Below are 72,089 nucleotides of genomic sequence, written 5' to 3' on the forward strand. Positions count from 1 at the left end.
ATGAAGACCTACAAGACCTTCTAGAATTAATACAAAAAAGATGTCCTTTTCATCATAGGTCACTGGAATGCAAAAGTAGAAAGTCACGACATAACTGGAGTAATGGGAAAATTTGGCCTTGGAGTACAAAACGAAACAGGCAAGGGTTAACAGAGTTTTGCCAAGAGAATGCACTTGTCAAAGCAAACACCCTCTTCCAACAACACAAGAAAAGACTCTAGACATGGACATCACCAGATGGTCAATACCAAAATCAGACTGATTATATTCTTTTCAGCTGAAGATGGAGAAGGTCTATACAATCAGCAAAAGCAAGACCAGGACCTGACTGTGGCTCAGATTATGAACTCCTTATTGCCAAATTCAGACTGAAATTGAAGAAAGTAGGGAAAACCACTAGGTCATTCAGGTATGACCTAAATCAAATCCCTTATGATTATACAGTAGAAGTAAGAAATAGATTCAGGGGATTAGATCTGATGGACAGAGTGCCTGAAGAACTATGGACAGATGTTTGTGACATTGTACAGGAGGAGGTGACCAGAACCATCCCCCAAGAAAAAGAAATGCAAAAAGGAAAAATGGTGGTCTTAAGAGGCCTTACAAATAGCTGAGAAAAGAAGAGAACTGAAAAGCAAGGTATAACAGGAAAGATATACCCATCTGAATGCAGAATTTCAAAAAAAAATAGTAAGGAGAGATAAGAAAGCCTTCCTAAGTGAACAATGCAAAGAAATAGCAGAAAACAAAAGAATGGGAAAGGCTAAGGGACCTCTTCAAGAAAAGTAGAGATACCAAGGGAATATTTCTTGCAAAGATGGTCACAGAAACAGTATGGACCTAACAGAAGCAGAAGAAGAAAAGGTGGCAAGAATACACAAAAGAACTATATAAAAAGATCTTCATGACCCAGATAACCATGATGGTGTGATCACTCACTTAGAGGTGGATGTCTTGGAGTGTGAAGTCAAGTGGGCCTTTGGAATCATCACCATGAACAAAGCTAGTGGAGGTGATGGAACTTCAGCTAAGCTATTTCTAATCCTAAAAGATGATGCTGTTAAAGTGCTGTACTCAATATTCCAGCAAATTTGGAAAACTCAGCAGGGGCCACAGGACTGGAAAAGATCAGTTCTCATTCCAGTCCCAAAGAAGGACAATGCCAAAAAATGTTCAAATTACTGCACAGTTGCATTCATTTCACATGCTAGCAAAGTGACACTCAAAATTCTCTAAGGCTCTAACAACACATGAATAGAGAACTTCCAGGTGTTTAAGCTGGATTTAGAAAAGGCAGAGGAACCAGAGATCAAATTGCCGACATCCTTTGTATCATAGAAAAAAGAAGAGATTCCAGAACATCTACTTCTGCTTCACTGGATATGCTAAGGCCTTTGACTGTGTGGATCACAACAAATGTGGAAGATTCTTCAAGAGGTGGGAATACTATACCACCTTACCTGCCTCCTGAGAAACCTGTATGCCAGTCAAGAAACAACAATTAGAATCAGACATGGAACAACAGACTGGTCTCAAATTGGGAAAGGAATACGTCAAGGCTGTATATTGTCACCCTGCTTATTTAACTTCTATGCAGAGTATATCATGAGAAATGCTGGGCTGGAAGAAGCACAAGCTGGAATCAAGATTGCTGGGAGAAATATCAATAACCTCAGATATGTAGATGATGCCACCTTTATGGCAGAAAGTGAAGAAGAACTAAAGAGCCTCTTGATGAAAGTGAAAGAGGAGAGTGAAAAAGCTGGCTTAAGCCTCAGTATTCAAAAAATTCACAATCATGGCATCTGGTTCCATCACTTCCTGGCAAATAGATGGGGAGAAATGAAAACAGTGAGAGATTTTGTTTTCTTGGGCTCCAAAATCACTACAGATGGTGACTACAGCTGTGAAATTAAAAGATACTTGCTCCTTGGAAGAAAAGCTATTACCAACCTAGACAGTATATTAAAAAGCAGAGCTACCACTTTGGCAACAAAGGTCCATCTAGTCAAATTATGGTTTTTCTGGTAGTCATGAATGGATGTGAGATTTGTACCATAAAGAAGGATTTAGTTGTTAAGTCGTATCCTACCCATATGACTTCATAGACTGTAGCCTGCCAGGCTCCTCTGGCCATCAGGTTTTCCAATTTGGACCATGAAGAAGGCTGACCACCAAAAAATTGATGCTTTTGAACTGTGGTGTTGAAGAAGACTCTTGAGAATCCCTTAGACTGCAAGGAGATCAAACCAGTCAATCCTAAAGGAAACCAATCCTGAATATTCATTAGAAGGACTCATGCTGAAGCTGAAGCTCCCATACTTTGGCCACCTGATGGAATGAGTTGACTCATTATAAAAAACTCCGATACTGGGAAAGATTGAAGATAGGAGGAGTAGGGGACAACAGAGGACGAGACAGTTGAATGACATCACTGACTCATGGACATGATTTTGAGCAAGTTCTGGGAAATGATGAAGGACAGGGAAATCTTTCATGCTGAAGTCCACTCAGTTGTAAAGAGTCAGACACTACTGAGTGACTGAACAACAACAACAATGTCTATTTGAGTTGGCTTGATGGCTATCAGATGAGATTTTGGTTAAAAGACTAACAGACTAAACGTGTGAATCTACATTTATACACATTTACACACCTGAAGGTATGCAGAACTAAAGGGATGTTGCCCACAAGCTTAAACTGTGGATAACGGCCCACCTCTGGGAACCCTGCCTCCCATGTAATAAGCATTAACATAAAATACCTTTCTTCATCTCACAGGAAACATCATGACCAAACACACCTGTGAACAGCAGCAGGAAGAAATTAACATATCCCTTCAGAGTTTGACTAGAGCCAGGACTTTCCCCTCTCCCCTTTTAGTATAAAAGAAGTCTGAATTATAACTCAGAGAATACGGTTCTTTGGGACATTATTCCACCATCTTCTTAGTCTGCTAGCTTTCTAAAAAGTTGTTATCACTTGTCCCAACAACTTCTCTCTCAATTTATTGGCCTGTTTTGTTGCAAGCCCGGGCTTGGGCTCAGTAACATGTCTGACACCAACAGACACATCTTTAATATTTCTCCTGGTTTCTGGTGGACACTCAGTAATTTAATGTGCAGATCTATCTTACCAAATGTTTGCCCATTTGCTGTCCACTGAGACATTGATACAAGCCTTTCATAACCTTACAAGCAGTGTTTTCATAACGTTCTCCTTAAGCTTTCTTGTGGCGTTAGACCATTCTTAAAAGAATCCTATAATTTTGTTCAATCCCATTTTAAAGTCCTTATACATGTATCTAAACTTCTGAAAATATTTGTAATATTTGATACTACATCATATCTAGCATGAGATTTAGAAATTATACAATTGTCTCTCTGGAAGAATTTATTGTTACTTTTGGATATTTCATGTAGAGATCTGGGCAAATGGATAAAACATTTTAACTACCCCACCAAATCTGTCATAGGTGTCCCTCCAAGTGTGAGAAAGACCTCTTCGGCCTCAAGGTTTTTTGTTTGTTTGTTTGTTTTTGTAAATTTTATTTATTTATTTTTAAACTGGTTTCTGTAAGTAGATGCTAACTCCATCTTTAAAGCCAAAGAACATTTCCTGAAGAAATTACAGCTTATCTAGTTGTTAACAAATCATATAAAACTGGGTAAGTCTCAACTTTTAGGTGCTGTATGGAATACATCTGCCCTCCAAAACCTCTATGCCACTAGGAATATATTTTTGTTAAATTTTATCTGACTTTATTTCACTCAATTCACCTGGCAAATTAGCCATAGGAAGGGTCCTTCTTTGGAGCAGAGAGAACTGAGCCATGGGAAGACCATACTAATAAACATGAATGTTTACAATTTATAGAATATAGGCGTCTTCTTCTCTGCTCTGACTGTATATATACACAGCCTGCATAGACAACCATAGTAGATAATGAGAACTTATTGCTTCCTGAACATAACAGCTCGTCCCTTCTTGGGTCTGGACCCCAGAGGGGTTGCACCACCTGCTTCTGAGTATACGCATGCAAACAAACTGCTAAAAGGCACTACCTTCCTGGAGTGCCTTCTTTGGAGCCACTTGCTTCCTGCAAAATTATACTTCCTTATCAGCATCAGAGTTCTTTTTTTTTACTAGTAGATCCTCTCTGGATCTCAGCCCCTGCCAAGGTCCAGAGGGAAGATACTTCACTACTCGGCTGCTGGGGCTATGACTCTGTACCAGACTACCTTTCATAGACTTCCCCATTTTTACTTATGTTCCTCAAATGTGGATATCAGGAAAGGATTTTCCTAGAAGCCATTCTTACCACCCTTTCTATCTCCCAGAGACCAATCCTCCTCATCTCCTTAACATTTTCTTGTCAGCCACTTCCATCCAGATTTTCCAAATCAGATTTAAGTCTGTGTTCCCTAATGAAACTTTTGAAATACGAAGAAAAGAACTGAACCCAGCAGTGGGTCAAGCTGAAGAATTCAATTCTTTTTAATTGGTTCTGATGTTCATTTGAGGTAGCTGTAACTCAGTGATTGAAAAGCCAAGCTTTATTTTGAATATGCCTTTTGTTTAACGCTACAGAATTGCGTTTTCAGTGACAGTGAGAGGTTTATAGCGAAAAGAACCATGTCTAATGGGTATTGAAATGTAATTTCACAGACATTCTTGGAACAGCTCTTCTAATAATATTACTTTGCACTTAACTAATCATTTGCCTAATGTGAAGTTAGCAAGAAAACTAAAATCAGAGAAATAAAAAATGCCAGGTCCATTTTCATATGTAAAACATCAACAGAAAATAAATGCACTTAGGCACACAAAAAGTGACTTGCGTGTTTTGACTAAAATAGATGTTTATCAACATGACTGCCTTACAAAGAACATCAGGGCTGTTATTTGATAGATTACTTTTGAAAGGTGGGTCTGCATCACAATATTTTCTGTAAGGTTTTGCTTCATTATGTCAGTGATTGCAAGAGAGACTAAACCATAAGAGACTACTTCCAGCTATAAATAGGTCACATATTCATATACATAAACTTTTCCTCACAATTGGGAACATAAGCAAATAAGTTGGCATATTTTTATCACAAGGGAAATATTCAAGTAGAAGTAGAGGGAAATAAATATCCTCTAGAATTCCAATCCTAAAATGGAAAAACCACCCAGTAAGTTTTCTATGAGTATATAAGTAAAATCTTCTTAATATTGCCCACTAGGTGCTTGTTGTCATTAAATTACTTTGAGTCAAGGAAAATACTGGGATGATATCTAGACCTGGAGAATAATAGAACCTTCCTTTTTTTTCTTCTCTAAAGACATCACGTAACTACACTGGATCAGCAGAAGAATAATATCTTGAAAAACAAGTCGGACAAGTATAGCTACTCCCACTTCAGCTAAATGTGTTCCACAAAAATATGTTAGAGAGGACTCGAAAAACCAGGCCACTTATTAGTAGGGGTTCAGTGAGTATATGGTGTTTTATCTCAGTCCCTATCCCCAAGTGTCCTGAATACAAAATAAAAAAAAAAAGAGCATTTTGCACCACAAAATAGTCATAGGAAGGGCAATTCTATTTTTATTATCTTAGATTTTATAAGCATTCATCTTCAGACCCAACTTGCATAGAATCAGATTTGGAAGAATTTCATCGGTCTTCTAGTCCGTAATTTTTTTTACTTAACATGTTTTTCATCACTGCTTGCTAACACTGTTATAACATTTCATCTTGACTCTTGTTATCAACTATTTCACAAGGAAGTCTGGCATGGTGTTAAGCTAAAGTCCATCACAATTTCTACATTTTGTGTAACATTTACCACCCACTGCCCCAGCTCTTTTAAGTTCCCTTGTACATCTGACACTCTAAGATAAACATTTTTTAGAAATCGCCTATTAAGTAAGGAGAATAAAGGCTCTATTGTTTACATTATCCCAGATATTACATTCACAAGTTCACCTTAAGCCAGTATTTGCTCTTTTTAAACTCACCACACTATTAATGAGTATTGAACTTGTCTACTAAAATCTCTAGCCATTCTTCAAATTAGTTTCTGTGATCTTGATCTTCCTTATTCCATACTTAGAAACGCACCATTGATAATTCATGGTACTTTTCAATTATGATTTTGATAGAGTTCACATAGAATCTTATTTCTAATGTGTTTTAGGTTAATTGTCTGTCAAAGTTTTTTCTCTCTTGCCAATTTTATAGTTATTCTTTGCATGTCTTCCTCCAAAAACCAGAACAAATATCAACTCATTTAATCTAGAGTTTTGATCAAACATCATCACCTTTTAAGTTTATCTCAGGCATGAAATGGCTCTCTCTATATGACTAAATATTTGTTAAAAGTACACTATATCACTTAATTTGCATTACCCTATTTCAGGGGGAAATTGCCATAATTTTATATCAGATTTATATAAAATTATGATTACTTATTAAATTATATTAACTCACCTAGATTATAAGCAGCAGAGCTTAATAAGAATTGTACTGCTATCACAGTCTCTTCTAAAGAGGGAGTGAGTAATACAAATATCTTATTTTGCCCTGCTAATTAAGGTAATATTTCTTGATGGAAAAATGCCTCATCTCCTGATTCTCAGTGTTAGAAGAGAGTACAAAAATATCAGTTTTAATATTTTTCTCCCTTAGTACTTGAACATAAATACATGTACTCTGGGGTCTCTTTCAACTTCAGAACATTCTGACCTCAGAAAGAGCTTTATCACAGTCAATACTGCTGCTGACTTACTTGCTGGAATAATTGTTTTGTTAAAGTTGAGAGAAGAAGCAAAGAAAAGTTCATGATTTATTGATCTGTTTTTCTGGCTGGCTTGAAATAAGTGAATCGGTATCAATTCTCTATGCATTTATTGATCATTATATAAAAGGCCCTTAAGAGGGGCAGTTGAATCCTGTTGAAAGTGGCTAAAAATGTTTCCTGAGGAAACCTTTTGAGAATTGTATGGGGTCAATTTTATTTGAGCACTGCATTCTTCTTCTTGTTATTCTCAAATAAAAGAGAAAGCTAATTTAAGCCAGGTACAGCTTTTTACTTATGAATCCAAAGGGATCAATGATCCTAATGGGTTAACAGCAAAGCTCTAAACTGAAAACTACATTGGCCAATTCCAGTTTCATAACTAGTATAGTATCTAATTCTCATTAATCCTTAAGGTTCATTAAATTAAATTTCTAATGAATGTTGTTCTACCAAGAAAAATTGAAACCACCGTACTGACGTTTCCTTCATCTGAATCTTGCTTCCCATAGCTTTAAAACTAAATCTTGCACACATTGCCACTACACACAAAGATAAGTAGAATGATCATTATCTAGTGTTAGATAATGTTCCCTTCTCCAGATGATCTTCCCAAGCCAGGGATTGAACCCAGGTCTCCCACATTACAGGCAGATTCTTTACAGGCTGAGTCAGGAATGCTCTATCTAATATTATAAATGCTTAAAACATAGGAAACATTCCTGACTAGAAGAGTAGAAAGAAACAATTCATATTTTCATTTTCATTTTTTTAAAAACCTTGATACATTTACAGGCAAACCTGAATTTATTGTGCTTTGCTTTATTCAACTTCACAGATATAGCATAGTTTTAAAAATTGAAGGTTTTTGACAATCCTTCCTTGTTAGACGATGGTTAGCACAGAGGAGCCTGGTGAGCTGCTGTCTATGGGGTCGCACAGAGTCAGACACGACTGACGTGACTTAGCAGCAGCAGCAGCAGCATTTTTTACAAATAAGATAATTTTAATTAAGATGTGTACTTTTCTAAGAATTAATGCTGTTTCACATTTGAGAGACTGCAGTATAGTGGAGGACTGTGTATAAGGGTGACTATTTTATTATTCATAAAGTACCTCAGCTACACTTAAGTAGAACCAGATATATTTCATACACGAACATTGAAAAAAAATCCCTTTTCATCTTCATAAGATTCCAGTATCTGAGGAAGTAAACTTTTGAAATATTGAGATTTACTGAGATATTTGTGTGTGTGTGTGTGTCCATGTGTGCTCAGTCTTATCTGACTATTTGTGACCCAATGAACTGTAGCCCACCAGGCTCCTCTCTCCATGGAATTCTCTAGGCAAGAATATTGGAGAGGGTGGCCATTTCCTACTCCAGAGGCTCTACCTAACCCAAGGGTCGAACCCTTGTCTCTTGTGGCTCCTGTATTGGCAGGCAGATTCTTTACCACTATGCCACCTGGGAAGCCATTGAGCTATTTAGATTAAAATTATTCTCCTCCTCAGAAAATATTAAAGAAGAAGGGAAAGTATTGTACTAAGATTGGAATTTGCCCAAGGAGAACAATGAAAAAATGCTGGTTGTTTTTTTCTTTTTTGTTTACTATTTCTTTGTCAGTTAAAATGCCCAAATGAAGCAATTTTGATATCTTTCCTAATGTGGAAAAGAGGATCCAGCCCATTTTAGTTCAGCCACTTTTATCTCTTGCCCATGATTCCTGGAATTTTGCAGTTTCTAAATACAAATAAAAAATTGAAGTACCTATTGAAAAAAAAATTGCTTTCAAACTAAAATTCATCTACACGGTATTTTCAGAACACACGTATTTATGAAATAAACTGTCTGATAAACATTTTTATAATTTCATTTTTAATGAATAAACAAAAAGCAATCTTTGAAAACCAGAACAATACAATGTTAATTCATATTGCCTTAAGGGCCGAAGACCAAAGCCAAAATAAACCAAACAGGAGCCAAAATCAGCCAAACAGGAAGAGAAAATAGTACATATGGGCAATGTGAATTGGAAAGTGTTACTAAGGAACCGTAACTTTTGACTTTAATAACAGTAATATGATTCAATTTTCAATTTTAACATTAAAATGACTTACATTCCTAATTATCATGCGTTTCTGCATATCACATTCCTTGTTCTTGGAATTGTAGCTAGCACTATTTCCTTGTTAGCACATTTACTTTATTTTTATCTCTCAAAGATATTCAAACATTTCAGTGTAATAATTTTCTAGCTGCATTTTGCATTCTTCACTCAAAAAATTGCTTTCAGAAATAATGTTAAAACTCTGACATTTCATATTTTAAAAATTAAAGAATTTAAATTGTATAAATTAGAGAATTATATTTCCTTACCTTTATTCATATGCATTTACAATTTATTTTAAATATAATTATTTTAAATTTATTTTAAATAGGCAACAAAATCAAAGCAAGTAAACATATTAAAGGACTAATTTTTTTTTCCAGTCTGTTTTTCCCAAGTCTGTACCTCGTATGTTAGTGTTAGTTGACAGTCATGTCTGAAACCATGTGACTCCATGAACTGTAGCCTGCCAGCCTCCTCTGTCCATGGAATTCTCCAGGCAAGAATACTGGAGTGGGTTGCCACTTCCTTCTCCATGGGATATTCCCAACCCAGGGATCGAATCTGTGTCTCCAGTGTCTCCTGAATTGGCAGGTGGGTTCTTTACTACTAGCGCCACCTGCAGAGAAGGCAATGGCACCCCACTCCAGTACTCTTGCCTGGAAAATCCCATGGATGGAGGACCCGGGTGGGCTGTGGTCCATGGGGTCGCTAAGAGTCGGACACGACTGAGCGACTTCACTTTCACTTTTCACTTTCATGCATTGGAGAAGGAAATGGAAACCCACTCCAGTGTTCTTGCCTGGAGAATCCCCGGGACGGTGGTGCCTGGTGGGCTGCTGTCTGTGGGGTCGCACAGAGTCGGACACGACTGAAGTGACTTAGCAGCGCCACCTGGGAAGCCTTGTATGTTAAGAAATACAATTTTTGATTAACTCTGCCATAGGAAGTAGCCATATGGATTATTTGAAACCAGAAATAATCTAATCTGTTTAAAAATTATCTAAAAAATATACTAATGCCTTGGCATCCCATTTTCCATCTTAAAAAATTCATAAGGAAGATATATTAAAATTTTTTTATTAAATGGCAGAAATACCTATTATATAAAATCTTATGCAAGACTCCATTTATAAAAAAGATCAAAGTCTACTTGCTTTGGATGAATGCAAATGTTGTATCCTGCTATATAATTTTCTACTTTTCTCTGTAGCAACTTGTAAAAGCCCAAAATTAACCCACGGTTGCACAAAACACTGTTGGAAAATCAGACTCTGTTGTCAGACTTGGTAATTGGATTCCTAGCTTATTCACCAAGAAAAGAAGCATTGTTTTCCACTTTTGCCCCTCACCAGCTTCCCAATTCATTTGATCCATCCTAGGCTTTGACAATACTTTGTACTTAACTTTTCACTCCTCTCTCATTATATTTCAGATTTTACTCTGTTTCTTTACAGCAAGTTTGATTTCTCCATAAATTTGGAGATAGTAGCCATCAAGGTTTTTAAGTCCCCATTTGCTAATGTGCTGTATACACAGCAAGTAAGAAATATTTGTTAAATAAGTGGACTGATGAATGATGAATGATTGACTAAATATGTAAAGAAGAAATAAAATATATATTGACCAATAATAGAATAATTGGTATGAGTGTCCATAATATTAATTTGCTACTAATAATTCATTTGTAGGAAAACAAACCCAGAAAGGGCGCAACAGAGGAGGAGATGCTTGGATGGCATCATCAACTCAATGGAATTTGAGTAAACTCCAGGAGATAGTGAAGGACAGGGAAGCCTGGCATGTTGCAGTTCATGGGTTTGCAAAGAACAGGACATGACAGAGTGACTGAACAACAACCAACATTTTGGCTTCTGCATGTGTAACCTTAGTAAAAAGTCTTCTTTCCACATGTGTAAACATATTCATTCCCCTGTAATTTATATTTTCCATCTTTCTAAGTTTGCAAGAACTTGTTTGTTTTAGATTACTATCCCCTTCCCCATTTTTAATCTTCCCTAATCGTTTTTCTTTAGAAAATAAATGCTCTCAAGTTTGTCTAAAATTAACCGCATAAACATGCCCCCCAATACCCACAGAGAAACAAATTTCTTTAATCCATTACCACTTCTTTTCTCAGAATTTACAGCCAAGAATGGAACAGTGTTATCTATCTCCACTAACCTGCTGCCTGCATCTTATCTGTTATCACTACAATACATCTGTCTGGAGGTAGAGATATTGAATAATATCCTCTGAGAGGGAAATTTAAAGACCAAAAACCAAAGCAGTTTACTCCATACAGTACAATTTTAAAGTGTTTTGTGGGTAACCTTCATACAGAAAGGATCAGTAGGACAATAGTGATCCAGTGATCTGGAAACATTCACATTTGCACTAAGCACATGCATAGGACTTCAGACAAACTTGAATAAAAAATTCCTGCCCCTACAAGACCTTCCATCCTGCCATGCAGTCATGTAAAATGGGGTAAGGAGACTGTATTATCTGAGTTACGCTAGTGTGGAATTCTTTTTTCCTAACGGAGGAAGGCTACCCCCTGGCTAGATAAGAGTGGTTTTTATTGAATTGGAAGATGAGATTTCCACCTTGTCATTTTGTTTTACTTAAGAAACCAACCCAGCACAGAAAAAAGGGGTTTACTCTTCTGGTTTGACTGATTGATAATGATTATGAAATAGATTTCCAGTTTTCTTATGGGGGCAAAGAGGAATAAGTATGGGACATATGGAGGAATCTGCAGTACCTTTTAGTATTTTCTATTAAGTAGTAAAGATTAATGATAGGATAAGCAAAAATAAAAATAAAAAAGGTAGGCCTTTTGAGGACTCACTTCCTTCAGAATGACAGTTTAGCACACTATCTACTAAAATCTTTACAAGCTGATATTTTTTTTCCACAGCTTTGTGGCATAGAGAAAGTTTATAGAAAAAAGAAGTCAAAAATATTAAAAATGGACATGGTTATTTACTGAAATATACGTGTTAAGTCACTTTCAGTCGTGTTCAACTCTTTGTGACCCTATGGATTGTAGCCTGCTAGGCTCCTCTGTACATGAGATTTTCCAGGCAAGAATACTGGAGTGTGTTGCCATGCCCTCCTCCAGGGGATCTTCTTGAACCAGGGATCAAACCCGAGTATTTTATGTCTCCTGCATTGGCAGGTGGTATCTTTACCTCTAGCATCATTTACTGAAATATGGACTATGGTTATTTTGTATAGTTTCCTTTTGCAGATTATGTGTATAGTTGTTAGTGCATATTACTTATACTTTCCCTTTCCTTTTATTTCTTATATTTCTATAGATAACATATTAATGGTTATTTTAAAATTTAGTCTTCAGATAACAGAAAATTTGTGGAATTGTAACTGAATTTGATTAGTAATTAATATATCCATTAATGACTATTGGAACTGTGTGTGTCATTATTTTAGTGAGAGGGACAGGATTTCACCCTGTATAATGGATAACACTCTCTTTTTAGATGCAATCATAGAGCTGCTTATTTGCTTTATGGAAATTCCCACTGTGTGATGGCTGCATTTGGAAACTGGAGAGCCAAAAGGGCCGACCATGCTCATTAACAAAAATGCCTTTCATCTCATAATTCATCACTCTTCTATATGGTGCTAGAACCAGACCCCATAGATATTTCACCTTTGTCAGGGTCCTTTAAGAAATGGTTCTTAAAAGACCCTGTAAACCAGAGAGGTGGAAAGGCACTTCCTTCCTGTAGGTACTGTGCCGTTTTTCAACCTGAGCACCAAGGCGGTGGCATCTGGGAAGCCTGGTAGTGCTCACTCCCGCTGTCCACAAGAAAAGCAGCAGTCACCATCTAAAGCACTTCTTTTTTGTCACCAAGCAGGTCACTCCTGCAGAACAACTGTGGCCGTGCCCTCTTGAAAGATTTTTCGCTACCATGTGGATTTGCTTATGACCTCCAGCAACTTTCTTTACAACTGTCAATCTGCATGTTTTTATGGTAGCCATTTCCTTGCCAAAAATGCTTGAATCTCTGTATTAGCAATAAAGGCTTCATTTACGTTTTTAATTATTTTTTTGTTCACTCTCCACCTCAGCCCTAGAGGTAATAGCTGTTTTCTGTGTTTTCTACTTCAGAATTACTTAATATTCTTTTTTTTAAATCTCTTTTAGTAATTAACAAATATTTATATTAAATTCTCCCTGCTTCAGTTACTAGTATGCTTTCTGTTTCCTAACTGCAGCCTGACAAATACTAAAGGATTTCCTCAGGCAGATATAAATGGTCCCATAAGGAAGCACAGGAAGCAAGAACGGAAGGAGAAACAATGAGAAGGGTAAATATATTGCATACTGACTGCATTGCATTGTCTTGTGGAGGTTCCAATATGTGATGCAATAAAATACATAGCAATGAGACACAAAAGGTGGAAGGAGGATTAATGTATTTAAGTGATTCTCCAATTCTGGCATTTTCCAAGAAAAGAGTACTACTTTATACAATAATTTAATAAGTAGGGGCATATTATATTACAGAAGATAAACCCTGAAACAATAGTATAACTAAAGGTATAAATAAGACAATATTGCAGAAGAAACACTAAATGATGACAATGATGATAGTAATAATAATAACAAAATAAGCAATAATACTTGGTTATTACAGAAAAAGCTGATCAAGTAGAAAAACAGATCAGATGGAAAGAAAAAAATTGAGAGAATGTGAGTTATAAATTCAGATACAAATATTCAAGTGAAAGTAAAATTGAAGTAAAAAAAATTAGAATAACATTCTCTTTCCACTATAAAAAAATAAAATAAAGTTCAGTGGATTCTGAAACTTTAATTAAAACACAAATATCACCATACTGGAATAAAGGAAAGTCAAAACCCAACTTGACACATAAAGGTAAAAAAATGAAAAGAAATGGGCAAAAATGTTATCCAAAATAAAGCTGAAATGTTCAGTCAGTAAATGAGATGTTTAAAAATTATAAACCACTCAAGTCTTCAGATTTAAAATATTACAGACCTATTTACATTCCACTAAAATTTATAAAGTAAAATACATGGAAATTTGAAAGAACTAGGTAAATGCACTGTCATAGTAGAATTTAATTAGTTATCTAATAGAAGTTTTCCTTTTAAAATCATAATACATATTTAATTTTGCCAAATTCATTTCATGCATATTTTGAGGTAATATTATTTTTTCCTTTATTTTTTAATACAGTAATTTCACCTACTGATTATTTATTGATGTTAACTCAATCTGAAATTCCTTGTGTGAATCTAACTTGGCTATTATAATGCACTAATTTTAAATGCATTGATGAATTACCTCATTAATTTTTATGATATTATATCTATACTCATAAATGTATTTGGCCAATAATTTTCTTTTACTGTCTTTAACTAATATTAATTTCAATAGTCTTTTGTCTTATAAAATGAATTTAAAAGTGTTTCTTCTTGTTTATTCTTTAAAAGAAGTTGTGTGAAATTATAATTCATGATTCCTTCAGTGTTTCAAAATGTCCCCTAAAAAGCTTTCTAGGAATGATGATTCTTTTCTAGAGAAATTTTGAATAACTGATTGAATTATTTAAAGGATTATTTTATTTACTCTTGTTATTTTATTTACTCTTGAATAAGTTTTGGTAAATTGTACTTTTCCTGAGAATTTAATTAGTTCTGTTTACTATTAAAATTAATTGATTCAATGTATTATAACACTGTATTATTATACATTTACTCTTAGCTGCTTTTAAAATCTATACACCCTTTTATACCCAGAGAAATATCTTTTGCTCTTGCTTTTTTATTTATTAATTTTGCTAGAGATTGAGCTATGTTTTTTATTAAAGAATAAAAATAATGTTGCCTTTATTAATCACTAACATATATTTTTCATCCTATTATGTTACTCTTTGGAGAAGGCAATGGCACCCCACTCCAGTACTCTTGCCTGGAGAATCCCAGGGACAGAGGAGCCTGGTGGGCTGCCGTCTCTGGGGTCGCACAGAGTCGAACACGACTGAAGTGACTTAGCAGCATGGTACTCTTTGCACTGGTGTTTCAGATGTAAAGAATCTATCTACAACGCAGACCTGGGTTTGATCCCTGGGTTGGGACGATTCCCTGGAGAAGGGAATGGCTACCAACTCCAGTGTGCTTGCTTGGAGAATTCCATGGACAGAGGAGCTCGGTAAGCTACAGTCCATGGGGTCACAAAGAGTGGTACACGACTGAGTGAATTTTACTTTCACTTTCACTTTCACTTGCTCTTATCTTTAGGGTCCTATTTGGTTTTGAATTATTCCAAATCCTTGCATTCTATAAACTTTTACCAAGTAATTTTATTTCTCCCAACTTTCAGTATTTTCCAATTTTTATTAGAATTCCTTATTTGGCCAATGAGTTTATTTTTGTTACAGAATAACATTTCGGAGGTGGTCGTCTTAAATGAATGGATATATACAAATTTAAATGTCCATTTGACTACCACCACTTAGATCAATATGTAAGCCATGTTCAGTCCTCCAGAAGCTTTCTGGATAGCTCTCCCCACTCTAATATGTAATTTTTTGACCTGATATTATTTGCTTATAATTTCATCTGTGTGATTCATGCAAGTTTTGTATAGCAGAAGTTGAGTCCTGTAGCTCATCCAAAGGAAGTGCCACAATTTATTTTTTATTATTATTGCTGATAAATATTTAAATTATTTCTAGCTTTTTGGTTTTTAAGTATGAAGCTTTTATGAACACCCTTGTACAGTATGCAGCCTTTTTTTCTTGGGAATGTAACTCTAAACAAGAAGGACATTTGGAACTTTTAGAATATTCAATGGAAGTATATATATTATTATAATATATATATATACACATATTGTGCTCAGAATATACAGTCTATATTTTGGCAAAATTATTTGGCATTGTTGATTTGTTGATGCTAGCTTTCTGGGCTGTTACGTTATTCAGTGTCCAGTGTTCCTTGAGTGCTCTTTGATTTTGCATTTTCTCCAACTGGTGAGTACTTTTAGTTTAATCTTGTTAATTATGCTGTTGAAGTCTCCTGTGTCATTTGTGATTATTTTTTATCAATTTTAACTACCAATTACTAAGATATGTATTTAAAAGTATCCACTAAATTAGTAGATTTTATGTCATTTCCTTGAATTTCTGGAAAATTGCACTTTAAATATTATCAAGTTATATCATTAGCTACATCCACATTTAGAACTGTCAAACTCACTTGTGAATTAAAAGTTTAACCATTATAAAAGTTTAACCAAGATAAAAAAGAGTGATCTTTTTTATCTTTAGTCATCACAGTTTTACTTATGTGATATTTTAGTCTGATATTGATTTGTCCACAGCAGCATCTTTCACTTGGTTTCTACTTTATATACATCTTTCTAACTTTGAAGTTTTATTTTTTATACCCTTACGTTTTAGGGTTGTATTTTGAAATAAAAGTTACATTTAGAGTACATTCATAGATTACATATTTCTATCACTTTGAACTTCATTTTGAAAGGTTTATTTCATTTTCATTGATATGATTATGGATATGCTTGCAGTTACATCTATTTTAGCAGCCACTCCCGATCTTTTTTACCTAAGAGAGAACCTTGACATAACTCAAGGGATTCCTGCAAAAATTTCACTATATCTGCACATGTTATGTAGCATAGTTAATAGATTATAGATATAATAATCCAATAATAGTCATAAATCCTTTTTGAATAGAGTAATATTTTTCTGTAGCTCCATTTGATTATCACACTATTTTTGTATGATTTTTTTCCTTCCTACTACTAAAGAAAATAATGTTGATAGTAGATATTCTTGTTTTTCTTCTTCTTTATTTAACTTATTTATTAATTCAATCCTAGTTGGCCTAAAACATTTGCCACACATTTCTACTATTTAGAATTCTAAGGAGGTTATGTGTGAACCGGGGTCTCCCGCGTTGTAGGCAGGCACATTGCCATCTGAGCCACCAGGGAAGTCCTCTTCAAAAAAGCAAGAGTTGTCCTTCTTCCCTTCCTCTTCTTAAAGTTGAAAAATGACTTTTCAACCAAGCCTTCTCGAAAAACAAAAAAGGAAGTACTAATCTTAGTATACCTTTTTTGACATTAATTTATTTCCTTTTCAAATATTTTATAACTCATAAAATAAATATTTAAGCAAGTATTTTAATTAGATATTATTTGATGTTATAATATGAAAGGGATTGATATGAATGGTAAAACTAAAACCATAAACCAAAGGCATGAAATTAAAATTACAGTATAAATTATCATTTAATGTGTTTGAAAAAAACATTTTCTAAGTGATATGATTGTACTCAATATGTCAGTTATGAACTGTTATGCTTATTTGTTGGTTACATAATCTTTTTAATTATTCTATATACACATAAAAGTTATTCTGAAATCAGCTATAAAGAATGGCTCTTACATAGTAAGTATAAAATGTGTTCTTTTTTTTGCTGCAGTTATTTAATGATGATCAAATTTACAGCTAACACATGATTTTAATTTTTAACAGAAATGGGACAATTTCTGTCCTTACACTCAATGACTGTTAAACAAGAAGTTTGAATATACATGAAAGAAGTTAAAAACTTCCTCAATGAATGAAGGCAGTCAAAAGATATAAATTTACTGCTATAAGATAAATGCTAGAAATACATTGCATAACATGATAAATATAATTAACACTGCTGTATACTGTATATGAATGTTCTTAAGAGAGTAATCTTAAGAGTTCTCATCACCAAGAAAAAAATTCCATTTTTCCCCCTTAATTTTGTGTCTATGTGAAATACTAAACTTAGTGTAGTCATCATTCCATGATATGTCGAATCATTATGCTTTACACCTTATATGTATACAATGTTGCATGTCAATTATAAATTAATAAAACTGGAAGGAAAAACTACATGAAAATGCTCAGTGCTTTCTTTTGACATAAGGGATCTTCTTTCACAGATCTATAGAACTTGTCTAGAGACAGATTAATAACTAATCTTGAGTGTCTGACCAGACTGCAGCTCACAAAATATTTCCTCTTCTTTCAAAGTCAAGTTCACAGACTGAACATAAGTGTCAGTGAAAGGGTCTATCACTCTGTCATATATTGGAGTTGAGAGGAAGAAAGAATTCTCTTCAGTGCTTCTCTGTAGTTCTCCAGATGTTTTTCAATAAGCTTCTTGCCTTGTTCCTATTCTTTCTCAAATGGCAACCCACTCCAGTATTCTTGCCTGGGAAATCCCATGGACAAAGGGTCCTGGTGGGCTACAGTCTATGGTGTCTCAAGAGTACAACACAACTTAGCGACTAAGCCACCACCATCACTCATTCTTTCTCACTCCAAATCCAAGCAACAGTGGAATTATTTCAAGATTTTCTTTTAAACATAATTTTGCAAATATGTGATTTTTTTCAATTTTAAATACAAAATCTTATCATTTGAAGTAAAATGACTTGTTATAGGAATTGTTAAACTGGATCACGTGATGAAAAATTTCTGCCAATTAGGCTCATTTTTGCAGTCATTTTTCATCTATAGTCCCCAACCAAGGCTGACCTACAATTTTCTTGAAAGTGCTCCTATAATTTCCTTTTCAGTTATAACATCCAATCAGTAACTCTTTCTCTATTAAACCACAAGATTCCTTTGTGTAATATGAGATGCATATATTTTGTGTATATATATTCTTTGCCTGAGTTTTTTTGTTTTTGATTTATACAATCTTTTAAAGAGTTTTGAGTGAGTTCTTGGTTTAATAACTTGACCATTCTACTTATTAATATTTCATTTTCATGCATTTTTTAAACCTCAGAACATATCTGTGAACATAGCATTATTTTATGACAATGCTGGGACTCTGGATTTATTACAGATGTGAGCCAATCACTGATGGGATAACTCTGCAGATATGCCAATGCACCTCCTCCAAGATAGAATTTCTGCCCAAGTTATAAAGATTAAACACCAAGTACATGTAGCTCTTTGTTTGTTTCAGAGAACACTCTGCACAGGGGAACCTATAATAAGATTCATCATAATTTACATATATTACAAATGTTACAGAATGATATTATTGATAGCATCTGTTGACTCATCAACCTGAATAGTGAAGCTCTTGTTTTTAGGTTATTATATAAAATTTTTTCAAGCATGAAAGTGAAAAGTGAAAGTGAAGTCGCTTAGTCGTTTCCAACTCTTAGCGACCCCATGGATTGCTGTTGCTGCTAAGTCGCTTCAGTCGTGTCTGACTGTGTGTGATCCCATGGACGGCAGCCCACCAGGCTCCCTCCGTCCATGGGATTTTCCAGGCAAGAGTACTGTAGTGGGGTGCCATTGCCTTCTCCAATATTCTGTGACATATTATCAATACATTGGTGACCACAGTCCTTGAGAAAAGAGCCTCTCAGATTTTCATTCAGCATCTTGTCTTAGCAATTTTCTCACTATATTTTTACGTGATTACTGGAAAAACCATAACTTTGACTTTATGCACCTTGGTTGGCAAAGTGATGTCTCTGCTTTTTGATATGCTATTTAGGTTTGTCATAGCTAGTCATAGTTGTCACGCCCAATAGTCATGTACGGATTTGAGAGTTGGACCATAAAGAAGGCTGAAACTGAAGAATTAATGCTTTTGAATTGTGGTGCTGGAGAAGACTCTTGAGAGTCCCATGGACAGCAAGGAGTTCAAACCAGTCAATCCTAAAGGAAATCAACCCTGAATACTCATTGGAAGGACTATTGCTGAAGTTCCAGTGCTTTGGCCACTTGGTATGAAGAGCTGACTCATTGGAAAAGACCCTGATGCTAGGAAAAAAATGAGGGAAAGAGAAGAAGAGGGTGACAGAGAATGAGATAGTTGAATGGCATCATTGACTCAATGGGCATGAATTTGAGCAAAGTCTGGGAGACAGAAGGACAGGGAAGCCTTGTATGCTGCAATACATGAGCAAAGAGTCGGACATGACTTAGCAACTGAACAACACCAATAATTTTACATGCTGGAATTATCAGGTTTTTGACAACTGTGTGATTTATCATATTCTGGACAATATTCTCTGCTACTGAATAGCTTGATTCTCTTTTACAGGATCAACTTTTTAATGAAAACTTTATTTGCAGACTCTAAAAGCCATAAGGTTGACCCTTGAAGAAAAAGGATTTGAATTGTGTGTCTCCACTTATACACTGATTTTTTTCAATAAATATAATACCTGTATTTTCATTTTACAGATCTCTAAGTGTGGGGCAAAGTTTGTGTTTGATTAGAAATCATACTATGCGACATTAAAAGAACTACAACATTTGTTCTGATTCTGTGGAAACTGTTTCAGCTTCCTGCCCGTATGTGAGCCTTTATTAAATTTTTAACTTCTGAGACAGAAATAGCAGTTCACAGGTTTCTGACTGTGCAGGGGTTGGTGCCCCTAACCCTCACATTGTTTAAGGATCAACTGTAAAGTTATCAGTAGCATTATCTGTCAAATGACTGTGAGTCATAAAATAAGTTTCTTTAATTTTTCTGGCAAATTTTTGCACTTTGAATTCCCACAGACAACTTAAAGAACTATGCCAAGTTGGACTGTCAGCCCATGTAAAACCCACTGACACAAAGCTTTCACAGTTAAGACAGATACCATGTATCACTTTTCAAACTGGTGTATCCTTCCAAAGTTTGTAATTCTTTATCAGTAACCTTTAGATTTGTCCATTGGTCCAGGCTTAAATCCTCCTCTTCATTTCTTATCTCATCTACATAGATCATCACATTTGATCATCAGACATATTTGTAGAACAAAAGAGCTATAAAATGTAAGATAAAAAAGGTATGGTACACAACTAAATACATGAGAATTTTGGGAAAACAATAAAGCACAGTACTATTTACTTCTAGCATACAATTGAAGCTTTGTAATGTTCTTCAGGAAAGGATTTGCATTTGTTTCAACCAATTGAATTTCATATTAACCTGACAGTATTTGAATTTAAATTCTCCTCTTAAAGATTTGTTGACACATAGGTGGTGTTCCAGTTAATTCCGCTGTTTACGGCGTATTATGCTTTCTAAAAATGGCCACAACTTCCTAATGCATTTTCTTGTAGTAACTAGTTGATTATTATGATTATGTCATTTGTTCCCTTTATACAATGTGAACAATGAGGTAAATTTCCTTGCTGTTGTTTCTGAAAAGTAGATTTCTATTTTCTTTTCTATCATTTTTCTTTATGGAGATGTCTCATACAAAAATATTTTCATTTTTGAAGTTTTAAAATATTTTCAATATTTATGGATTTCTAGCTTTCTCATTACCTCATTGATGCATTAAAAGCTTGTTTTTTACATTTTTTTCAATATCCTATTACTTTGGTCCAGATAATCTCTATCTGGCTTCTAGGAATGTTAATTCAAAATGGTTTTTCTATTGAACAAACATTTTAGTATCACTTCCATGCTTGAAACTGTTCTTCTGATTACCTCACTCTTAGATTACAAACTCTGTATTATATGCATTGCAAAATCTGTTATGATCTGATTTTCCTGCACAACTCTTTTGTCTTATTATTTTCTCCCCTGCCTCTTTTTACCACCACTCATTCTGTTCCAGACTTTTTTAAAAGGGTGGCTGTCACTTCCTTATTTCTTTTCTTTAGTTCTTAATTGACTCACCCCTATATAAACTCCAACTGTTTGCTGGGCATAATTTTGATCAAGAGTCCTTGTCTAGGAGCTACCCTTCATCCTTTCTCACCTTTTGTTTTGTTAGAAAGTAAAACCAGACAAACTGCATCATATCCACCTTGTTATTTAACTTTCTCCCCAATAAGAAAACACATTCCTTGAGGATGAAATCATTACATTTTTAATCAACATTTTCCTTTAGATTCCAATACAAGGTCATAAATGTAGAAAGAATTGAGAGCGTGTGGTATAAATAAATTAAGCTATGTTAATGGTTTATTACTTAAACTCAGCAGTGGCCACAGGACTGGAAAAGGTCAGTTTTCATTCCAATCCCAAAGAAAGGAAATGCCAAAGAATGCTCAAACTACCACACAATTGCACTCATCTCACATGCTAGTAAAGTAATGCTCAAAATTCTCCAAGCCAGGCTTCAGCAATATGTGAACCGTGAACTTCCTGATGTGCAAGCTGGTTTTAGAAAAGGCAGAGGAATCAGAGATCAAATTGCCAACATCTGCTAGATCATGGAAAAAGGAAGAGAGTTCCAGAAAAGCATCTATTTCTGCTTTATTGACTATGCCAAAGCCTTTGACTGTGTGGATCACAATAAACTGTGGAAAATTCACAGAGATGAATTCACAGAGATGGGAATACCAGACCACCTGACCTGCCTCTTGAGAAACCTGTATGCAGGTCAGGAAGCAACAGTTAGAACTGGACATGGAACAACAGACTGGTTCCAAATAGGAAAAGGAGTTCATCAAGGCTGTATATCGTCGCCCTGTTTATTTAACTTCTATGCAGAGTACATCATGAGAAATGCTGGACTGGAAGAAACACAAGCTGGAATCAAGATTGCCGGGAGAAATATCAATAAGCTCAGATATGCAGATGACACCACCCTTATGGCAGAAAGTGAAGAGGAACTCAAAAACCCCTTGATGAAAGTGAAAGTGGAGAGTGAAAAAGTTGGCTTAAAGCTCAACATTCAGAAAACGAAGATCACGGCATCCGGTCCCATCACTTCATGGAAAATAGATGGGGAAACAGTGGAAACAGTGCCAGACTTTATTTTTCTGGGCTCCAAAATCACTGCAGATGGTGACTGCAGCCATGAAATTAAAAGACGCTTACTCCTTGGAAGGAAAATTATGACCAACCTAGATAGCATATTCAAAAGCAGAGACATTACTTTGCCAACTAAGATCGGTTTAGTCAAGGCTATGGTTTTTCCAGTGGTCATGTATGGATGTGAGAGTTGGACTGTGAAGAAGGCTGAGTGCCGAAGAATTGATGCTTTTAAACTGTGGTGTTGGAGAAGACTCTTGAGAGCCCCTTGGACTGCAAGAAGATCCAACCAGTCCATTCTGAAGGAGATCAGCCCTGGGATTTTTTTGGAAGGAATGATGCTAAAACTGAAACTCCAGTACTTTGGCCACCTCATGTGAAGAGTTGACTCATTGGAAAAGACTCTGATGCTGGGAGGAATTGGGGGCAAGAGGAGAAGGGGTCAACAGAGGATGAGATGGCTGGATGGCATCACTGACTCGATGGACGTGAGTCTGAGTGAACTCCGGGAGTTAGTGATGGACAGGGAGGCCTGGCGTGCTGCGATTCATGGGGTTGCAAAGAGTCGGACACAACTGAGTGACTGATCTGATCTGATCTGATGGTCCAAAGACTAGCCAGCCATGTGTATGTGTATGTATGTGTATGTGTGCATATATGTATGTGATGTTGCAGCTATAATTGTTGCTTGTGTAAAATAATGTAAAATACATTTCCTGTTGTCATGATTAATATTGAAATTCTTTAAATTATTTTTTTCCTGGCATCATTTAAACAGTTTATTCCATTTGCTGATATAAACTTAAAATTGTCATTACTTGTAATCTACTTGCTCTATATCAGCTTTTATAATAGTCCTATTATTGTCATTAATTTAGCCGGCAAAAATATGTTTGCACGTATCTTATTCTGTGTTGTATGCCTGTTGCTCTTAATCCTTAGAGCTTACAATCCATGTTCACATTATACAACCATAACTGTCACATGGAACAAACATAACTCATTTGGATACAATCGTGAAGTTGTTTTACTCACAATTGCCTAGAAATCTACTGTCATGTCTCTTTATCTGGAGAAATTTTAGACAGTCTTTCTAACATTTTTCAGGTATTCTGAAACAAGTCTTACAGACGTCTTCATCCTAGGAAAATTCTCATTCTGATAATCTAATTGCCTTTCACTAGCTGCATATTCCCCCTCCAGTTTCCTCTCCTTTTCCTAATCATGTGCTAATATCACTTGGCTACTGCTTTACTCCTTTTTCCTCAGTTTCCAGTGGCCACAGCAACCAGCAGTGCTGCCCAGAGTCTTCACAGAGACAAGAGAAATAACCGGAGAGGGAAAAGACAAGTCAGAGATAACTTAGTAAGTGTGATTTGAACATCGAGAATGTTAAATTTCTATGTCCATAAGGAAATGTGGTGGTGTAGGACATAAGAACAGTGTAGAGAGATGGGAAAGAGATTTTCCTCGTGGAAAATTGTATTTACATCTGTTCATATCTTTTGCCTAATTTGACAGGAAGGGGTTTTCACTAAAAATCACTACTTCTCTCTCCTTCACTTGTCTTTGGTTTTCTCTATTGGCTTCACTGTCAGAAAAGACGTTCCCCTCCTCAGCCCCATATTTCAGAACAAAAATATTTACCATCAAAGAGAGACTCAGACATGCTCTGCTTGGTCTTAAGTCCAAAACTTATAGCCTAGTTGCATTTGTATTGTACTAAATGTAAGCCCCTGGAGCAATAAGCTGTGAGGAGGGAAATATATTTTTGAAATATAACTTCCATTTCAACCACATATTTTGAGAGAAGTGTTAGGGCACAAGAGAACTGTATGGGTGTGTTAGGAGTTTTTGGCAAAGAAGTCAATACAAAACAAGTCAATATCTAACCACCATATGGTGGTAGAAGTAAAAAGAAAAAGCTTTCTCTTGGAAAAACTACCACATTTTAGGGTAGAAGTTTGTTTTTATTTGCTTCGGATGAAATTTATAGAAAAAACTATAATATGCAATGACTCTTAGAGGACTAAATCTTTATAAAGCATGATTATATTGAAATAAGTAACAGACCTTAGTCATTGGAAAGGAATATTTTGATTTTAATAATTTTTACTAAGATGATTTTGGTTGAAACCCTCAGAAACTCCTAGGCATGCCTTAAAAAAAAAGGGCTTCCCTGATAGCTCAGTTAGTAAAGAATCTGCCTGCAATACAGGAGACCCCGGTGCGATTCCTGGGTCGTGAAGATCCCCTGGAGAAAATGGCTACCCACTCCAGTATTCTGGCCTGAAGAATTCGTGTCCATGGGGTCACAAAGAGTCAGACACAACTGAGCGACTTTCACTTCACATGACTGAAAAATAGGCTCTCTGTGTTTGTTTAGAGTTTGTGCAGCTTCCAGCATCAGTGGACCTAGTGGCTTAATATTTCATTAAAGGCAGGTTTTCCCCCTTTGTTTCCCCCAGCCTTGACATGGGCTTTTTCTCAAGGTAGTGGCAAGTTGGATGCAGTCATTCAAGTTATTCCATAAAATGCAGGAGTGATCTTAAGGAACCTTTTTTTTTTTTTTTTACTATGATTCTTATATAGATATGAGAAATAAATTTTAAGAAAAATCTCTTAAGTGCTTTTGGCCAGAATTTGTTTCTTTGCATATTTCTGATCATGAAGTAGCAAAGGGGATACCATTACCATGTTGCCCAAACCCTTATTGTCTGAAGTTAAAGAGCTTTGATGGACCAAATATATTAGATCTTTGGGCTTCATGCTATGAATCTTATTTTTTGAGTTCTTGTTAAAAATAAAAGACTAATAATTAATTGATTAAAGACATATTAGAATAACATTTTTAAAAAGCCTTCTCATCATTATCCTCATTGAGTTCATTATGAGATTTTACTTGTGTTATGAAATAAGAGTTGCCTATAATACTGATGTAACATCAATAAATTGCCATTTCCCTAAGTTTTAAAACCTTGGTGTTGCATTATGGGATTTAGTCATTCTTAAAGATCTTGTAACAGGCACAGCAAATATTCCAGCAAACTATCATAAATGACTTAGGCATCTACATAAAGTTAAATGATAAAATACATAAAATCATAAAAGCCAAAGGAAATTCTGAATTTAAAATATAAATCATCTTAAATTCTAATTGAATATTTAATCTATGACCCATTTACAAATAACCAAAATTATAAAATATTTCCACTTTATCATTAAAAATAATTCACCTATGATTCACAAAGAAATTTATACCTAAATAAAATAAAATGAAAATACCATAGGTTTCATGGGTGGGCTATCTAAATTGTTTTGCTGCCCATAGGATATTTCTGAGAACCAATGGCTGGATGGCATCACTGACTCGATGGACGTGAGTCTGAGTGAACTCCAGGAGTTGGTGATGGACTGGGAGGCCTGGAGTGCTGCGGTTCATGGGGTCGCAAAGAGTCAGACACGACTGAGTGACTGAACTGAACTGAACTGAACTGAGAACAAAAAAATTGGCATTTGTTGATTCACCCTTGAATGTTTTGTATGAAAATTTAGTTATTATCATAAATTGAATGATTAACAAACATGAGTTTTTACTAAATTACAACTATTTAAGTAAATAGTGGAAACAATGTCTATTATTCTGGCAATTTGCTTTTGCTAATTCAAAATTTCTAATTTCAAGTGAATAAATATATTGGCTCTTTATTTCTTCACTCCACTTCTAAATCCATCTCAAGCTGATGAGAGATATATCCAAATGTAAAAACAAAAAATAAGAAACCTCAAGACGTGCCCCAAGGATTAAACTGTAAAATGCAATTACATTTAACAGTAAATAAGAAAAAATTTCAAAAGCATATAGCTTATAAAGAGTCTTGTAATACAGTCTACATCTTGGTATTTTATATTACCTAATAGAATTAAACAATCCACAGGTGTAAAAATAGCCAGGGGATGGTCACTGGCCTGTCTCTAAAACTCATGAAGGTTAAAATGTGTCTTATGCTTAGATGGTTTTTCAGAATCTACTTTTCTTCCAATCTGTTTCCTTAACATTTTTACCTATAAAATTTCCAGTATAACTAAAGCATGTTTTAATAGAGTGGATTACATCTGTTCCATGTGCCTCAAGGATCAGAATTAGAATATATTCCTCTTTATCAAATAATAGATACATGTTTGGATACTTCTGGAATCAAATTTTTTTGAACATGAAGCTGGTCCTGAATTATACAATCACCAGAGGAAGAAGAAAACAGGATTTGAACAAGCCATTAAGGATTGTCCAGGAAGCATTTGAAAGTCAGACATTAACTCAATCTTAAAAAGATTTGGGCAGTACAAGATTAAGTCAATATCAAACAATACACTATTAAGCCAACATTAAATGGAGTTATTTTTGTAAGTTGTTTCAGTTCTGTTCAGTTGCTCAGTCGTGTCCAACTCTTTGTGACCCCATGAACCGCAGCACGCCAGGCCTCCCTGTCCATCACCAACTCCTGGAGTCTACCCAAACCCATGTCCATTGAGTGGGTGATGCCATCCAACCATCTCATCCTCTGTTGTCCCCTTTTCCTCCTCCCCTCAATCTTTCCCAGCATCAGGGTCTTTTCAAATGAGTCAGCTCTTTCCATCAGGTGGCCAAAAGCTAAGTAGGTAACTGATAATGAGAAATCATATACCATTGATTATCATTATTCAAAGCAGTATCATTCTATAAAGTTGTGAACAATGAATTAGTGAATACTGAACCATTGCTCTAATGAAAATACAGGGTTAGGTTCCTGGAGCCTTCAATCATATATTTTTATTAGCCAATCTTAGTGAATATTGCTGATTCAGTAACATTGAACTCACAGTCAAATTTACTAAAAGTCATGCCTGAATGAAGTTTATTGAACACACATATTTTTCTCTATAAATCTATTCTTTCTTGCCTTCTTTTTCCTAGGAACAAAATACAGCACTTTAGCCTTATGCTTAAGGATCATTTAAGCAGCAAAATCATCAACAAAAAGTCCCAAATGCAAAAACACACATCACCAAAAAGACCATGAAAGGACACTTGTTTATAGTATGAGAGCTGCAATGAGAAGAGAAGGCAGTGCATCTGTGTTTGACCTCAGCTGGAATGTTGGGCAACTCAAATTTTGGTCACTATGCATGTATCTGTTATTATTTTTAAAAAATGATTTTGGAGTTACAAATAGATAGTAGCAAGGAGACAAATTCATGAATATGAAATTAACAAGTAATGAGGAGATATTGAACCTGAAAGAAAGACCAAAAATGGTTATAATTTGAACTTCTAAAAACAATCTGGATTTCAAACTAACTGCTACTGCCAAGAATTGACACAGAAACTATTTATCCTACAGCAACAACTCTGGTAAACAAATCACTCTGGCTATTACTCTAACTGTTTGTGTGAAATTTGCTCAGTCATGCCTGACTCTTTGTGACTCCATGGACTGTAGCCCACCAGGCTCCTCTGTCCATGGAATTCTCCAGGAAAGAATACCGGAGAGGGTTGCCATTCCCTTATTGCAGGGAGAATCTTTATCATCTGAGCCACCAGAGAAGACCATTATTCTAATTATATAAGCTCAAATCCCTATGAGAGGCTTAGCCCTAGTGTCTTGGACTTTCCATAGATTCTCAGATGTTAATGTGTATCTACTCAACGCAAGGGGCTTATGGAAGCACAGACTGTGGCACCTCACTCCCAGGTTGGGGAGAAGTCTGAGAATTGGTAGTTGCCAGTTATGGTGTCATCCTGAATCCACATTCCAAGCACCATGGGCTAAATGGAGTATGAGTCAGGAAGACTCTTTCTAACATGGAAAAATATCTGCAGACAAGGCTCAAAAGAGACCACATCAGCCTCCTTGGCTCCTCTTGCCTAGCTTCACGCATCTCATGAAGTTGTATTACTTTCATGTCAAATACAGAAAAGCTAAGTAAAAATAAAGGAAAGGTCTGCCAAACAAAGAACAATTTTATCTAAGTTTTGGGGCAGAATCAACTATTCCTAGGATTTCTCAGTACATGGGAGTTTAGGTTGGAAGATGGTCATGTTTTACTATACCAGATTCATGGTGATGCGGAGAAAAATTCCTAAAAGGAAAGGAAATAACAACGTGGGGATTCAAAGTTGAATAAATTAATATGCCCATAGACTCAAGAGATGTTATTCTCAAACATATTGACATTTCCAATCCTAAATCATAAAACCATGTTTTCATCTTTACTTCTTAGGGGTGAGAGTGGGATGAAATTGATGTAATAGTTCTTAAAATCAAGTAAACTCTTAATTATATTGTCTAATTATAGCTTGGAAAAAATAGTAGGCTATTTAAAAATATTCCTATCAAGAACCTGTAATCAAAGATAATATCTATACTGAAATTTTAAGAGAGCAAGAAAATGGTACATGTGAGACTTCTTGTGGTACAACTCACTGCCACCTAGATAATTAGGTAAAACTGATAATTTTCTAGTAAGATTCTGGAATACCAGACCACCTGACCTGCCTCTTGAGAAATCTGTATGCAGGTCAGGAAGCAACAGTTAGAACTGGACATAGAACAACAGACTGGTTCCAAATAGGAGAAAGAGTATGTCAAGGCTGTATATTGTCACCCTGCTTATTTAACTTATATACAGAGTACATCATGAGAAACGCTGGGATGGATGAAACACAAGCTGGAATCAAGATTGCTGGGAAAATATCAATAACCTCAGATATGCAGATGACACCACCCTTATGGCAGAAAGTGAAAAACTGAGGAACCTCTTGATGAAAGTGAAAGAGGAGTGTGAAAAATCTGGCTTAAAGCTCAACATTCAGAAAACTAAGATCATGGCATCTGGTCCCATTACTTCATGGGAAATAGGCAGTGAAACAGTGGAAGCAGTGAGAGACTTTATTTTTTGGGTTCCAAAATTACTGTAGATGGTGACTGCAGCCATGAAATTAAAAGACGCTTGCTCCTTGGAATAAAAGTTATGACCAACCTAGACAGCATATTAAAAAGCAGAGACATTACTTTGCCAACAAAGGTCCATCTAATCAAGGCTATGGTTTTTCCTGTAGTCATGTATGGATGTGAGAGTTGGACTGTGAAGAAAGCTGAGCACCGAAGAATTGATGCTTTTGAACTGTGGTGCTGGAGAAGACTCTTGAGAGTCCCTTGGACTGCAAGGAGATCCAACCAGTCTATACTAAAGGAAACCTGTCCTGAATATTCATTGGAAGGACTGATGTTGAAGCTGAAACTCCAGTACCTTGGCCACCTGATGTGAAGAGCTGACTCATTTGAAAAGACTCTGATACTGGGAAAGATTGCAGGTTGGAGGAGAAGGGGACGACTGAGGATGAAATGGTTGGATGGCATCACTGACTCAATGGAATGTGCTAAGTGCTAAGTCGCTTCAGGCGTGTTCGACTCTGTGTGACCCCATAGATGGCAACGCACCAGGCTCCCCCGTCTCTGGGATTTTCCAAGCAAGAACACTGGAGTGGGTTGCCATTTCCCTCTCCAGTGCATGAAAGTGAAAAATGAAAGTGAAGTCGCTCAGTCATGTCTGACTCTTAGCGACCCCATGGACTGCAGCCTACCAGGCTCCTCCGTCCATGGGATTTTCCAGGCAAGAGTACTGGAGTGGGGTGCCATTGCCTTCTCTGGACATGAGTTTGGGTAAACTCCAGGAGTTGGTGATGAACAGGGAAGCCTGGCATGCTGCAGTCCATGGGGTTGCAAAGAGTCATACACAACTGAGCGACTGAAGTGAACTGAAGATTCTGCCTATAAAGCCAAATAAAAGTTTTAGTTTATCAATAAAAGGACTTGTTAATATGACTACAAGTCTACCACTAACAAAGAAAATTGCTTTACAAGTATTTTGTGTTTTGAGCTATAGAACTGTCACAACTAACAAAATATTTCAAAATTAAATTTTAGGAACGTAAAGACAAATGTCCACATTTTTTTAAGAAAGTGATGTTAATTTATTTTTAAGCAAAATTTTTACTGATTATTAAAAAAATGGCTAAAAATGGCAAATTATTGTAAGAGATATTTCTCTAAGCAAGTTATATGCTGCTGCTGCTGCTAAGTTGCTTCAGTTGTGTCCAACTCTGTGCAATCCCATAGATGGCAGCCCACCAGGCTCCACCGTCCCTGGGATTCTCCAGCCAAGAACACTGAGTGGGTTGCCATTTCCTTCTCCAATACATAAAAGTGAAAAGTGAAAGTGAAGTTACTCAGTCGTGTCCGACTCTTAGCGACCCCATGGACTGCAGCCTACGAGGTTCCTCAGTCCATGGGATTTTCCAGGCAAGAGTACTGGAGTGGGGTGCCATTGCCTTCTCCAAGAAAGTCATATAAATGGTCAATAAACCCAAAAAGAAATGCTGAACCTCACTAATCATTAGGGAAATGCAAATCAAATCAAATCCACAGTGAGATATCACCTCACAGCCATTAGGATAGCAGGTATTAAAAAAATAAACTAACAGGAAAACAGAAAATAACAAGTGTTGACAAAGGTATGAAGATATGAAATTCCTGTGTTCTATTGGTGGGACTGTAAAATGGTTCAGCCATTTTGGAAAACGTTCAATGTTTTTGATTAGCTGATTTTGGTGAATTTGTTTTCCCATCAGACCAGGCTGAACTATTTCATACAAGCCTCTATTAGAGTAACAACACAGAACCTGTAGGAGACAACATGCATTTAGCTACCATCTCTGACATGAACTATGTGAAGTATTTGGCAATTTAACTTGCATGCTTGTATCTCAATTTCTTCACCTGCAAATTGTGGGTAACAAATTTTACTATTTAATCATTAGAAGAGTACTGGGTACAGAATAAAATTCAATTGCCAATTAAAGCTTTATTTTACGTTGTCACAAGTTGACTAATTGTTCCTTTTTTCCTGATGTTCAATATTTAACTTTAGGTAAATACCTATCTCAATTCCCAAAATAATGGTGTAGATAATTGCTAGTAAATAAGATGGAAAAACGACTCATGTGATATATTTATGCTTCAATTGTACCTTTGCATTTTCCCTGTGATCTTCCCTTTGGATTTTTGATAACACTATCAAAGAAATCATTTATTGTGCCACAGGGTATTCAGGAAGGAGGTCAGCCTCTAGTGTCACTAGGAATCTGGAATTGCAAGTCACCATAGCTATACTGGAGTACCTGCAAAACCTTTGGCCTATGTAACTATTGGGGTATTCTGCATCCATCAATTGTAATAGAGTATAGATAATTTTATAATTTTGTGAAGAATAATAAAGCTTTTGTTATCACCAGAGCCAATTGGACAAAGATAATTTTGTTTATGGCAGGTTTTTGTGTCCAGTCTTAACTCATTATAGAAAAATGCTGCGATTCTGACAGAAGTTAATACCTTGCCCCCAACCTCCAACTTCAAGTGGTGCTTTTGAAACAAAGTCACTCAAGAATATGTGTATAACAATACTTGGCATGAAAAGTACTGCCAAGTGCTGCAAAATAAGCAAACATACTGCAAAATAAGAAAACTATATTATGGAAGATTCAGAAGAGTTTAAATAGCTGCCTAAATTGTTTTTTATAAGAATCTTTAAAAATATGATGAACTGACATCAAAAATAAATAGTAAATATCCAGATATTATGAAACAGAAAGAGAGATTCATAGATAAGAAAATTTAGGTGAAAAGTCAACTAGCTAAAGATAAATTAAAACTATAGAAACATGGAAAAATTGAAAGGAATCTGAAATGCAATGTTTCATTTAAAAGGAATATGGGAAGTAATAAATAACATAGCAGACATTGACAAAAATCTTACTAGTAATGCAAGCAGGAGAAATAGACACATATTAAAATAATGGAAATATAAAACAAATTATGGACAACAGAGCATAGAAACATATACTAAGCAACACAGTGTCTCTAGGAAGAAATAATAAAAATATTTGAAAAAAGAAGCACCTTAAAATCTCTAATTAAGTAGTCAATTATAAATATTTGTTTGAAATTTTTTTAATCTATAGTTTAAGTATATTGTGACGAAAGCATGAATTATGGATTTCTATGTTATTTTACTTTCAAGGTTCAATTTCCATCCTAAAGTACGAACAATTTATGGAAATGTTATAAGAAGAAGGTAGTAGCCAACCTTTGTGCAGGACTTGTAATGTGCTAGAGTTGATCTACGTGCTCTACACTTATTGGCATTTTTAATTTAAAAACATACTTAATCCTCAAAATAACCTACACTTCAGATGAGAAAACTAAAGAAAAGAGATGATGAACTTGAATAAGATCGACCGAGCCAATAAGTAGAGGAAGCTTGGGCTTGCATCTTGCCTCTGCCACCAGCATCCATCTTCCTAAATAGAATACACACAAGAAATGACATGAAGGCATAACTTTTTCTGTTCTATCTCCCACATATGGAGAGTGCCTGATACACGGTAAACACTCAGTAAATATTTAAATCAATAAACACATATTTTTAATACAGCCCCATGAATAATATTTTAAATAATACGTATTAGTCTAGTCAGTTATGAATGTTAGAGCATATGAAAATTGTACTCTGACAGAGTCTCTATAACTGAACAGATTTTATTTTGCATGTTTGATGTTCTGTTGACAAAAGCTAAAAATCCATGACTATGAATTGTTCCACAAATTACTCTTTTCACAGAAATTGCTGTCGCAAAATTTAAGACATATAAATTGCCTCTTGGCTTTTCCTGTATCCTTATCCTAATTTATCTTAGTTCATGTTTTCACTCTCAGCTTTTTCTCATTTTCTTACACATTTCTTATAAGAAATACATTGTTGGACTTTGATTTTTAAGCTCAGTTGTAAAGCCTTGGCCATCACCATGAGTCCTAACTAATGTGCATTTGTTGTTATTTTATATATTTCAAAACATTTATTCATGTCTATCTTCTCTGTGGTATTGTTTTTACTATTTGCTGTTGTTTGCTATTTTACTTTTTGCTGTCTCCTGTTTTACTTTTCATATGAATTCAATTTTACTTAACAGTTATCTTAAAAAATGCAAAGACATTTTTATAATGATTATAGTTAAAAACAAAAGTGTAGTTGCTTGATTTTTCCTCAAAAGAATCTAATATAAATGACCAATCCTATTTCTAAGTATCTAATTCCCATCTTTGTTAAAGTATTTAAGGTTATATCTGAAACAGTATTGTTTTCTTCTGTCCAAAAATTCACAATTTTTTCTTTTAGGCATCTTTTCTTTTTGCCATCTATATTGCTCTGGAGGTACGTATCTACTATGGATTCATGCTCAGTTGCTTCAGTCGTGGCTAACTCTTTATGACCTCATGGACTGCCAGGTGCCTCTGTCCATGGGATTCACCAGGTAAGATTCTGGAGTGGGTCACCATGCCCTCCTCCAGGATATATATACCATAAGAAGGTTTCAAAAAGAAAGACAATACTGACACATACACACTTCTAAACTGGGTTATGACACTGAATTTCTGAGTCTACCACAAAAAGTAACTTACCCAAGTCAAAAGAGTCACTACAAAAGCAACACATTTTTGCCAAATTAAAGGTTAGGAAAAATATATAAGGGGGAAGACAGTTCCTTGCCTCTGCTCGGAGAAGAGCAGATAAAGGTCAGCTGCTTTGAGAGTAAGAAAAGACTATTACCATATTATTTTTGAAGGAAAAAAAAAAAAAAACAGTTAAAGATCCAAGGGTCAATATGTAGAGGTGTGAAACAGGAACATAATTTCTTTTTCAAGGAATTTCCTTCTAATTTATAAATATGACTTCATTTTCCTGTCTGCCTATATTTTTAACTCTTCCACATCATTCTTTAATTGCTTATCTTGCCTTTCTACACAGTATTCTTACTTTGTCTCTCATTTTCAACTTCCTTTATTTCCTTTACAGTTTTCAACTTTTTAAAAAAGTTTGTATTGAGCCAGTAAAATGGTTATAAAATTGTCATGTAGGGTCAGACGTAAAAGACTTCAGAAATGAAATAAGCAGTCATAAATTGAATAAAAGCAAGGAATGAAGAAAACTATTTGCAAGCCATGTTGGAATAGAAAATATCATCCACCTAGATCAAACATTAAAAGATAAAAGCAATTATAAAATAATTGGCTAAAATATTGGCTTGTTAAAGTTAAAACTTGAAATATGCCCATGGAATGTAGGACACTGGATTTTAAAAATCAGCGAAAGGTTTGGGATTCTGGTGCAACATGAACATAGCAGACAAAGCTGAAATCTAAGAAGCAGTTTATCGTGTTCAGTAGGGTCATGACTGGAATGTTTCTGCAAGTATTCTGCATCTGGCTTGAAATCTGTAGACAGAAAATTTCATCTCATTCTTGCAGTCTTTTGATTTACTTATTTTAGTATTATGCAAATGACTCAACATCCCAAAAAGGTATATATTAATAGATAATATATAGTAAGATAGATAGGCAGTAATACATACACATACATATGTGTGTGTGTCCATTCCATAGCATTAATTATATTCAGTTATATTTAGGAACAAGTTGCATCATTATTAACTAATGCAAGTTTTTATATTTTAAACATTTCTAATATTTTAAAAAATATGTAGTATACTAAATTTTCATTACTAGCATGTTTTATTTTTCCATTTTAGATTCATAATAACATTTAGAAAAGAATCTTTAATTTGAAGTATATAAGAAATGTGATTTAACTTTAAAAATGCTTACACTAAGAAAACTTAACTTACTACATGCATACAATTTTATTATTTTGTCTGTTTAGTCTCTTTTAATCTAGAAAAGATTTCTCTATTTCTCTGCCCCTCCCCTCCACAGAGAACTTTTATCAAATAATGTCTTGGTCACCTCAAAAAGTTAACATTAATGGGAAAATTGTGATATATTTCCCCTGAAATTCTAGATCAGAAGGAGATCTGAATTGGAGACAATCTTGCTATGATAGCCTGGAATTCCATTTTTTAATTCTTAATATTGTCTATATTACTAAGATGAGATGACCTTAATATAAGAATGCATCCAATTGCAATGATAAATCCTTAGACATGACCTTTCAAATGTGTATAGACTATTAAACTCTTTGATTGTTTCCCATTGTTTTAAATACTACATGTTACTACAGAGTTTTCTATTTAATGCATTTTCTTCATATCTTTACACCAAAAAAGTAGTGTGTGTGTGTGCCCTTAGTCACTCAGTCATGTCCAACCCTTTGCAACCCTTTGGATTGTAGCTCTCCAGGCTCCTCTGTCCATGGGATTTTTTCAAATAATAACACTGAAGTGGGTTGCCGTTTTCAACTGTAGCGGATCGAACTCACATCTCCTGTGTCTCCTGCATTGCAGGTGGATTCATTTACCTGCTGGGCCATCAGGGAAGCCCCAAATAAAAGTAGTGCAATTCTCCATTTCTTTTACGAAAGCCCACATAGATGGGAATCCATGATATGGAAGGGATGTTCACATCTAGAATAGACCATTTATATACCCAGAAGTTCTTCAAACATTCTTTCTATCTTTTTTATCCTAAAATTATTGTAAATATAGTATGTAATAGGACAATGATCATTTATCACTTTAAAGGTGGATGAATTTTTCAGAACATTAGTTCATCCTCCTTACTTTAGTCACTTTGTATTGAAAAAATGTAAAATCTTCCCAGGAAATCAGTTTTATTCTATATTTTTACTGAAAATAACATATGCATTAAAAAAATTATTAATGTGAATATGGCTTAGTTTTTCCCTCATAGAAAAACACATATAGACTACCTGAAGCATTTTGCCTTCTATATATCTCTACAGGTACAGATGACATTGAGAAGTATATAAATTATAAGGGAGAAATAAATTAATACCTTTTTCTAAATTGAACTAGGGGAAAATACAAAAAAAAAGTCTATGTCCTATAGACCATTTTTTTTGAATAATTCAAGCTCCAAAATAATCCTGCAGATATTCAAGAAAACTGTTTACTCATTTGGTCATTCATTTTTTAAAAAAAGGAATATAATCCTAGTATTTTTGGATTGTTCACATTTAGAATTTCTTAGCATTTCCACAAGCTTTCTGAACGAGAAACTTTTAATCCCAAAGATTGTTGACAGAATTGGCTCAAGCACATTGGCTCATGCATGATATGTTGTCCCTTCTTTGGAACTGTACATACTGTTTTTCTTCCTCTCGTGGATGTTTATTTGAAGGATGAATAGGTCACTCTTAGCAGGAGAGCTGTTCACGTGACTGCCGGATACTGAAGACATATGAGTCAGTTCCACACAGACTGCAAATTATGCATGCTGGATAAATCTATATTCATATTTGCACTTGACCTAAGCTTCAACTTTAAAAATAGATTTAACAGAAATTATACGGAAATTCAAAAACTGTTTTGCTAGGAAGCAAACAAGTTATGCAACACAATTTTATAAAGGAATGTTCCCTCTGCTATAAAGAGATCACATTAGCAGTGAAATACTATATGTCAGCCTGAGCTTAAGTTCAAATTCAAGAACATATTGTACACAAAACTTCTGAAATCTATTTATCTGCTGTGTGATTGATAGCTACTGCTGCAGTTCGGAGACCTCAGGGCGGCACTGCCTTTCCATCGTTTGTCATTATAGAATATTCTTCGAATGGAAAGTTATAGCCCTTTCAGGGCCAATGGAAAATAGCTGAGGTTTCTGGGCACTGGTCATAATATAAGAACATGGGCTCAATAGGCAAGGAGCTGGTTTAAAATCCTAGCTCAGTCATTGACCTTGCTACATATACAAATTATAACAACTACCTGAGTTTGCTTGTTTGTTAAACATGGCTAGTAACAACACCTACTTCACAGCTCAGAGTTCAGGTGTGCCTTATCTGCCATATCTTAAAAAAAAAAAAAAAACTGTATGGCATATACTTACTTAAGACATGCTTGCTATGTTTTTAATTAGATCTCCTTAAGGTATGGGGCTTCCTCCGTGGCTCAGTGGTAAAGAATTTGCCAGCCAATGCAGGAGCTAAGGGTTCCATCCCTAGGCTAGGAAGATACCCTGGAGGAAGAAATGGCAACCAACTCCAGTATTCTTGCCAGGATAATCCCAAGGACAGAGGAGCCTGGCAGGCTAGAGTCCACAGGGTCTCAAATAGTCAGACATGACTGAGCTATTGAGCCCTCAAACTTTAATGTACTGTTGCACAGTAAGTCTATGGTTTACTCTGCTATAAAGTTACATATTGTGATTTTTGCAAAATTTTATTCTGTATTTGAAGATCTCAGAAATATTTGTTCCACCTCTATTCCTCATAAGTACAATAAAAAATGAATATGCCTTTAATAAGGAGCTGCATCAAATTAAAAAAACAAACAACAACAAAAAATCAGATCTCCAGCAGACAGACACAATGCCTAATTATGCATTAGATCTGAATTCTCCTTCCCTGTTGAAGCAATGGGAATTGCTAGATTAGGCACCAAAAATGTATCAATTTGGAACTGCCACTTTGTGTTTTTTTTTTAAACTAGCATTCTTCATTATTTTTTTCTGAAATCTTAGATTTCAGGGAATAAATTATATTTGAGCATCAGAAATATCTATAGAAAAAAGGTCAAATTTGGAGATTATGCATACATTCTAATTAATCATTAAAAATAACCAATAGCTTAAAATTTTACATATAACATACTTAATTTTACATATTAATTCTCACAGCAGTTTTATCAATTAAGTATTACTGTTCCAGTTTAACAAATGAACAGAATACTGATTCTCAATAGTTCAAGGATCTTTTTCAGGTTTTCAGAAGTTGTAGGTGAAGGATTCAGAATTAGAACCTGGATGTGACCAACTGATCAAACAATATTATTTAATGGTAGAAAGAACAGTTTCAATCAACATGCAGAGCCTGACTTTTCTCTATGGGGTTCTTTAGGCCCTCCTGAGCAGGCATGAAGGCTATTTATTAAATCTCTGTTTTCTGTGATGATATTAAATAACCAGAAACTCACCGAAATGTGTATATATTCCAGTAAAGATGTTTGGCTTAACATTTGGCAGCTGGGTATTATCTTCTGAATTGCCCCTAGAGATATGGAGGCCACTGCCCCTGGAGAGACAGGCCTTTCTGATGTCAAAGATCAGAAAGACCAAAAACAAACAGAAAACTCTACATCTAAGATTATCTGCCCCAGAACTTTCTGTTTCTGCGTGTTGACAGTGAGGATACTTATAATTAGCAGAAGGGAGATGGGAGCGGCTACACAGGAAGGGACCTTGTACGGGACATCAAACTATTCGAAGGCAAAATAAATATTTTTAGTCAGACTATCTTGTTATATGCTATTTCTGTTATCTAGTAGAAGTACTGTCTAGCCTTATCATGTTTCTTTCTGTCATCTAAGTTCTGTTGTTTAAATACCAGAAACCAGATTCAGCTGAGCTACATAGAAAAACACTTTTATGTCATTATTCTCATTTAGATTCATGAAAGTGGCAAGTAATTCCCCACATAACCAAAAGTGGAAAACCTGAAGCTGATTTTCAAAATAAATGATAAATTACCTCAATTGTGCCCAAAGGCATATAGAATCAAATAATTAACACCTGCATAACCACTCCTCAGCTTATGAATCAAGACATCACAAATGGCTATGAAAACCTCACTGTCTGCCACTCCATCAACCTATTTCCCCATTATGAGGATACCATTACACTGAATTTTATATTTATTATTTCACACACATTATTTTTAACCTTACTACAGAAACCTATTTTTTTTAATGAGACATAATCCTTTTCTGCTAGATTGCATACAGATAATATTTTTCTCTTCATGTCCTTTTATCTTTTTCACTCAAATTTATGTTTTTGTGATTTATCCATGTTGATACATGCAGTTCTAGTTTACTCACTATTAACACTATATGGATACAAAATCTATTTCTCCTTCAGTGAGCATTTATTAATAGATATTTTCTAATTTCTTGGTTTACAGTGTTGCTTTAAACATTTTACACATCTCAATATGCACAAAATCTTGAGTATATATGAGAGAGATAGAAAAGGTATTAGTATCTTCAAACGTGCTAGCTACTCCTTAAATTTGTCTTTCCAAGTGATTACAGCATTTAACATTGTCATTAACAAAAAAGCTTTCAGTTAAACTGGACTATTACTTTCATGACTATATTAATAAAAAGTATCATATTATTATAGTTTGTGTTTTCCTGATTATTATTGAAATTTCATTTCATATTTTTATTTCTTCTTTCAGATTTCCCTTAATATTACTTGTTTGCCTTGCTACTTACAGGCTGCATAGTTTGCTTAATGATTTTAAAGTATCTCTGATGTAATCTCTACTAGTCTCATAAGAGTTACATACACTGAAAATATCCTATTTCCCTATAACTCAGATGTTTTTTCTTTTGTTCCACAAGCACTTTAAATTTTAATACAGTCAAGCATCATTTTATATCGTTCACAAAAAAGCTTTCTCTACCAATGGCCATAACAAGGTTTTCTTATACCTGCACATTGATCTTTATTTATTGTGTGATTGGGGAGTTCAAATTTATTTTTCATGGAGTACCATTTGTTTAGACTTTTTTAAATTTTATTTATCATTTCCTCATCTCTCTCTTGGGCTTCCCTGATAGCTCAGCTGAGAAAGAATCCTCCTGCAAAGCAGGAGACCCTGGTTTGATTTCTGGGTCAGGAGGTTCCCCTGGAGAATGGGTAGGCTACACACTCCAGTCTTCTTGGGCTTCCCTGGTGGCTCAGACAGTAAAGAATCCGCCTGCAGTGTGGGACACCTGGATTCGACCTCTTGGTTGGGATGATCTCTTGGTTGGGAAGATCCCCTGGAGGAGGGCGTGGCTACCCACTGCAGTATTCTTGCCTAGAGAATTCCCATGGAGACAGGAGCCTGGTGGGCTAGCTACAGTCCATGGGATTACAAAGAGTTGGCACAGCACCTCTCTCTTATGTCATTTTTTTTTTTTTGTAGATAATAAGTCTGTGTGTAGGCTTATTTAATTTCACTGGTCTCTTTATCTATCTGTGAGCCAACCAGACAATTGTCTGTGTAGAATACTTTGAAATTCACACCATTTTATTTTTTATTTTTGGTGAAACACCTACAAAACTATCTGAGGCAAAAAAAAAAACAACACATTTTTTTTTTTCTCTCTCTCCCTCTTTTTGTAGATACAAGTACAGATTCAATTCCTTTAATATACTTGTGGCTATGTGGATGCTTATTAACTCTCCTTAAGCCAGATTTATGCAGTTAAGCTTTACTAGGAAACAGTCCATTTTGTCATGTTTCCACAAATTTCCTAAAGTAAGTTAATATCCTTTACCTTTTAATTTCTTAGTTTCTAACTATAGTTTTAACTCCATTTTAATTTATAATATTTCTGTTATTTCTACATACTCTCTCATTTTCTCATAGGATTTTGTTTTTAATTTATGAGCCTTATCAATTCAAACACTGAGTTTTTCAAGCTCCTTTGATGCATCTTTGTTCATCTCATTTAATTAATTTCTGCTCTACACTATTACCTGTTGTAACAATTCTGTGGATTACTCTCTCTTTGTTCAAATTTTTAAATGAAGTATTCACTTCATGATTTTCTTCTTCAGGATTCAGTTCTATAAATGTCACTCAATTTATTTCCCCTGGATCCTGAGAGTTGAGTTCTGCATCTTTTTCTTTAATACTTACAACTGAGTATTTTCTAATTTCCTTTGCGATTTCTTCTTTGATCCATGATTTATTCAAGAGGATATATTTACTATCTTTTTATTAATTAACAGTTATTTTTATTTATATCTTAATCACCTTGTTGTCATATAAAACACTCCTCAGAACAATTATTCTTTAAAGTTTGAAACCTGTCTTATGGGCCACATATGTTAAATTATTTTAAAATTCCATGTGCTCTTGAGAATATGTGGATTACTGAATTATTGCATTCAGGATCCTAGACATAGACCCTAAGTTTAGTTCATTATTAATGTTATTTAAGGCATCTATATGCTCAAGAGGCATATCCATCTGTTATTTGAAAAGGGGTGTTAAAGTCTCCCACAATATTGATGAATTTCAGAAATCTCAGTAATTGTATTCATTTTGGTTTTGTATATTCTCAAGGATATGTTATTTTGTAATGACAAATTTAAATTTACTATTTCTTATGAATGAATTATATTTTTTTAATGTTTGCAATGACCTTTACATTTAGTAATAGTTTTAACACCTAGTCTATCTGATCTTTCTTTTATTTAATATTATATGCTGTTTATTAATATTGTTATGTTGTGATATAAAATATATATCATATATGTATGATTTTCTCAGGCTTTCTGTGTTTATATGTCTTATGTATGTTTCATATAAATAATAAATTTTTAAAAACTATTTATAAAATATTTCTTTAAAGACATTGCACTTCCTGTAACTATTGATATATTTGGATTTTTGCTAATTTCAATTTTGGTTCTTGCTACTTACTCTGCATTTTCCATATCCTTTCCTATATTTCATTACATTTCTTCCTCATTTGGTGTTTATCATTCTTGATCCTTTAGTGCTTTGGATATCATATTTTATATTTCAATTACTCCAATTATTAGAAATTATTAAATGTTTATATTATTAAGCAAAGTTTATAGCTGATGTATTTCTATACTCTCTCTTGAGTAATTGTAAAACATTTGAAATTCTTAACTTCAGTTAACTCTCATTCAACTTGCAACATTTAGTTCTATGTTATTTTACCTATAAAAGTGACCATTTTGATTTTTGTTTTCTTTAGCCAAACTTTGTTTAGTTTTACTCACATGTTTACAATTTTGCTGTTGTTGTTGTTGTTAACTGATTATGGTATATTTTATTCCTTCCTCTGGCTTTCATTTCCTCCATCCAAGTACAGACTTTGGAAATTCCTACATAAAGGTCTTTTAGTAAGAAATCTGTTTTTGTTTGCCTAAAAATGTTTTTGTTTAGACTACATTGTTAAATTATTTTGTACATGATTATGAAATACTATGTTGACAGATATTTGTATCATTACTTTCAGTATATTATTTTTCACTCTGGCTATTATTTACTGTTGTCATTTTAAAAATATACTGTCAGTCTAAAAAATGTGTGTGGAGGGGGTGACCATATTCAAATACTGCTTTTGTCTTTGTGAGTTCTATAGATTTACTAAAAGTTAATCTAAATGTGGATTTTACAAAATTTATTTGTTAGCTTAAAATATTCTGTGAATATATATAAATTTGAACACCAGGTTTGCCGAAAGATAAGCTTCTTTTGTTTAAAGATATGCAGTGTAACTATTTTTAGCCCATTCAGAATTTAGGCCAGAACTGATAATTCCCTGTGGTCTTACTCTGGGTTTTTTCCCCTTCTATTCCATTATTGCATTAAGAGAATCACACGTTGCTATTGTACATGGGAGACTCAATTATAGTGCTCCAGCCTGCCTGGTCTGTTTCTATGAATCTCTTAATACTCTAATTTTTCTGTTATCAAGACTGGCAGATATAGTATCTGATTATTCACTTTATTTTTTACTCCCTCTCATTTTTTTGATCCTTAAAAGATGATGCATTGCATTTGATTCTTGGTTTCTAGGTGTTATTGAAGTGTTTTCAGGTTATCAATTTTACTATATGTATTTTATACATGTATTGTACATGATTGGTGTCCTCTGCATTTGATTTTTATTAAGGTAGCTTGCAAATGTCTTACTCATCTCATTTGGGAGTACTGAATTTAGTGCTTATAGTGCTTTTACAAGGGTGTTACTTTCCTTCTCTAACACTTATATGTAATGTCACCTCAACAGATAAATACAAGAAGAAAAGAAAGAAGAAAAACATATAAGATTGCTTTTAAAGGAGGTGAAATGGTTAAAAAAAAAAAAAACAAAACTCAGAAAACACTCTGAGTGTTTAGCATACCTGTCACCTACACAATGGAGCTTCTTAGATACTACATAATATACAGTGGTGGTTTAGTCCCTAAGTCATGTCCAACTCTTGCAACCCCATGGAGTGTCACCTGCCAGGCTCCTCTGTCCATGGGATTTTCCAGGCAAGAATAATGGAGTGAGTTGCCATTTCCTTCTCCAGGGGATCTTGCAGACCCAGAAACTGAACCCAGGTCTCCTGCATTGCAGGCGGATTCCTGCATTGCAGGCAGATTCTACCAACTGAGTGAGCTACGAGGGAAGCCCTACTATATAATAACTGCAAACTAAATCAATTTGTCAATCAGTAAAATAAATTGAATTGCATACTATAAGAGATGGATTTATGCTAAGATTTATACGATGAGGTAGTTATCATCTGTAAATAAGAAGATATTTTCTCACACTGTTTCTAAAATATGTGTTCTAATTTTTTTATTTCAAAATTTATAGTGCAACTTTAAGCATAAATAATTTTGATCTTTAAAAAGAAAAAAAAACTTATATTCTATTTTTAAAACAACTATAAATAGAATACAAAACATATTTGAAGCACTTCAACTTTTCCTATGTTTGCTGAGCAACCTTATTTATATATCATAAGTACATATGGCTGTGCATTTTTGAATGAAAAGCAAATGATTTTAAAACATATTTTTGTTATTGAAATAATATTTTTTGTCATTTTCATGGTTCCTTTTATAAAAAATAAAGGAGACATTGAAATTTGCAAGTCTTTGTCATAACTTATGAGACTGGGCAAACATTAGCATGAAAGCTATTTATGATATTGAAAAGAATTATGTCTGAAACTCTTATAATGAGGTCATAATGTTTTATTTTCTGCAAAGGAATTCATATACATATCATTATAACCTCAGATCAATGATAACTATATTATGTTATATTAACAACTACTACACTGGTACAGAATTTAGTAACCTGGAGAGATGGTGATAGTTTTGAGTTTCTACAAATCCTCCCACAAATGGCTGGATGGCTCAGATAACAAAACCGAAATATCCATAGACAATAACAATAACAAAACTAGTGACAAGGTATATAAGAATGTGCAAAAAATGCCCAAGAAGATCATCAAGATCTTTGTGGTATCAATTTCTTTACAGGACAAAGTGAAAGGTAGAAAAAGAAGCTTCTATGAGTGCTAGAAGACCCGTACATCATTCAAAGATACTCATTGGGTGACTTAGTAAGCCATTCTCAGAAAAAAGTTAAATGGAATTTTCAAGGTTCAATTTGCAGTTGAAAGCAAGAAAGAAGTGCAAGTGAGTACACATCAAGCTTACATGCTGTCATTTTTTGGTCCTAGGAACAGGCCAAATAAAGTTTCCTTCCAGGCAAAGACATCCTGTGAAGACTGTTTCTACATTCCCTAAAGTATGCGTGTGAGTGTGTTTTAGTTGCTCAGTTATGTCTGACTCTTTGCAACCGGATGGAATGTAGTCCACCAGGTAACCTTAGATAAGCAGATGACACCCTTATGACAGAGAGCAAAGAGGAACTAAAGAGCCTCTTGATGAAAGTGAGAGGAGAGTGAAAGAGTTGGCTTAAAACTCAATATTCAAAAAACTAAGATCATGGCATCCACTCCCATCACTTCACAGCAAATAGATGGGGAAAAATGGGAACTGTGACTGACTTTATATTTTTGGGCTCCAAAATCACTGCAGATGGTGACTGCAACCATGAAATTAAGATGTTTGCTCCTTGGAAGAAAAGCTATGACCAACCTAGACAGCATGTTAAAAAAGAAGAGACATTTTGCCAACAAATGTCCATCTAGTCAAGGCTATAGTTTTTCCAGTAGTCATGTATGGATTTGAGAGTTGGACTGTAAAGAAGGCTGAGCACTGAAGAATTGATGGTTTTGAACTGTGGTGTTGGAGAAGACTCTTGAGAGTCCCTTGGACTGCAAGGAGATCCAAACAGTCAATCCTAAAGGAAACCAATCCTGAATATTCATTGGAAGGACTGATGTTGAAGCTGAAACTCCAATACTTTGGCTACCTGATGTGAAGAACTGACTCATTGGAAAAGACCCTATGCTGGGAAAGATTGAAGGGGGCAGGAGAACGGGACAGTGGAGGATGAGATGGTTGGATCACCAACTCTATGGACAAGAGTTTGAGTAAGCTCCAGGAATTGGTGATGGACAGGGAAGCCTGGAGTGCTTCAGTCCATGGTGTCTCAAAGAGTTGGATATGACTGAATTACTGAACTGAACTGATACACACTACTACCAAATCTTCAGGGAACAAATTATGTGAAAACTCAAAAAGGAGACAATGTATTCAGTTTGGTAATTCTTGTCTAAGAAAGTTATAGATAGACTTAGATGTTTGTATTCTCTTATATTAAAAAAAATGCTGTTATATGTGTGGGAGAGGAGAGTGTAGGATGAGTCAGGGACAATGTATATACTTTTCTGCTAGATCTCGTCTTTTGGATTTTATGCTAGAATCATGTAAGCTTTTTTTCATGATTACAAAACAAATTTAAATCAACATGGAAAGACATAAGAGCAAGTGAACTGAAATTTGCATTGAGTTAATAGCTTAGATAAGTAGAAAGAAATTACATCAAGTGACCTAAAAACATAGTAAATGGACTGTAATAACCTAATAAGGAAATGTAAATTAGGTACGAAAAAGAATTCAAAAACTTGAGCTATGTTCGGTAAAAACATATTTGAGGTTATAATTCTGTTACTGTTATCCATAAACTACTATATGTATATAATATTACTACAAATATTAAGGTATTATTTAAAGTCTTTATGAACCAGTTCTTTAACCAAAGAGGAAAGAAGACTAAATATAGAATAAAGGAAGCTAGGTAAAATGCCAGAGAAGACAATGGCACCCCACTCCAGTACTCTTGCCTGGAAGAATCCCACGGACGGAGGAGCCTGGTAGGCTGCAGTCCATGGGGTCGCTAAGAGTCGGACATGACAGAGTGACTTCACTTTCACTTTTCACTTTCATGCATTAGAGAAGGAAATGGCGACCCACTCCAGTGTTCTTGGCTGGAGAATCCCAGGGACGGGGAGCCTGGTGGGCTGCCGTCTCTGGGGTCGCACAGAGTCGGACACAACTGAAGTGACTTAGCAGCAGCAGCAGGTAAAATGCCACAATACTATACTACAATCATCAATATAAGTCACTGAGGCAATTTCTGTTCAAGAAATATTATCTCACTTTATCTGCTGAAAAGGCAAAAAAAAGAAAAACAATAGGGAGCAATTCAGTAACCATCAGGAGCCCAGAACAAAGGCTATGCCTCTATTCTATACATATCACAAGAATTTGTGTTTTTGGAGATTTGGCTAATTTCAGTTACATAGCAGGAAGTGGAAAATATGAGCATGGACACAATGTTATACCATAAAACAAGGAAGCCACCAAAAATACTCTAGCCTTGGTAAAAAATGCTCAATGTCAACCTGAAGAGGTGTGCATTGATAATACAGAGGCCAGATTGAACTCTAATAATATTATAACAGTAATGGATAGAAGAACATTATATATGTTACAAACTTTTCTTTCAAAAGTGATACTGAAGAACACAAGCAAAAATCTTTAGACATATGTGGAAGATGTTACAGAGTCTCTATTGTCCTGAAAATTGATAAACAAAGGGAAAGAATCAAACATCTCCCTGCCTTCCCTTTAGGAATTGTAAATCAGGTTAACCAAATAGATAATGAGGGGAATTCCCTCTCTACAGATGGAACCCAGGTAATAAAAAGAGAAATGATAGGATAAGAATATCATGATTTTGTAAACACCTATTGAAAATAGAAAAAAGATCTTGGAAAGTGTTCTCAATACTGTGTGTGTGTGTGTGTGTGTGTGTGTGTGTGACTCAGTCATGTCCACAGACTTTGCGATCCCATGGGCTGTAGCCCTCCAAACTTCTCTGTCCATGGAATCTTCCAGGCAAGAATTCTGGAGTGGGTAGCCTTTCCCTTCTCCAGGGGATCATCCTAACCCAGGGATCAAACCCAGGTCTCCTGTATTGCAGGTGGATTCTTTACCAGCTGAGCCACCAGGGAAAACCCTAGTAGTCACTATAATCTCACAAAATTAGGAAAGACAAGATCTCATGTACTCTTGAAAATACACACTACTCTACAAAACAAATCTTAAAAAAAAAAACTTTCCTTGAATCAGATCAAACCTAAGGAGCTGCCTATCAATGTTCAGGAGATACAGAGCAGATAAATGTTTTTGGTTTTGCTTTTCTTTTCTGGTAAGTGGGAGAAAAACACAATCAGCAAAAAACAGTATGTGAGAAATTATAAAACCACTACAGAACCCACTGCAGTTTCTTCAAAACAAGATTTTGAAAGAAAGCAAATAAGAAAGAAGGATAAATTACATGTTAAAGACATATAAGAAATTGTTTACCAAACACAATATTTTGCTCTTAATCCATTGGAAAAAATTAAATGATCAGGAAAATTTGAATATTGTTGATTGGCGACTTTAAAGGTAGGTATTGTGGGGTTGTTCAGTTCAGTTCAGTCGCTCAGTTGTGTCTGACTCTTTGTGACCCCATGAATTGCAGCATGCCAGGCCTCCCTGTCCATCACCATCTCCCAGAGTTGACTCAAACTCATGTCCATCGAGTTGGTGATGCCATCCAGCCATCTCATCCTCTGTCATTCCCTTTCCCTCCTGCCCCCAATCCCTCCCAGCATCAGAGTCTTTTCCAATGAGTCAACTCTTCGCATGAGGTGGAGTTTCAGCTTTAGCATTATTCCTTCCAAAGAACACCCAGGGCTGATCTCCTTCAGAATGGACTGGTTGGATCTCCTTGCAGTCCAAGGGACACTCAAGAGTCTTCTCCAGCACCACAGTTTAAAAGCATCAATTCTTCGGCACTCAGCTTTCATCACAGTCCAACTCTCACATCCACACATGACCACTGGAAAAACCATAGCCTTGACTAGACGGACCTTTGTTGGCAAAGTAATGTCTCTGCTTTTCAATATACTATCTAGGTTGGCCATAACTTTTCTTCCAAGGAGTAAGCGTCTTTTAATTTCATGGCTGCAGTCACCATCCGCAGTGATTTTGGAGCCCCCCAAAATAAAGTCTGAAACTCTTTCCACTGTTTCCCCATCTATTTCCCATGAAGTGATGGGACCAGATGCCATAATCTTTGTTTTCTGAATGTTGAGGTTTAAGCCAACTTTTTCACTCTACTCTTTCACTCTCATCAAGTGAGGTTGTTCGACATGATAAATTAATCATTAATCATCAAAGTGTTGGAGAAACTTATTGAAATAGTTTTGAATTAAATGATACTATGAATGGGCAATGGCAATGCAAACTGAATAAAACATAAATGTATGAAAAATTGATGATAATTATTATAGCTGGATAATGGCTTCCCAGGGTTCATTTTATCATTTATTTTGCACATTTGAAATTTTTCATTAAAAAAATCTTATGTGAAAAAAAGTTTCTTCCCATTTCGTAGAACATATCATAATTATCTCACTCCATTTCGCTCTCCTTCACATTTCATTGTGTTATTTTCCTAAGCTGAAGTGAAAAAAAGTGAAAGTGTTAGTTTCTCAGTCATGTCTGACTCTTTGCAACCCCATGGACTGTATCCCGCCAGGCCCCCTCTGTCCATGGAATTCTCCAGGCAACAATACTGGAGTGGGTAGCCATTCCTTTCAGCAGAAGATCTTCCTGATACAGGGATCAAACTGGGGTCTCTTGCATTGCGGGTAGAGTCTTTACCTTCTGAGCCACAAAGGAAGCCATTTCCCTATCCTTCACATTTCCTTTCATTGCATTATTTTCCTAAGCTGAAGGGTAGTACAAAAGAAGTCACTAGTTGACTGGTGATATGAACTTATTAAGTTTAGGAACCAAAATCAGAACTTAATCTTTATTGTCAGGTCTGTCTGTTATTCCATTAGAATAAGAGCTTGACAAGGATAAAACCACATCTTATTTTCTATGATAATATCAAGGCTTACTACAGCATCTGGGACTTTTAGCTATTTAATCAGTGTTTTAATTAAATGATTAATATATATGCACAATTATTTTCAGAAGGATGTTCTGATTACTTTTAACACAGTTTTTAAATTATGATTAAACTAGAGACCCCTAATTTGAACAGTAACTCTAATACTTTTACATGTCATGAAAGATTCAAATTACAGAATTAAATGAACTCACAATTTGCTTTTGCTTTAATAACATCAAATTTGTTATGGGAAAACTATTTTAACATCCTTGGCAACATATACTGGTGAGTACTCAGTCTTCTCTCGAAAAATTGAAGACTCCTTAGATAATGTCTTATTCCTTCTGATTAATTAACTAATAAAATATTTAAATATTTGATGAGATTAGGTGATGACAAGAAATTCAAGAGCTTGTTTATAAACTTGTGACTGAGAAATTTGAGGGGTGTTCTTGACCAGTAAAGGTGAATATGTTATGATCTCAAAAAGATATAATTGGATTACAATTATAATTAAGAAAAACAAGCTCTAACAAAATACAGAACATTATGTTTGAAGGAAAAGTATTAACCAATTGTATGGGATACCTCTATTCAATCATGAAAAAGGGTATGGGTCAGTGTATCTACAGCACTAAGCAGATGACAGAGAGTCCTACTTCCCTGGTGGTTCATATGGCAAAGAACCTGTTTGTAATGCAGGAGACCCAGGTTCCATCTATGTGTTGGTAAAATTCCCTGGAGTAGGAAATGGCTACCCACTCCAGTATTCTTGATGGAGAATCCCATGGACAGAGGAACCTGGCTACAGTCAATGGGGTCATAAGAAGTCAGACACACTGAGAGACTAACACTTCCACTTTCCTAAAGAGCAAAAGTACCTACTGAACAGCTATATCATCAAAATAAAAATCTAGGCTTCATAATTCAGTGACATTGCTCAAGATGACCCAATGAAATAAGAGAGAGACATGAGAGGGAAGATTTGCTGACATAAGAATTCAGCTGATGCAGAGTCCAGGTTCCCTTCACACTTCTTTTTTATTGTGATTAATAAATTGATAGTCTTCTTAAACATATATGCCTTATTGTGTATTTGACAAGTATGCCAGGACTTAAGGAATGAATCATTTCTGGGTATAACACTGATAATAATGTCTAAAACTGCCTTAATAACCTCATCAAAACTCTGAGAAAGACAGAAAGAGATTTCAATGTCTCTAATGAGAGCTATTTAAAAAAAATCACAGTATGTGTTCTAGGGGTTAGTAAAAAGAGCACAGAATCCTAACTCTATATTTTGACAAATAATTATCCTAATGTTAAACAATTATACATTATAATTATGATTACTATGTCTTCAGTTCAGTTCAGTTCAGTCACTCAATCGTGTCTGACTCTTTGGGACCCCATGAATCACAGCACGCCAGGGCTTCATGTGCATCACCAACCCCCGGAATTTACTCAAACTCATGTCCATCGAGGTGGTGATGACATCCAGCCATCTCATCCTCTGCTGTCCCCTTCTCCTCCTGCCCCCAATCCCTCCCAGCATCAGAGCCTTTTCAAATGAGTCAACTATCCGCATGAGGTGGCCAAAGTATTAGAGTTTCAGCTTTAGCATCAGTCCTTCCAATGAACACCCAGGGCTGATCTCCTTCAGAATGGACTGGGTGGATCTCCTTGCAGTCCAAGGGACTCTCAAGAGTCTTCTCCAACACCACAGTTCAAAAGCATCAATTCTTTGGCGCTCAACCTTCTGCACAGTCCAACTCTCACATCCATACATGACCACTGGAAAAGCCATAGCCTTGACTAGACGGACCTTTGTTGGCAAAGTAATGTCTCTGCTTTTCAATATGCTATATAGGTTGGTCATAACTTTCCTTCTGAGGAGTAAGCGTCATTTAATTTCATGGCTGCAGTCACCATCAACAGTGATTTTGGAGCCCCCCAAAATAGTCTGCCACTGTTTCCATTGTTTCTCATCTATTTCCCGTGAAGTGATGGGACCAGATGCCATGATCTTCGTTTTCTGAATTGAGCTTTAAGCCAACTTTTTCACTCTCCTCTTTCACTTTCATCAAGAAGCTCTTTAGTTCTTCTTCACTTTCCACCATAAGGGTGGTGTCATCTGCATATCTGAGGTTATTGATAATTCTCCCAGCAATCTTGATCCAGCTTGTGCTTCTTCCAGCCCAGCATTTCTCATGATGTACTCTGCATAGAAGTTAAATAAGCAGGGTGACAATATACAGCCTTGATGTACTCCTTTTCCTACTTGGAACCAGTCTGTTGTTCCATGTCCAGTTCTAACTGTTGCTTCCTGACCTGCATATAGGTTTCTCAAGAGGCAGGTCAGGTGGTCTGGTATTCCCATTTCTTTCAGAATTTTCCATAGTTAATTGTGATCCACACAGTCAAAGGCTTTGGCAGAGTCAATAAAGCAGAAATAGATGTTTTTCTCGAACTCTCTTGCCTTTTCGATGATCCAGCAAATGTTGGCAATTTGATCTCTGGTTCCTCTGCCTTTTCTAAAACCAGCTTGAACATCTGGAAGTTCACGGTTCACGTATTGCTGAAGCCTGGCTTAGAGAATTTTGAGCATTACTTTACTAGCATGTGAGATGAGTACAATTGTGAGGTAGTTTGAGCATTCTTTGGCATTGCTTTTCTTTGGGATTGGAATGAAAACTGACCTTTTCTAGTCCTGTGGCCACTGCTCAGTTTTCCAAATTTGCTGGCATATTGAAGCGCTTTTACAGCATCATCTTTTAGGATTTGAAATAGCTCAACTGGAATTCCATTACTTCCACTAGCTTTGTTCACAGTGATGCTTTCTAAGGCCCACTTGACTTCACATTCCAGGATGTCTGGCTCTAGGTGAGTGATCACACCATCGTGATTATCTGGGTCATAAAGATCTTTTTTGTACACTTCTTCTGTGTATTCTTGCCACCTCTTCTTAATATCTTCTGCTTCTGTTAGGACCGTACCGTTTCTGTCCTTTATCGAACCCATCTTTGCATGAAATATTCCCTTGATATCTCTAATTTTCTTGAAGAGATCTCTAGACTTTCCCATTTTGTTGTTTTCCTCTACTTCTTTGCATTGATCACTGAGGAAGTCTTTCTTATCTCTTCTTGCTATTCTTTGGAATTCTGCATTCAGATGCTTATATCTTTCCTTTTCTCCTTTGCTTTTTGCTTCTCTTCTTTTCACAGCTATTTGTAACGCCTCCTCAAACAGCCATTTTGCTTTTTTGCATTTCTTTTTCTTGGGGATGGTCTTGATCCCTGTCTCCTGTACAATGTCATGAACCTCTGTCCATAGTTCATCAGGCACTCTGTCTATCAGATATAATCCCTTAAATCTATTTGTCACTTCCACTGTTTAATCATAAGGGATTTGATTAAGGTCATACCTGAATGGTCTAGTGGTTTTCCCTACTTTCTTCAATTTCAGTCTGAATTTGGCAATAAGGGGTTCATGATCTGAGCCACAGTCAACTGCCAGTCTTGTTTTTGCTGACTGTATAGAGCTTCTCCATCTTTGGCTGCAAAGAATATAATCAATCTGATTTTGGTGTTGACCATCTGGTGATGTCCATGTGTAGAGTCTTCTCTTGTGTTGTTGGAAGAGAGTGTTTGCTATGACCAGTGTGTTCTCTTAGCAAAACTCTATTAGCCTTTGCCCTGCTTCATTTGGTATTCCAAGGCCAAATTTGCCTGTTATTATTATTATCCTCCCTTTGCAAATAAAAAGCAGATTTTGAGAAGTGACTGCCTATGTTTGGAAGTAGTTTAATTAGTGTCTTAGTTAGTAGTTTAGTGGCAGCTGGACAGGGGGCAGGTTTGGTGCTTGGTGGCGGTTAGAACCCTATCCATCCACCTTTCAAATTACAGAGTAATTCCAGAAGAAAATGTGTAAGTATCAAAGTATACAGCTGCTGCTAAATCGCTTTAGTTGTGTCTGACTCTGTGCGACCCCATAGACGGCAGCCCACAGGCTCCCCTGTCCCTGGGATTCTCCAGGCAAGAATACTGGAGTGGGTTGCCATTTCCTTCTCCAAAGTGTACACAGTATACAGCTATTCAAGTTCATAATTTGAAGCCCTAAGCCCCAGTGTGACTATTTGGAAATATGGCCTTTAGAATGTAATTAAGACTAAAAAGGTCATAAATATGGGCCTTGATTTGGTAGGATTAGTGTCTATATAAGAGACACAAGAGCTCACTTGCTCCACCCACTCCACATCAGATGTGGGACACAACAAAATGATGCCCACTGCAAGCCATGAAGAGAAGGTTTACCAGGATCTGATCTGCCAGAGCTGGGTCTGGAACTTTTAGCCTCAGGAGCTGTGAGAAAGTAAATTTCTGTTGTTTAAGCCACCCCATCTGTGGTGTTTTTTTATGGCAGCTTGAGCTGACTAACTGAGCATTTCTCTCAATGTCAGGAGTATCACCTGGATTTGCATAAAATAAGATGAAAATAATGTGCAAATTTCACGGGACCAAGAGATTTCTGTTTTCTGTCTTATACTAGTACATTTCTTTCATCTTGCATCTCCTTTCTTATGTTCCCTGAGCCTTGAGTTATTAGTTTCTGGGTACACTTTAACACAGGGTATTCCACAAGTCCGGGATTGTTCATTTTTCCAACCTCACATTTCCTACCGACTATGGCTATGCTCTCCTTAAGTTTTAGCTGTTTGGAAAAGCCTTCTGTTTTTATCATTTGGACATAGTGCTTGGTGATAATAGACAGGCTATGATTTTTTGTCTTTCCTCTAAACTAGAATTCAAATGAAGGATATGCTAAACACAGCTGTTGCTGTGTATAATGACATTCAGCATGTGGATGCTGCATCCAGATTCCTTTTTAGGGCAGCCATCTGTCCTTTAGCTGGCAAAATAATGGAAGATTTATACCTTAATAAAACCACATGCTTAAGTACAAACTACACTCCTTCATGTGCCCTCCAAGAAGCTTAACATGCATAAGAGAATTTTCTTTAAGATTTTTACTAACTTTAAGACTATTTGGTAGTGAGGTTTCCAACCTGTTGGACCTGAATATGAGGATTTTAGCAGAATATATTTTGCATTTAGTATGGTTTTCAGTAGATCTTCATAGATTGACATGGATATAATGAAATTTAAAAGATTAAGAAATAGTCTCTATTGTCCTGCTGCTGCTGCTGCTAAGTCACTTCAGTCATGTCCGACTCTGTGCGACCCCATAGACGGCAGCCCACCAGGCTCCCCCGTCCCTGGGATTCTCCAGGCAAGAACACTGGAGTGGGTTGCCATTTCCTTCTCCAGTGCATGAAAGTGAAAAGTGAAAGTGAATTTGCTCAGTCGTATCTGACTCCTAGCAACCCTATGGACTGCAGCCCACCAGGCTCCTCCGCTCATGGGATTTTCCAGGCAAGAGTATTGGAGTGGGGTGCTATTGCCTTCTCCTCTCTATTGTCCTAGGCCTATACAAACTAATACTTGGTTAGCACTGCAGAGCTTATAAAAGCTTTTTCCTTCTGTTTTAAATTTAATATCCAGAGAAACCTGTGGGGTTGCTCAAGGTCATGCAATCCATTAGCAAAGAAAGCAGGACTCAGAAGAAAATGCTATTTTGCCAAATATCATGTCCTTTTCATCATTCCTCATAGTTACCTAGTTATCTATGCACTCAATTATTGTATCATATTGTTTTCAGTTTTAACTGTCAACAATAATGATAATTTATTGAACTCATTCTACACTAGGAACTTTACTTATTGCTTTAAGTAAATTGCACAATTGTTACAATATACTGATGATATATATAATGATGACATATTTCTTTAGAAAATAGTACATGAGAACTTATAAACAGCAATTGTCTACATACACCCATTCTCCTTAAAGTATAAATAAATATTTTATGTTTGTGTGTGGTGGGGAGAAGTACTTTCTCATCTTTAAATCCTTCACCTTTTATTTTCTGGCTGGATTTAGTTAGATTTTTTTCATATGTAAAAAAATGTTGTACTCTCAGAAGTCCTGTTTGTTTATTAGTTGATTCTTATATATTCTTAAAAGTATCTGTCCTATTCTTTCAGCCTCCTACTAACTCTAGTATATATTTGATTTTCATTTTTGTTTTCCATAACTTTGAAGAAAAGATGTACATTCCCATCTTCCATGTCATAATCTGTTTCAATCAACATTATTATAGAATACCTAACCATGTGCTAAGCACTGTTATAAGCACCAGAATCAGAAACAAAACAGACAAAACTCCCTGCTCTCATGGGACCCTGGTGAGGGTGTTTATTCACTTTACACATTTCTATTCTCTTGTCTTAGTATGAAAAGCTGGGATATCTTTCTGTCAGTGTTCTGGTGGCTGATTTGGGGTATTTAGGACCCCATGCCTGAAGGGCGGCGGCCAAGAGGAGTTACCCCACGTCCGAGGTCAGGGGCAGCAGCCGAGAGTACCAGACTATGACGGTGCAGGAACGGCCAAGAGGAGCTACCCTGCGTCTGAGGTCAGGGGGGGCGACAAGAGGAGTTACCCTGCATCCGAGGTCAGGGGTGGCAACGAGAGGAGTTACCCCACGTCCGAGGCCAGGGGCAGCGGCCTGGAGGAGCAACCCACGCCCGAGGCCAGGGGCAGCGATGAGAGGAGTTACCCCGCGTCCAAGGTCAGGGGCAGCGGCTGGGAGGAGATACCCCATGCCCCAAGCCCGAGGCCAGGGGCAGCAGCAGGGAGGAGCAACTGCACGACCCCACGTCCAAGGAGCCATAGCTCTACGGACGCAGGAGGGCCTAGAGGAGCTATCCCACATTGAAGGTCAGGAAGGGTGGCGGTGAGGAGATACCCCTCATCCAAGGTAAGAAACAATGGCTGCGCTTTGCTGGAGCAGCCGTGAAGAGACACCCCACGCCCAAGGTAAGAGAAACCCAAGTAAGACGGTAGGTGTTGCAAGAGGGCATCAGAGGGCAAACACACTGAAACCATACTCACAGAAAACTAGTCAATCTAATCACACTAGGACCACAGCCTTGTCTAACTCAATGAAACTAAGCCATGCCTGTGGGGCAACCCAAGATGGGCAGGTCATGGTGGAGAGATTTGACAGAATGTGGTCCACTGGAGAAGGGAATGGCAAACCACTTCAGTATTCTTGCCTTTAGAACCCCATGAACAGTATGAAAAGGCAAAATGATAGGATACTGAAAGAGAAACTCCCCAGGTCAGTAGGTGCCCAATATGCTACTGGAGATCATGGAGAAATAACTCCAGAAAGAATGAAGGGATGGAGCCAAAGCAAAAACAATACCCAGCTGTGGATGTGAATGGTGATAGAAGCAAGGTCCGATGCTGTAAAGAGCAATATTGCATAGGAACCTGGAATGTCAGGTCCATGAATCAAGGCAAATTGGAAGTGGTCAAACAAGAGATGGCAAGAGTGAATGTTGGCATTCTAGGAATCAGCGAACTGAAATTGACTGGAATGGGTGAATTTAACTCAGATGACCATTATATCTACTACTGCGGGCAGGAATCCCTCAGAAGAAATGGAGTAGCCATCATGGTCACAAGAGTCCAAAATGCAGTACTTGGATGCAATCTCAAAAACGACAGAATAATCTCTGTTCGTTTCCAAGACAAACCATTCAATATATCAGTAATCCAAGTCTATGCCCCAACCAGTAATGCTGAAGAAGCTGAAGTTGAACGGTTCTATGAAGACCTACAAGACCTTTTAGAACTAACACCCAAAAAAGATGTCCTTTTCATTATAGGGGACTGGAATGCAAAAGTAGGAATTCAAGAAACACCTGGAGTAACAGGCAAATTTGGCCTTGGAATACGGAATGAAGCAGGGCAAAGGCTAATCGAGTTTTGCCAAGAAAATGCACTGGTCATAACAAACACCCTTGTCCAACAACACAAGAGAAGACTCTACACATGGACATCACCAGATGGTCAACACCGAAATCAGATTGATTATATTCTTTGCAACCAAAGATGGAGAAGCTCTATACAGTCAGCAAAAACAAGACCAGGAGCTGACTGTGGCTCAGATCATGAACTCCTTATTGCCAAATTCAGACTGAAATTAAAGAAAGTAGGGAAAACCACTAGACCATTCAGGTATGACCTTAATCAAATCCCTTATGATTATACAGTGGAAGTGAGAAATAGATATAAAGGCCTAGATCTGATAGAGTGCCTGATGAACTATGGAATGAGGTTCGTGACACTGTACAGGAGACAGGGATCAAGACCATTCCCATAGAAAAGAAATGCAAAAAAGCAAAATGGCTGTCTGGGGAGGCCTTACAAATAGCTGTGAAAAGAAGAGAAGCGAAAAGCAAAGGAGCAAAGGAAAGATATAAGCATCTGAATGCAGAGTTCCAAAGACTAGCAAGAAGAGATAAGAAAGATTTCTTCAGCGATCAATGCAAAGAAATAGAGGAAAACAACAGAATGGGAAAGACTAGGGATCTCTTCAAGAAAATCAGAGATACTAAAGGAACATTTCATACAAAGATGAGAACGATAAAGGACAGAAATTGTATGGACCTAACAGAAGCAGAAGATATTAAGAAGAGATGGCAAGAATACACAGAAGAACTGTACAAAAAAGATCTTTACCACCCACATAATCACAATGGTGTGATCACTGACCTAGAGCCAGACATCCTGGAATGTGAAGTCAAGTGGGCCTTAGAAAGCATCATGATGAACAAAGCTAGTAGAGGTGATGGAATTCCAGTTGAACTATCCAAATCCTGAAAGATGATGCTGTGAAAGTGCTGCACTCAATATGCCAGCAAATTTGGAAAACTCAGCAGTGGCCACAGGACTGGAAAAGGTCAGTTTTCATTCCAATCCCAAAGAAAGGCAGTTCCAAAGACTGCTCAAACTACTGCACAATTGCACTCATCTCACATGCTAGTAAAGTAATGCTCAAAATTCTCCAAGCCAGGCTTCAGCAATATGTGAACTGTGAACTTCCTGATGTTCAAGCTGGTTTAGAAAAGGCAGAGGAACCAGAGATCAAATTGCCAACATCTGCTGGATCATAGAAAAAGCAAGAGAGTTCCAGAAACATCTATTTTTGCTTTATTGACTATGCCAAAGCCTTTGACTGTGGGGATCACAATAAACTGTGGAAAATTCTGAAAGAGATGGGAATACCAGACCACCTGATCTGCCTCTTGAGAAATTTGTATGCAGGTCAGGAAGCAACAGTTAGAACTGGACATGGAACAACAGACTGGTTCCAAATAGGAAAAGGAGTTCGTCAAGGCTGTATATTGTCACCCTGTTTATTTAACTTATATGCAGAGTACTTCATGAGAAACGCTGGACTGGAAGAAGCACAAGCTGGAATCAAGATTGCCGGGAGAAATATCAATAACCTCAGATATGCAGATGACACCACCCTTATGGCAGAAAGTGAAGAGGAACGAAAAAGCCTCTTGATGAAAGTGAAAGTGGAGACTGAAAAAGCTGGCTTAAAGCTCAACATTCAGAAATCTAAGATCATGGCATCCAGTCCCACCACTTCATGGGAAATAGATGGGGAAACAGTGGAAACAGTGTCAGACTTTATTTTTCTGGGCTCCAAAATCACTACAGATGGTGACTGCAGCCATGAAATTAAAAGACGCTTACTCCTTGGAAGGAAAGTTATGACCAACCTAGATAGCATATTCAAAAACAGAGACATTACTTTGCCAACAAAGGTTCATCTAGTCAAGGCTATGGTTTTTCCTGTGGTCATGTATGGATGTGAGAGTTGGACTGTGAAGAAAGCTGAGCACAGAAGAGTTGATGCTTTTGAACTGTGGTGTTGGAGAAGACTCTTGAGAGTCCCTTGGACTGCAAGGAGATCCAACCAGTCCATTCTGAAGGAGATCAGCCCTAGGATTTCTTTGGAAGGAATGATTCTGAAGCTGAAACTCCAGTACTTTGGCCACCTCATGCGAAGAGTTGACTCACTGGAAAAGACTCTGATGCTGGGAGGGATTGGGGGCAGGAGGAGAAGAGGACGACAGAGGATGAGATGGCTGGATGGTGTCGCTGACTCGATAGGCGTGAGTCTGGGTGAACTCTGGGAGTTGGTGATGGACAGGGAGGCCTGGCGTGCTGCGGTTCATGGGGTTGCAAAGAGTCGGACATGACTGAGCGACTGATCTGATCTGATAAATGTATACGCTGAACGAACGCTCAAACTGTGGCCTGAACACCAACAGAACTCCCATAATTTGGGTAGAGATGCCAAGCTCATGGCTTTTAAGATATCTACTGAATAGATCTCAAGGTCACTTGCATTCAAATTGAAGTTTAAGCAGTACTGTTTTATATGTATTCTGCAGAAACCATATTCACCTGATATATCTTTTTTTCTTGGTGGTCTTCCTTTGTGTTTCAAAAGCAGGTATATCACCCAACAAATGTGTCTCTCTGTGTCTTCAACTTGATCACAATATACGTGAAGCAGAATCTCTCTGACATATGCAAAAAGCTAGCAACTGATGAACTTTGCATTGAATGAATTAATGACGGAACAAATAATTTAAAATACATTTTAAGAAAATAGCTTTGATTTAACATTTATGAATTATGCAAGATATCAAAATAAGGAACAATATAGTCTGTGTCCATAAAAATCTTTATCTATTTAGCAGTGGATCCTGAAATACAATGTACGGTAAAGCTGAAAAAGTTGTGGATCTAAACTTTAAAACCATATATATGTATAAAATATGCATGTACATATTTACATGTATTTGTCAACATTGTTGAATAAAGGACAGCCTTTTTCCAAACCAATACATCCCTACTCCCACACAAATTGACATGCAAGCAAGTGAAATATATTCACATTTTGCCTTACTTTTCACACTCCACATAGCAAGCAAACAAAATTGCACATATTTGCATGAACAGCTTTGCATCTATCTATTTTTGGACAGAAGGCTCTATCTTTCCATCCATGCAGCAGGGAAACTGAACATTTGTGTGAAAGAGTGCATTAATTCTGCTTAATACTTCAAGATCCGCAAAGATAATTGCTGTGTATTAAGGAGGCAGGCAGGAAATTTTTCCTTATTCAAAACACAGTGAATAACTTAGCTTGTTTCTACATTTCTAAATACTATAGCAAGATTAATTTCAAAAATTAAATGGTAAAAATCACTAAGTTTTAAATTCCATTTTCTTTTCTTACCACATTTTCCCTCTGTGCATAAATTGCTTATTGTAATCAATACTCTAAAATTGAAAAAAGGTTACAACAAAATAGATGAGAAATATATACTCTAATTCTCATCCACTTCTTATAAACACTTAACTTTATCTATTACATAAGTCTGTCTACACCATTGTTTCTCTGATGATATAGATTTACTTTTTATATAGCATTATTCAGGAATTTTAGGTGTAAAATATATATTTAAATTTTTTGCTCTGATACAAATTTACACTTAGAGAAAGATAACAAAGGGAGTAAAGATAGTCCTGCATATCCCTCACCCAGTCCCCCATTTGCTACTTCTCTACTAATAACTTGCATAATCATAATAGAATACTCCAAACTAAGAAGCTATCAGTGATATAGTGCTGCTAATTAAAGATATTTATTTATATTTTCCCAGTTTTTCCATTTATGCATTTTCTATTTTAATGCTTCAGGATCATATATGGAATATCACATTTTTGTGTTGTTGTTAAGCATTCTAGTCTCCTCAATCTGTGACATTTTCTCCAGTTTCGTTTTTCATGGCCTCACATTCTTGATAAGTACTCAAGTTTTAAAATAAAATGTTCTTTGATTTGGTTTTGTCTGGCATTTTCCTCCAGTTGGACTGAGGATATGGTTTGGGGAAACACAGCCTGGAGATGATGTGCCCTCTTACTGCTTTGCATCAGAGAAGTCCTCTATCACTGTTTTTACTACTAGTGATGTTTACCTTGATCCCTTGGTTAGGGTGGTGTCTGTTAGGTTTCTCTTAACTGTCAAGTTGCTTTTTTTTTTTTTTTCTTCACTGGCTGTACTTTATCAGAAGCGAGTAATGAAGTCCAGTGAAAACTGAAGGGGAAGGAATTAAGATTATCTCTTGGAGAAAAAAATATCAAAGAGTTTGTGAATATGTTAAAATCACCACAGTAAATATAAATAATTTGGAGGAGAGCTTTTAAAAACTATGCAAATTTCCTCTTTTTCTTTAAGTTTCTTCTACTAAATTTACCATTTCTTGTCAACATCCACTGGATCATTGAAAAAGCAAGAGAGTTCCAGAAAAACATCTACTTCTGCTTTATTGACTATGCCTTTGACCGTGTGGATCACAATAAACTGTGGAAAATTCTTCAAGAGATGGGAATACCAGACCACCTGATCTGCCTCTTGAGAAACCTATATGCAGGTCAGGAAGCAACAGTCAAAATTGGACATGGAACAACAGACTGGTTACATGCAGAGTACATCATGAGAAATGCTGGGCTGGAAGAAGCACAAGCTGGAATCAAGATTGCCGGGAGAAATATCAATAACCTCAGACATGCAGATGACACCACCCTTATGGCAGAAAGTGAAGAGAAACTAAAAAGCCTCTTGATGAGAGTGAAAGAGGAGAGTGAAAAAGTTGGCTTAAAGCTCAACATTCAGAAATCTGAGATCATGGCATCTGGTCCCATAACTTCATGGGAAATAGATGGGGAAACAGTGGAAACAGTGTCAGACTTTATTTTTGGGGGCTCCAAAATCACTGCAGATGGTGATTGCAGCCATGAAATTAAAAGACGCTTACTCCTTGGAAAGAAAGTTATGACCAACCTAGACAGCATATTGAAAAGCAGAGACATTACTTTGCCAACAAAGGTTCGTCTAGTCATGGCTATGGTTTTTCCAGTGGTCATGTATGGATGTGAGAGTTGGACTGTGACAAAAGCTGAGCATCGAAGAATTGATGCTTTTGAACTGTGGTGTTGGAGAAGACTCTTGAGAGTCCCTTGGACTGCAAGGAGATCCAACCAGTCCATTCTGAAGGAGATCAGCCCTGGGATTTCTTTGGAGGGAATGATATAAAGCTGAAACTCCAGTACTTTGGCCACCTCATGCAAAGAGTTGACTCATTGGAAAAGACCCTGATGCTGGGAGGGATTGGGAGCAGGAGGAGAAGGGGACAACAGAGAATGAGATGGTTGGATGGCGTCACCAACTCGATGGACAAGAGTTTGGGTGAACTCCGGGAGTTGGTAATGGACAGGGAGGCTTGGCATGCTGCAATTCATGGGGTCGCAAAGAGTCGGACATGACCGAGCAACTGAACTGAAACTGAACTGAATCTATTATTCCTGCAGTAGCTATTGATGTGGTGTTCTAAGATGATTTTCTAGTTCCTTACTTCCTTCTATATATATAAATTGGGATTCATCTTTAAAAAAAGAGCTGTGTTTTTTCCTCCATCTAATAATACATTGAGTTATTTACTTATACAGTATTAAATCAGAGCTAATTTTATTCTTTGAGTTATAATACAGGCCATCATTTTTCATTTTATGGATCAAATTGTTTCAGTTTAGCCAGTGAAAGCTTTGTCCAGTTTGCTCCTTGTCATCTTCTCCTCCTCCTCTTCTTTTTCCTTTCTCTCCTTCTCTTTTTCCTTCATCTCTTTCTCTTTCTCCTTCTTCTCATCCTTCCTCTTTTCCCTCTTCTTCTTCTTGTTATTTTTGCTATTGTTGCTGCTACTGTTTTTTATTTTTGATACTACCTTACCTTCTGGCACTGAAATTTATTCCAAGATCATCTTGTATTAATCTTTTCCCTGCCAAAGCAATATTCCCAAGAAGCCCTGGTTTCTTTAATTGAAATCATACTTGGAAATGAAAATATGGGTGCTAAGTATTTTCTTTAGTAATGCAGAGCCTGCTTATAGACTCTCTTGGCATTAACAAGGCTAAGGAATATACACATGTGTACTAAGCCATGTATACACATGTCTATACTCATCTCTGTGCCCATCCTATCAGTTCAGTTCAGTTCAGTCACTCAATCATGTCCAACTCTTTGCGACCCCATGAATTGCAGCACGCCAAGCCTCCCTGTCCATCACCAACTCCTGGAGTTCAGATTCACGTCCATCGAGTCAGTAATGCCATCCAGCCATCTCATCCTCTGTCGTCCCCTTCTCCTCCTGCCCCCAATCCCTCCTGGCATCAGAGTCTTTCCCAATGAGTCAACTCTTCGCATGAGGTGGCCAAAGTACTGCAGTTTCAGCTTTAGCATCATTCCTTCCAAAGAAATCCCAGGGCTGATCTCCTTCAGAATGAACTGGTTGGACCTCCTTGCAGTCCAAGACACTCTCAAGAGTCTTCTCCAACACCACAGTTCAAAAGCACCAATTTTTTAGCACTCAGCTTTCTTCACAGTCCATCTTTCACATCCATACATGATCACTGGAAAAACCATAGCCTTGACTAGATGGACCTTTGTTGGCAAAATAATGTCTCTGCTTCTCAATATGCTGTCTAGATTGATCATAACTTTCCTTTCAAGGAGCAAGCGTCTTTTAATTTCGTGGCTGCAGTCACCATCTGCAGTGATTTTGGAGCCCAGAAAAATAAAGTCTGACACTGTTTCCACTGTTTCCCCATCTATTTCCAATGAAGTGATGGGACCAAATGCCATGATCTTGGTTTTCTGAATGTATACATATTATAATACATGGTCCTACTCACATCTCCAAGTTCAATCCGATGCCACATCTATCATTTGCCCATTGCTTTTTTACAAGTTTTTTTCTCTTAAGCTGGGAAATTTGGCTTACATTGTCTAATTACATTTAATTATTTGTTCAAAAATCATATATATGTATAGTAATTTCAGAATTGCTCAGTCCTTTTTAAGCTTTTCCTCTAAAGCACAGTATTTGAGTATTATTTTTGTCTTTCATCTTATAGAATTTGGTCAAAACATTTTGAGTTTAAGGAAACTCTTATTTCTCACTTATTTCACTGTGGTTAAGTCACATGTAAGAAGGAGAAGAAGAGGATGACAGAGGATGAGATGGATGGATGGCATCACTGATTCAGTGGACATGAACTTGGGCAAACTCCAGGAGATGTTGAGGGACAGAGAGGCCTGGCATGCTGCAGTCCATGGGGGTTGCAAAGAGCAGGACACAGTTTGGTGACTGAACAGCAAGAAATGTTGCATAATAGTAATATGGTAAACATATTTGCCATAGGATAGAGTTCATACTGGGTGAAATCCTCCTGTTTTTGTCAATCTGATAGATTAAAAAAAAAAATCCGGATACAGTAAAATTTACTTTTTGTGGTGTACATTCTTTGTGGGTTTGATGAATGCTTTGAGCAGTGTGTCTATCGCCACCATAACATACAAAATAATTCCATCATTCCCCAAACATCCTTCTGCCACTATTTTGTAGTCAGTTCTCCCCTTCATGCCCATTCTTGGAAATTATTGATGTGTTTTGTGTCCCTATAGTTTGCTTCTTCCAGAATGTCATATAATTGAAATCATACAATGAATTGAAAATGGGTCTTGTTTCTTACATTTAATAAGTGCTTTAAAAATATTCCATCTGTTTGTAAGTCACAGTTACTTATTTTTTTTAACCAAACAATAGTTCATTTTCTGGATACATCTAAGTGTTTTTAACCATTCATCTGTTGGAGGGCATTTGGGTTGTTTCCAGATCTCTTCAGTTATGAATAAAACTGCTATAAACATTTGCATACAGACTTTAGGGTGAGTATAAGTTTTAAATTCACTTGAATAAATACCTGGTGGTGGAATTACTAAATCTAATGATAAATATAATTTAATTTTTAAAAATGCCAAACTATATTTCAAGGTGGCTGTACATATTCACTTTTCTCCAAGCAACACATATGAGTTCCAGTTTCTCAGCATCTTCAAGAGCTCTTGTTATTTCCAAATTTTGTTTTGTTTGTTTTTATCTATTATAATATATGTACAGTGATATCTTGTTTTGGTTTTAATTTATATTTTTATAAAGACTAATTACACTTAGCATCATTTCATAATTATTACATATATGTGCTGTGCTGTGAAGTGTCTATTCAGATTTTGAATGTGTATTTTTGACAGAATTGTTTGTTTTATGAGAGTGAGTTTTAATAATTATTTACATATTCTAGATAGAATTCCTTTATAACACATAAGGATTACAAAAACTTTATTCCATGCTTTGGCTTGTCTTTGCATTCTTTTACCCTTTGGTAACCATAAGTTTGTTTTTATTTCTGTGAGTCTGTTTCTCTTTTGTAGATAAGTTCATTTGCATCATTTTTATAGATACTCCACATATAAGTGATATCATATAATATTTGTATTTCTCTGTCTGATTTACTCCATTTAGTACGATAATCTTTAGGTCCATCCATGTTACTGCAAATGGAATCTGGGATTAACAGATTCACACTACTATGTATGTAATAGATAAATAGTGGGCCCTACTGTATAGCACAAGGAGTCATATTCAATATCTTGCAATAACCAATAAATGGAAAAGAACATATATAGCTTTTTTCAGTTGCTTTGCTGATTCTTCTAGCAACCACATCCACCACTAATACAACATTATAAATCAAATACACTTCAAAAAATCTTTGTACCAGCTTATATGGTGTTCAAAAATTTCTATTCAAAATAAGTAAATCCTAAAATCCTTATTTTCTTTGCTGTCACTTGTTTTTACCAGTGTTGTGTTATTTGATTGCCCTTAATGACCAGTTTTCCGATAAGTCCAAGAAAGCAATTATTTTGGAGTTTCTTCTGCTCTTTCTTTGATGTAAGGATGGAAATGCATCATCTAGCTTTCTACATATCAAATATGAGGCAAGAAGTTCAGTTCAGTTCAGTCGCTCAGTCGTGTCTGACTCTTTGTGACCCCATGGACTGCAGCATGCCAAGCTTCCCTGTCCATCACCAACTCCTGGAGCCTACTCAAACTCATGTCCGTCGCATTGGTAATGCCATCCAACCATCTCATCCTCTGTTGTCCCCTTCTCCTCCTGCCTTCAATCTTTCCCAACATCAGAGTCTTTTCCAGTGAGTCAGTTCTTCACATCAGGTGGCCAAAGTTTTGGAGTTTCAGCTTCAGCATCAGTCCTTCCAATGAATATTCAGGACTGATTTCCTTTAGGATTGACTGGTTGGATCTTGTTGCTGTCCAAGGGACTCTCAAGCATCTTCTCCAACACCACAGTTCAAAAGCATCAATTCTTTGGCACTCAGCTTTCATTACAGTCCAACTGTCACATCCACATATATTTTTAGCACTATTATTCACTAGTGGGGCCTGCCAATTCAGGACACATAAGAAGGCACAGGTTAAACCCCTGGATTGGGAAAAGTCCCTGGAAGAGGCCATGGCAATCCACTCCAGTACTCTTGCTTAGAGCATCCCATGGACAGAGGAGTCAGGTGGGCTACAGTCCATGGGATGGCAAAGAGTCAGACAAAATTGAAGTGACTTAACACACACACACTCACTGGTGGAATTCTTAAGATTAAATTCTTATTTCTATTTTTTTATAAACAGAAAATATAAATAATTTAGGAAATCATTTAACTTCAATTACAATTATATATAATATGTGGCTTATTCCAAAATATATCAGATGGTATATGCAAATCTCTTTGTTTTATAAAAGATATAAGTAAAATAAATGTCAGTTTATAAAATATGGTTCTAAGTGATTTTTTTTTTTTTTAATTTTTGGATGTGTTGATTAAGCAGCTATGGAATCTTGTACTTATCCTTAAGGTATCTGAAACAATCAGATTAAACTTACATACTTTTATAAAATAGAATACTACCAAAAGTTTAATGTTCTGTTATACATTATTCTAGTAGATCATGTAGCTGCTTACAATCCATGTCCTAAAAAAATTAAGTAAAAATATTTTAAAATAATTAAATTATATAAATACATATACACATAACAAAATATTCTTTATTTCACATAAAATATGCAATATTTTATGTTATTTCATTGTCATAGAATAAGAGCCTATATCAGCTATAAGTTTTTTTTTTTTTTTTAAGTATTGTTTCCTTAAAAAAATATACTTTACCCTTTGGAAAACACCATATCTCATTGTATCTTTGGATAAAAAATTATCTTCCTAAGCTTATTATTATTCTTTCAATAAACTTATCTTTATTTAATAATTATTGTTGAATATTTCCTAGCAGTGCTGTTACACAGTAAGGAGAATTAAAAACAAATAATCCTTAGCATTAGAATATTCAGAGAAATAACATTAGTGTACTGTATATTTTAATTCTTCCTGTTAAATATTGGTGACTAGTGCCACTGAATCTGAATCTAGGTCACAATCTAAAAGATTTGGGAAATAAAAGACAAAGGGGAAAATAACTGAACTAATACTTATTTATATGTTTCAGACTTTCAGTTTCTGCACATAATAAATGTGTTAATTAAAACAGAGCAATTAAATAAATAAAAATAAAATAAAACCTGGCTGGCATTCTCTTTTACGACCAAGAATTTCCAATACTAACTCACTATGTCTGATATTTTGAACTGCCTTTTAAAAAACAGGCTTAATATTAGAATGCTACATCATGTTTTCATACTAACTATACAGCTTAGGCTGATTGGCAGGTATGGTAATGCAAATGAAAATATTCAGCAGCATCCACAGAATGTTTCTCTGCAAAGCACTCCAGTCATTTCTTGGAGCTGTAGCTCTAGGGTAAATATTCCCATGTTAAAGTTTATTTTTAATTCCTTTACTTTCCTGGATGCATTTAAAAAATAAAATACCTATAATAGTAATGCTCAATTTTAATAACCCTCAGATTAAAACAATTCCCCAAACAATTAAGATTCATTGATAGAACTGCATGCATCTTGCAAGGCAAGAATATCTATACAGAGCTTAATACCACAATGATGGATCTACATCTAGTCAGTGTCACTGGAATTATAGTAACATTATAAATTGTTGAATGCCTGTGAAGTCACTTCAAATTAGCTTAAAACACAAGTTGAGACAATCAAAACAATCTCTGTTTTAATGCTATGTAGATATCTGCAGAAACACAAAACCATTTCTTTAAACTCAAAGATATATGTTGACAGCCTTACTAATGAAAAATAAGGCAAAATAAATATTTCAGCCAAAGCTTTTAACTTAGGCTAAAGTCTGATATAAACCGTAGCTCAAAATGTTTGCTATCAATAATGAATTTTAAAAGACTGAGAAAACCGGGTACATTTAATTTTACTGAATGACACAATGATGGCCGTAGCGCCATTGTAGTAATGATGAAATAAGAACGCAGAATGAAACTAATTCTGCACTGGTTTATCTGATAAGTAGTTGCTATACATATACAGTTCGAGTAATAAAAGGTAAAAAGCATAACACAGAAGTATTGAAACCCCCGCATAGCAAACTAGTGCAAAGTCTGTTGGTTACATTTTAGGATTTTAAAGAAAAAGTATCAGAATGAAAACGTTTTTAAGAAAACTGTTTGTGTGTTTTTTTCCACACAAATGAATAATAATTATACTTACCGTGAGTCAGAGGAGCCTGGTGGGCTACAGTCCATGAGGTCGCAGAGTCAGACATGACTTAGCAACTGAAAAACAACAATGTATTGATCAAAACTGCAGGTAAAATTGAGCTGATCTCTGAATAAAAATACCTCCAGACAAACAAACAAGAAACTAGCCTTTTTAGACAAGTAATACACAGAAAAGAATTTTGCTGATAATACTAAAGACATGTTCTAAATCCAAAGGATACCTATATTTCTGAATGCGGAGGTCAGAACAGGGCCACAGTCAACTGAAGTGCCAGCAGTGTATGAGTCACTGTTCTAGGTGTTGTGGAGTCAGGGAAAAAGAAGACCAAAAGCAAACTTGCCCTCAATGCACTTATATGCTACTGATAGGAACTTAAAATTGACAAGATATAAAGGGGATATGTTTGTGTGCATGTGCTAAGTCGCCTCAGCCATGTCCGACTCGGCAGCTCCATGGACGGTAGCCCACCAGGCTCCTCTGTCCATGGGATTGTCCAGGCAAGAAAACTGGAGTGGGTTGCCATGTCCTCCTCCAGGGGATCTTCCCAACCCAGGGTTCAAACCCATGTCTCCTGTGTTCCTGAATTGGCAGGCAGGTAATTTACCATAGCACCAACTAGGAAGCCCCATAAAGGGGTATATAATACGTGATAATAAGAAACTGATTTAGGAAAGGGAAGCAGCTTCAGTTGGGAAGGGAAAAGCTTCTTTTAGGAGTTAATGCTTGAGTTAATCTAACGATGAGAAAACACCCATAAGATCAGTGGAAAGAGTGTTAAGAGTTTAAAGAAGATAAAGTTAAAATATAAACTAAGTATTTGATAAATACATGTTAATGATGTTTGAAAAGTGAAGAGTCACTTGGGGAAAATAATTGTCATAATTTAGTAAAGTTCAAAGTATGGACACATCCTGTTGCTGTTGTTGATCAGTCGCTAAGTTGTGTCCAACATTTGTGACCCTATGGATTGCAAAACACCAGGCTTTACTGTCCTTCAGTATCTCCTTGAGTTTGCTCAACTTCATGTCCATCGAGTCAGTGGTGATATCCAACCATCTGATCCTCTGTCCCCCACTTCTCCTCCTGCCCTTAATCTTTTCCAGCTTCAGGGTCTTTTCCTTCTGCTCTTCATATTATGTGTCAAGAGTATTGGAACCTTAGCTATAACATCAGCCATTCCAATGAATATTCAGGTTTATTTCCTTAGGATTGACTGGTTTGATTTCCTTGCTGTCCAAGGGACTCTCAAGAGCCTGCACCAGCAGCACAATTTAAAAGGATCAATTTGGTGCTCTGCCTTCTTTATGGTTCAACTCTCACATCCATACATGACTATTGGAAAAATACAGCTTTAACTAAACAGCTTTCTAATATGCTGTGTAGGTTTGTCATAGCTTTCCTTTCAAGGAGCAAGCATCTTTTAATTTCATGGAGTCATCTGCAGTGATTTTGGAACCAAGAGAATAAAATCTGTCACTGCTTCTACTTTTCCCCCTTCTATTTGCCATGAAGTGATGGGACTGGATGCCATGATCTTCTTTTTTTGAATGTTAAATTTTAAGCCAGCTTTTTCACTCTCATCTTTCACCTTCATCAAGAAGCTCTTTAGTTCCTCTTCACTTTCTGCCATAAGGGTAGTGTCATCTTCATATCTGACATTACTGTTATTTCTCCTGGAAATCTTGATTCCAGCTTGTAATTCATCCAGCTAGGCAGCCTTGAAGTAATCCTTTCCCAATTTTGAGCCTGTCAGTTGTTCCATGTTAGGATCTTACTGTTGCTTCTTGACCTGCATACAGGTTTCTCAGGAGACAGGGAAGGTGGTCTGGTATTCCCATCTTTTTAAGACTTGTCCAGTTTGTTGTGATCAAAGGCTTTAGTGTAGTCAGTGAAGCAGAGGTAGATGTTTTTCTGGAGTTCCCTTGCTTTCTCTATGATTCCACAAATGTTGGCAATTTTCTCTGGTTCCTCTGCCTTTTCTAAATCCAACTTGAACATCTAGGAGTTCTTGGTTCACATACTGCTGAATCCTGACTTGAAAGATTTTGAGTATATCCTCACTAGCATGCAAAATGAGCACAACTGTGCAATATTTGGAACATTGTTTGGCACTGCCTTTCACTGGGATTGGAATGAAAACTGACCTTTCCAGTCCTGTGGCCACTGCCGAGTTTTACAATTTTGCTGGTATTTTGAGCACAACACTTAACAGCATCAACTTGTAGGATTTGAAATAGCTCAATTGGAATTTCATCACCTCCTATTGTTTTGTTCATAGTAATGCTTCCTGAGTTCCATGACTTCACATTCCAGGATGTCTGGCTCTAGGTGAGTGACCACACCATTCTGGTTATCTGGGTCAGTAAGACCTTTTTGTATAGTTCTGTGTATTCTTGCCACCTCTTCTTAATCTAGTCTGGTTCTCTATTGTTTTCCTCTATTTCTTTGCATTGTTCCTTTAAGAAGGTCTTCTTATCTGTCCATGCTATTCTCTGGAACTTTGCATTCAGTTGGGTATCTTTTCCTTTCTCCCTTGCTTTTTGTTTCTCGTTTTAGCAATCTCATTTTGTATATTTTTTTCGGATAAGCAGCAAGAAATGTTCATGGTAAAAAATTTAAAATGGAAAAGAAAGAATGGAAAACAAATCAAATATACATTAACAGCAAAATGGATAAATTTTAACTGAGTCAGGCATATAAATCTGAAAAGCAATGAAAATAAAGCCAATGTAGATATCAACATA

This window comes from Bos javanicus, chromosome 9 (assembly GCF_032452875.1).
Source record: "Bos javanicus breed banteng chromosome 9, ARS-OSU_banteng_1.0, whole genome shotgun sequence".
NCBI lineage: Eukaryota > Metazoa > Chordata > Mammalia > Artiodactyla > Bovidae > Bos > Bos javanicus.